Source organism: Ixodes scapularis, unplaced genomic scaffold, assembly GCF_016920785.2.
Source record: "Ixodes scapularis isolate PalLabHiFi unplaced genomic scaffold, ASM1692078v2 PGA_scaffold0__279_contigs__length_252992795, whole genome shotgun sequence".
Taxonomy (NCBI): domain Eukaryota; kingdom Metazoa; phylum Arthropoda; class Arachnida; order Ixodida; family Ixodidae; genus Ixodes; species Ixodes scapularis.
This window is the reverse complement of record NW_024609835.1, coordinates 32,517,285-32,589,373: the sequence shown is the minus strand read 5'-3', so window position 1 is coordinate 32,589,373 and position 72,089 is coordinate 32,517,285. Positions and strand designations below refer to the sequence as shown.

Sequence of the window (72,089 nt, the reverse complement as noted above, 5' to 3'; positions counted from 1 at the left end):
CATTTTTATTTCTACCTCCGAACAGAAACGAGCACCACCCACTGCATCACATAGCGCAGAGGCCGGACTCGGCCACCGCGCGTACATACCAAGCGCGCGCGAGGGGAGGAGAAACTTCCTCCGCCGGGAGAACACGGCACATTTCGGGATCTATTTCACGCAGCGGATAACGCGGGCCTTTTCACACCTCGATACTGGCGCCATCTAGAAGTTGCGCGTTCAACCACGTTTCGAGCCGCGCGCCATCTGGTGGCTGAAACGGACGAATAAATAGAGGTACCGCGCCCTCTTAAGAAACAATTTTTATTGCTCGTGGTACAAATAATCGGCAAGGTAAAACTAAATTAACCGTTGTTTGGAAATTTTCTAATTATTTGGCTGTCTGAAGTGAAGAAAAACCTCGTTGAAATTACCTTCCGAGTTCGAAAGAGCACGACGAAGTTGAGTCCTAGAAACGAGAAAGAAGTGAGCAGTGAAAGGCGGGTGGTACACCGGCAGCATGGTTGGCCAGCATTCAAGAACTGTATATAACAACGTCATAAATTGAAAAACCTGTAATTCGGCTCCACTGAAAATTGACGTATTAGCAAATTACCCGAACATCGAGAAGAACGCTGGAAGTGTAATTCTACGATCCGCGCGCGCTGGCCTTCCTCTTATAAAAGATTTGAAGTAAATAATCATAATAAATCTTTGAGGAACGCGCGTGCACGGCAAAATTTGTTTTAGGCGTTTTGCTTCAGAACAGTTATTACTGCAAACGCCAGCAGGTGCAGCGCGTGTAACTACACTCGTAGCATGCACCTTGGTGCTTTTGATATTTAGCAAAAAGTCTATAGGGGAACGCTCTCTGCTTTTGTGTGCTATCAATACCCGGCCGATTGAAGTCAAGGCGATCCACTTTCCAAAAACGTTGCCATGCCGACAACTATCGCGTTCATTTAGGTTAGGAATGGCCAGAGTCGAAAGTCTATGTAAAAAATGTGGCGAGGTCATTGCTCTTGTTTTGCGTTTTAGGTGAGGTAAGGCAACGCGAAAACCTCCTGCACCATTCATTGCTGACTAACGCGCCTGCTACTGCAGCTACTGCGACGTATGAGTTCCAAAGCGAGCGGCGCTCACTCACCGGGGCACCGCCATGTTTCCCCGCCGTCCTTACTCTGCCGGTCACGTGACCCAAAATTCCCCATCGTAGGGAAATCCGGTTAACCGCGGTTAGTTAACCAGCTTCGAGCAAACGGGCACAGGTGAACATACATTGAGCACATACACATACGTGGAACATACAAACACCAATACAGCGGCACACCACACTGGCCCGAACGATAATTTTTCGGTGGCTGAATAAGCAATAAAAAAATATTACCAGCATGTTGATTTTTTCTCAGCAATGTCATACCTCTGAGAGTATTTGAAATGGCTCAGGGTATTAACCTCTTATTAAAAAGCAAACGCTCGATCATGCCGCAATTATTTGAAAGCAATAAATCAAGCCGCTCCAATGCGGTTCGAAGCCATGAGTATGTTTCCCCGCACGGAACGTCGTAGCCTGTATTTCTATTGTAGTGTTTGTTTTTCTATTTGTGCAGTTCGCGCAGAACTGCGATTGCCGTCTTGAATTAATCTCTGTAGAGCTGATATTCACTCAGCTGGAAGTGATGCTTCACGTTGTTGAATTAACAGCGCAAATACGACAGAAAGGAGAGACGCTGTTAATTCAACAATATGATCAACCAACTAGCCCACCAGATGATCGTGATGCTTCACGGGCTGAGAAATCGCTTTTCGACCAACCTGAATGCAGTCAAAGCCGCGACTTGCGGCAGGTATTAAGTGTACGGAGCTACGCCGTGGCGAGCTCGAAAACTTTTAGCGCTTATCCCAGCGCGCCACCTGGAAGGGCAGCTTCTCCTGGAACCGTGGTATATTTAAACAGCAAAATAAAGGGTAGCTTTTTTTTCTCGATTTTACCTATTGTTTTTTAATGCTAAAATTCCACACAGTAAATATACGTACTTTCGGTCACGATTTCGTACTGTTGTCCTTTCCCCAGAGCGCAATCGCTCTCGGGGACGAGACAACCGACAGTCACATTGGCCACTGTACGATAGGAGCTTACTGTTCAGACCAGCGTTCCAACGTGACTATCCGCACGTCGATCGATTGCACCTAATCCCTCAAGTGGTATTAAACTTTTTAATGTAAAGCGGAATGGTCAATCTGCGACGCCCGCCCCCTCCGATCACGGCCCGACCAGCGGCATCAATGCCCGACGGTTTACGATCTCGTTGTTACACCACTGATACGCGAACACACGGTCACATCGGCGATAATTCCAGTCTTCTGTTCACAACCCACAACACTGCCATCACGGTGTTGCTGCTATGTTGCTGACACGCACAAATACAGAACCACGTTGAACGCCGGTTGCACTCGGCATCGGAAAACAGAACCAAACTCAGCACGGAAGGCACCTGCAGGCTGCCGGCAGCAAAACCTGCCTGCTCTGCCTGTCTTGGACGCAATTCCTGCGATTTCCATAACGTCGAAAACGTCGACACAGTTCCGCGTGGTTTCGCTACTGTAGTTCCGTGCCGCGGGAGACCTTTTGCGAAATCCCCCAAGCGCCCCGGCCCGCGCGCGAGGAATTGTGGGAGAGACTGTCCCTCGCCTGGCCGCTCTGCCTTGAGATCGCATTGCCTCGTCGCTTGTCTCCTCTTGATCCTCTGTTTTTCGATTCCATTACCTATTTTTATTTATTCCAGTGTATCTTATTGCTTCTAAGCGTTTTTATTCTCTTCTGCGCGCGATATTTCTTGTATATATATAGTATTTGTGTCTTTATTTCGCCTTTTTTCGACGGGAGTGCCGACGGACAACACGCCGCTTCGCGCGTCGTTTTCCGGGTGAGTACTGTCGTTGCTACCGATTCCTATCGTGCTGTTAGCTGTTCATTTTGGTTCATTTGACCCGCGTGCAGTCGAGAGGAGCCGTTTATGAACACCCGTGCACATGTCATATAGGGGTAGGCAGAACTCTGAATCAACAATCGCGACGCGAGAGCCGACTGCGCTGTGATTTGGCCGCCCGCGCTCGCTCCGTTGACTCGCACTGTAGCGTGTGCCTTCGAGTGCAGCTTACTTGACCAACATACAGCAAGCCGCTTTGTCGCCGCGAACCATTTGTCCGAATGTTTGCGAACCTGAGGCATATGCAACGCTGCGGCGCCTGACAGTTGCGCGCTGCGGCGCGATCCCGTCGCGAACGCCGACGGCTCAATGTCGCGGCTTGAATGCGCCTATGGCATGGATTCGTAATCTATCTGCTAAGCGGTTGACAGTTGCCAACGCCCTTTTTCAAGTGCAGAGATATGTTGCCGCGAATCCTTCTTCCCATTGCCTGCGAAGCCATAACACCGTTTCCAACGTGCGGTGCGTGACAAACTGCGCGCAGCAGCGCGAGCCTTTCGCAAGCGCAGGCGGCCCAACGTCGCGGCTTGTATGCGCTTATGGTATGTATGCCTTCTTAATCTATCTGCTACGCGGTTGACAGTTAAAAACACCCTTTTTCAAGTGAAGAGATGTGCTGTCACCGAGGCAGTCATCTTGAAACTCGTAATTCGTTCGATAATTTGATTTATCGAGTCACGATGTCAGCTGACGCTCGACTCAAGATGTCAGCAACTGACAACCGTCGAGGAGCCTGATCATGATTGCATGCCAAAGACGCATACAAGCCGCGACGTTGAACCGCCGGCGCTTGCTATAAGGGCTCGCGTCGCTGCGTGCAGTTGTCAGGAGCCGCAGCTTTGGATATGCCGAACGGTGTTACGGTTCCGCAGGCATTCGGACAAATGGTTCGCGGCGACAAAGCGGCATGCTGTATGTTGGTCAAGTAAGCGGCACTCGAAGGCACACGCTATACAGTGCGAGTCAACGGAGCGAGCGCGGGCGGCCAAATCACAGCGCACTCGGTTCTCGCGTCGCGATTGTGGATTCAGAGCTCTGCCTACCCCTATGACATGTGCGCGGGTGTTCATAAACGGCTCCTCTCGACTGCACGCGGGTCAAATGAACCAAAATGAACAGCTAACAGCACGATAGGAATTGGTAGCAACGATAGTATTCACCCGGGGAACGACGCGCGAAGCGGCGTGTTGTCCGTCGGCACTCCCGTCGAAAAAGGCAAAGTAAAGACACAAACACTATATATATAGAAGAAATATCGCGCGCAGAAGAGACTAGAAACACTTAGAAGCAATAAAAATACACTGGAATAGATAAAATAGGTAATGGAATCGAAAAACAGAGGATTAAGAGGAGGCATGTGACCAGGCGATGCGATTTTAAGGCAGAGCGGCTAGGCGAGGGACAGTCTCTCCCACAATTCCTCGCGCGCGGGCCGGGGCGCTTGGGAAAATTGCAAATCGTCTCCTTACCCAGTGTACGTGGTGCTGCTGGCACTGCTCCGGAACTTCGCTGTTTCTAGCGGCTTCGTTTGCTCATTTGATAAAATTAGTGATAAAAACGTCAATGCAACCGAAATGTTCTGCACGTTTAGACTAGAACACGGAATCACAGGCGGCCTTCGCTGCCTCTGAAGCTCAATCAACTCAACAGCTATTTATTAAACAACGTGCTCTTCGTGCTCGAAAAACGAAACCGGAAGAAGATGGGTCGGGAGGGCGAAAGCTTGCTCCCGTCTGCCTGGAGAAGGAGAAAAACGTCTTGTTCCTCCCCTTTTCTGGTGTCCGCTTGGGGGCGCGCCAGTAGGAGGGAGGAAGACGCGCCGTTGCTACACTGTTAGCAAAAATAACACGCCCAGACGTGTAAACCGTTGTCCCATAGCGGACACGTCGAAACGTGTTCGTTTTACACGAGGCCATCTGTGTTTTTCGTCTACACATGAGTTGCTGTGTAAACTTAACACGCTACACCGTGTCTGCCTTCCGCAAAACCGTTTCGAGCGTGTTCCTTATGAAGCATGGCGGCCAGCGGCCGAGAACAGGCGAGAGACGAGCGCAGCGAGCCGCGCGCCTTTCAGCCGAATTGAAAGCACACAGGGCGCGTTAGTTCTCGTTCGATGTCTTTTATACACAGTAAAGTCTCCAAGCGGCGAATGTAGCTACTTGCAAAGGTACGTACGTATGTTGTCGGCAGTCGGCGGCGTCAATAGCTTCAACGAGCCGCTAGACAAAAAAAGAAAAAAAAAAAACGAATGCCGAACTCACATGGATAAATAACTTGAGCAAACTATTTAGAATCGTGCGGTAACTTGCGCCACCTATCGAGATTTCTAGCAGCCTGTTTAAAAAAAAAAAGACGAGTCTGTTAACACTGGGAACGACCACGGCCACACAGCAACCCTACATACAACTAGGGGTGTCGCGAACTTTTGTCGAACCAGATTTTTTGGTCGAACTTTCGGGGTTCGACTGTGTCGAACCGGTTCGACGAACCTTCGAACTTTTCACCAGATTCGACCGGTTCGACATTGTGGACAGTGTGGCCAGACCTTGATACAAGCATGTCTAGGTTTGGAGAATTTCTTTTCTTATGCAAAGGGTTATTTTATTTTGTGAACAGCTGCAATTGAAAGAAACTAATTCTATTCACTGAAGAAGTTAATAACTTAAATTTTAGTACTGTGTTGACTAAAATAGCCGATCAGCGCTGCACTTAATTCATCTCTTAGCCATTACCATCCAATCCGAAGCCAACTGGCCAGCCTGCCGCGCATGCGCACACGAGTCGAACCTCAATACAAGGTTCGACGAACTTTGCACTAAAAGGTCGAAAAAGTCGAACCTGGTCGAACTCGAACCGCGGCCGGTTCGCGACACCCCTACATACAACGCAGGCAACACAGCACACAGCTACACGGCACCGACATATACACAAACACAAAAACCGACACAACGCCCGACACTTCCTACTCGATATCCATTTCTCCCCGCGGCGCATATAAGCTTGACATGTGCGGGTGAGCTCCTTGGTCACTGACCATTACAGATTTATAGAAGAATACACAAAACACGGCGCAATGGACAGCCGTGTGTTAGAACTGTTTGCATTTAAAAAGTATGGAGGCCAAATCTATAATGCTAGTCCGTTGCAATAAATAATGATATGTTAACAATAAATCTTAAACCAGTCATGAAAAAGTTCAAATTTTTGTTATTTTCTTGTTTGACCAGTGTTATGAGCAGTCCGACTAGCATGAATCAGATAGAAAAACAAATTATTGGGATTTTGTCATTACGTATACAATAATAAATGAAAATGATCCTTGCGCAAAGCATTTTTTATATATTTTTGTGAAGGACATCCGGACATCCGCCCAACACTTCACTTCCGCTAGTTGCAGCAGTTGCAGCACGGGAGCAGACGCCTTCACTTTTGGGGCGTTTTGATGCAGTTTGTTGTCGTATGTCGTGTCGGTGTCGAGAAGGGCGGTGGGGCTTGGGAGTTTCTGACCGGTGTTATTCGTGAACACTGGTGTGGGGCGCTGATGCGTCTTTTTTTTATACTGCCACCACCCCGAACTTTGAAGATACACGGGCCCGTAGCAGTGTATTATGCTGAATCGCGAGCTCCTTCTCTGTTGACGTCGCTTTCCTGGTACGACTCGTGGATACTGCAAGCGTTTAAACAGTGTGCACCGTCTCGCTTACATTCCCGGTGACGTACTCGACCTGTTGAAACTTATTGCTTCCGTCATTTTAGAGTACGCAAGGCAGTTATCTCGTTGTTCTGGTTTCGGTTATAAAAGCAAGGCAAAACGCTCGTAGTTCCCGCCCTCAGTACACGTTGGACATCTTCCACACTTTGACACCGGATAACTGAATGAACGAGGATTTACATTCACTTCCGAGGTTACTCTCGCCGCTTCCTCACCGTTGAGCAGCAGGATGAGCTGGCGACAAGCCGCGGATGAAAGGCTGGAGCATCAACAGCCCAAGCGCACTCGGTGCCGATGCAGGCGACGCGGGTTTCTGTCAACCGGCAGGCCAGCACAAACCGTGACCATTCCAGCTCTTCGTCATGACACGGTGTTGCAGAGAGCAGGGTAAAATACAGCTACACGGATCACCGAAGCAAACGACTGCTATCTTAAATCTTGGCTTGTGATTGCGCCTTTGTAGTAGATCATCTTATTCGTTTTGCTGGAGAGACGCAAACGACGGGCGTAACAAAATCGCTTGCATATTCCGCATATCTCACAAAAGCATTTACCCTGTCACCTTGCGAAAAGCGCGAAACACGGAGTCCGCACCGTCCTAAGCTTCCCGTTTTTTACCTGCTTTAGAGCAGTTTGTACCTGCTAGTAGATATGCCTACTGAAACTGAAACAGGGCAGTGCCAGAGAGAAAGAGACAAAGTTGAGAAAGCTTGCTCGCTCTCTAATTTCTCAACTCTCAAGTGATTGTACCATAATAAATGCACCAACGCGTCTTCCAAAATAAAGAAAGAGCACTACGTTCACAACATAAAAAATGGTCTCAGTACATGCATCTGTGGGCAGGTAGGAAACCTTGCCCTTATTTATTCACGCCGCATGATTGCCGCAACAAACTCGTTGCAGGACCGAATCATACTCGAGCGGTGTGCGTCGCTATGCAAACGCAGTGCAACACGAAGCATAAAAAACGGCAGATTTAAGACAACAATCCGGAGTCCATTATTCAATTAAAACAACGTAATTTTGTTGAAAACGCCCGCTGCTTCTTACTCACGGTATGTGTCGGGATACCTCCACAGTTCGAAACGGAACGAGGAAAGATTTGCTTTTAAAAACGCTCGCTGCGTCCTCCCGGACCAGCTGGACCGGATCAGCTGACGACGACGGGACTCTACCCGTTGAACCTCCACCACGCAACAAACCATTTGCGCTCCGTGTTAAAAGCGTGGTTCAAACAGACCCGGAATACATGACACCGCACCACACACGACGAATGTTTCAGCTCTTTTTCGCATCGCCGGGTTGCTCCAAACAGAACGAGATCGCCGAAGTCAACGCCGCGCTGTCGTGAACCTTGGCTTGTGGTTGCGAACTCGTGGACCCTGTGACTCCCTTCGCTTTCAAAGCACACACGACGATTACGAATGCTACTTTCCGTCTTCCAGGAACATCACAGGGGCACTTCTCCGGTCACGTCTTCACTATGTGCTCGCAAACTCCGAAGCTCTATGCGAAGCTTCTCGCGTCCCGTCAAACCAAAACAGTAGCGACGCCATGCGTACTTGCCAGATTTTCTCCGGTCAAACAAAAACAACGAAAGCCAACCAGCGCTTGCTTCCAGCGTACATCGGCGTTGCGCTTGCGCCGTGGCCAGATCGCCAGATCGCTTGCAGTTGAAGGTTGAAGCAAAAACGAAACCAACTGCAATGTCACGTGTTGACATCGAGGACACGCTTTTTATATCCATTTTAACTGTTTGGAACGAATAATTAGACCCATAACTTTATTTGTGGTGTCTAAGAAACTGTTATCAGGACCCCTAAACTAAATACAAACATGGGCGACATGAAGCGAGCCGCATTGCCATCGACCAGAAGATGGCGGCGAGCCCGGAAAGTGTGGGTTTCGCCAACGTCCTGCGACATGGCGCAATTGCTTTTGGTGCATATCTGTCTCCGAGACATGTTTCTTTCCGCGGCATTTGTCTCGACGGTCCTTTCTAAGTGTGTCCCCAAGCATTCCGGTGCTTCGATAGCCGGCAATGCCGCGGTCGTCGCCGGGGGCGATGCGTGTTTTCGAGGTCGGCTACACGGTTATGCGTGTATGACCGAACCAAAACACGTTTTTTACAACCTCGCATGATTTCTGAACGAATTATCCGTTACTCATCGTGTAAATTTATGGTAATTTGTGTAAATGGCGTGTTTCTCACCCCAAATATTCGGCAAATACACGGGACTTGCTAACAGTGTACTTTTTTCCTCCATTTTTTCTTAGAGTGCACTTCACCCACAGCGCTTGTCTTGTTTGCACTTCCTTTAGTCCCCGTTTACTGTGCGCTGTTTGCCTTTTCGTCAGTATGAACTACCTAACCCACATCGCCACCCTTATTCACGTTTTTAAATATTAAAGTAAAATTAGCTTCAGTAAAAATGCAGTAGACTCTTTCCGAACGGCAGCTGTGGAATCCCTGCGCAATGGCGGACTAAAACCTCAACGTCAGGGTCGCACTTTTCGGAGGCGCAAAGGGGGACAGAGGTGTATCAGGGGCCACGTGACGACAGTTGCAAATGACTCATTAAAAAAAAAAAAAAAAAGCACATATATATACACACACACTCTTTGAGTCTTGTTGGATGAGAAGGCAAAAACACCCACAAAAAAAGGGGATCAGCGCAGGACGTTGCACTTTCGACGCTGTTAGCTTTGGCCGCACTCCAACGTTTGCTATCTTATGGGATGACTTGCACGTTCCACGATGTCAGTTGTTCCGCCATTGTGCAGTGGTTCATTTCGGACCTTCTAATAATCGGCACGTGACTTCCTAAAGCGGTATATTCTGCATTGAAGCGGGTTTCACATGCAGCGCTTTTGGCCCTAGAGCGGCGCAAATTCTGCCGTCGCGGCGCTCTGGCCAGCCGCAGCGGCTGAGCGGCATGGTTCCACCAGGGGTTCTAATCTGGACATTTGGCGAGAACGACGGCGAGAAATCTGGCGGCCATGATTGGCCGGCGCCAAGGTCAAGTGCAGCGTCAGCCAATCACCGCCGCCAGATTTATCGGCCACCTTTTCGCCAAGTGTTTAGATATAGGTAGGGTTTGGAGTTTTCGGTTTAAACCGATAAAAACCGATAAAGGTACGCCGAATCCATTTTCGGAAATTCGGTTTCAACCGAAAAAGGTCAGTTTTTAGGTTCGACATTTTCGATTTAAACCGATAAAAACCGATAAACGTACGTCGAATCCATTTTCTAAAATTCAGTTTTAACCGGAAAAGGTCACTTTGACCTTCCAGTTGTACGGCAGAGCCGTGGCGAAAAAGTGGAACAACAGTGTCTATCGAAACGTGTCCGAATGTATGGAATACACGGGTGCCATCACAACGTTTTAGTTTAATGTGCGCATCATCGATCGGAATGTGAAGTCCGAAATTCCCCATGACTTCGCCGTGTACGAGAGTGTTTTCAAACTCGTGGTAAGGAAGACTGACTTGATGCAAGCTCTGCATGTTGTGTTGTTCAAAACGTCGCACCGTGTCTCTTTTGACCGTCACAATAAGTTGATTGGCCGATTTTGGCTCAGGCAGCGCGTCCCTCTTCAGCCTGCCAGTGTCCAGTGTTAGCGTTGAGACGGCATTCTCGAAGCTCAGGGTCACATTAACAGGAAAGAGAGACTGCAAATCAACGAGGAGAATCTGGGAAAGTATAATAATGCTTGGAGTTGGGCTAGTTGGTTTGACATTGATGGTATGCTGCGCTGCGTAGTTACGCGGAAAAAAACTGGAGAAATGAAGTTAAAGCAGAAGGACAGACAAAAACATGCATGTTTTTGTCTGTCCTTCTGCTTTAACTTCATTTCTCCAGTGTTTGTTTCCGCGTAACTACGCAGCGCAGCATACCATCAATGGGAAAGTATATGTGTGTTCGTACTGTAATAAGATCACGTAACCCTGATGTACAGAAGGTGAATACATAAAATTGAAAGAATAAAACACAGAGGACAAGCACAGGACAGCCACTTTCTGTGTATTCATGTTCAACCCGCTCGCCTTCACCAGAAGGAGAAGTTCCATGTTTTTTGGGCATAGTCTTCATATCTGATTTGTTTGTACTTTTGTGTTTTTCTTTTGTTGTTTCTTTTACAGTTGCACACATTTGCCAAATAAAGTGTCCATTTTTTTTTCAATGTATCTGAGCCGTTTTTCTTTGAGGGATCACGAATATCAAACCTACAGGGATCATCTGATCCGGTGTCCGTTGGTGCTTATTTTATATTCACCGAAAAAAGCCGATGAAATTTTGTGGGCATAAATATACGCCGAAAGAAACCGAAACTTTAATTTTAAAATAAACACCGAAAAAAAATACGCTGAATTTTGAAAAAAAAAAAAAAAAAAAAAAAGAAACCTGCCCCAGTCTTAGGTTTACAATCATGTTCAAACCGAAAACGCGGAACCCTAGATATAGGACCCCAGATTGGAAATATTCGCCGCGGCAGAGCGGCAGCTTTCTCGCTGGCCTCTTACAGCGCGGCGGGAAATCACGTGACAGAAGGAAAAACATTGCGGGAAAGCTGGCGCATAGGAAGGTGGCGTTTTCGCGCTCTTGAAGCAGGCGACAAGCAGAGAAAGTACCGCAAGCAACTGGTTTACGGTTTATTTTTTTCCGACAGGTCGAGCTTCTTTGCTTGAGCAGTCACGTCGAAATTGTTCAGGAGATCATAGAGGAGGGGGATTGGTGTCTCCTTCCTCAGAATTTTTCCTTATGAATTACGCGGCTCTTTTTTGCTTTCCTCACCTGAGTACCAACTGTAGCGAGCGCAAGAGACGCTAATCGGAACCGGCTTTTGCGAGCGCTAGTGAGAAAAACAAAAGAAGAGGAACTGAGCGACATTGACGTGTCTTTTCCAACACAGATCGTCACAGCAACTAAGACTAAGTGTTTCGCGTTCAGTTCAATGAACTGGTTATCAGTGAAGTGTCGAAGCGTCGGGTTCTTTGGGACGCTCACCTCAATGAATTTAGGAACAGTGGGACCAAAGAGAAGCTCTGGGAAGAGGTGACTGAGGCCGTGAAAGTGAAAGACAAGACCGGTATGAAACTACTGCACATTTCGGAAATACCAACAACTCTAATGCCGTCCAGGAGGTTCAAGCCGACCATATCAGTTGTAGTCTTTACATTCGAGGGCGCTGCCGAGGATGATCCGAGGTTTCATCCTTTGCAAAAACAAAGTTCGAAAAAAAAATCAGAAACAAATAAGATTAAGGGTTGTTTAGTATTTTAAACGCTTTTTTTTTGTTTTATTAAGGCTTTAAAATTGTTAGAAGCGGCTGTAACCGACTGTGCGCATCTGCTTGCTGCAAGCAACATTGGCCATCGCAACGGCAGAAAACGCTTGTGTGAAATCAAACCTCGCGATCCGTGCCGCCGCGCCGCTAGCGGCAGCGATTTCGGCCGCGGAATCGCTTCATGTGAAACCCGCTTTAGATGTAGCTTCCGCTAACCGTTAACTTTCCCCTATATTTAGTGGTGCCATAATCTCCGCAAGCGACCCGAACAGGGGCCCTAAGCTGGACGCTTGGCGAAAACGACGGCGAGAAATCTGGCGGCCGCGATTGGCCAACGTCACACTTGACCTTGGCGCCGGCCAATCATAACCGCCAAATTTCTCGCCGACTTTTCCGCCAAGTGTCCAGATTAGGGCCCCAGTTCGAATGAATTAGTGCAGCATCATTCCTTTCTTTCCTGGGCAGAGGCGGGAGCAGACGACCTTTATCTTTTTTTTTTTTGCTGGGGTTATTATGAATGACACAGCATTATTCAAATCAAACAATTGTCGAATTCTTTTGGCGCCCGTGTTTATTTTTCTAGCTCTTTAACGGCGGGACCTTTTCTGCCAGCCACCGTAGAAGTCAAAAAGTGCAGACCAGACGTCTTTGCAGCGTCAACGAAGCTACCGCAATAGAAGCGCGGGTGAATCATTAACGTGACTTTTCCGAGAACCTGTGCTGACGTTCGCGGTTCTGCAGACATTGAAGCCGAAGGAATCTGGCCTATATTCACTCCGCCTTGCACGGTAATGGCACCAGACAAAGGTGAGAGAGCATTCGGAGCATTAACTTCCAACGTGTACCTGTGACATGCCCGTCGTGACGCTGAAGGTGTTGAGTTGCGACAGGACGAGAGATTCATGCGTTAGAGTTAGCTCTCTACGACGCTTAAGCTCACAGTGTTTAGACACTTATTATTCGCCGAGACGCATCATTGAGGGCTGGTAGCATAACTGGGAAGGTGTGCACTTTTGATTCATATCGAGTACATCAAGTCGAGTGACGTCGCGTTCGTCAAAACATTCGTACACTGTGCGACACAGCACGTTCAAACAGAACCTCCGCTTTTTCGCATGTTTCTTACTGTTGAACAATACGTTTATTCGCTGACGTTGGAGCCATAAATTAGGAAATACAATTTTTTAAGGATAACCTTTTAGCTGTGAAAGAAAAATGAACCCAGTGGTAGTGTGTTTGTGCTTTGTCATGTTTTATACAGAAAGATATACGGAGTGCAAGTCGTCTGCTACTTGCGCAGGGGTTGCGGTGGTGTCGGAACTATACGCCGAGTTTTGATTAGCTCTGATTGGAAAGATAGTGGGTAGACCTCAATGCTAGAGCCTTGTTTGAAGTCGTTTCGCACCTCGTTTTGCTCTTCACCTGAGCTACATGTGTTGTCTGTTATTCCAATGCTTTCAATGTCCCAAAAGCTGCATAAGGTCACATCATCTTCGGCTTCGATGGTTCCTATCTTTAGTATACAGACCATCGTATGCATCGTGTTGGCGCGGCCAGCAAGCGAGCACTGCAGCGTTACGGGTCCTTGAAAGTACACCCAAATTTAGCGTCTAAACCCATCAGGCTGCAGTGTCTTTCACAACGTCGCATCCGCTCACTGGCGACTTTCCAGATTTGGTCCGACCCAATGAGCAGGCTTATGCCTGGCTCAGCGGGAACGACGGGGAATAGAAGTTTGTGAGCGATGCAGCCTCCGTTTTCCTCAATGCTGCGGACAAACTCATGGCTTACCGGTACTATACCTGAGCGATGTCCTCGCATATATAAATGGGATTTCTAACGCTTCAACTATGCATTCTTCGTTGTACTGACTACGCAGGGGTGCTATGTTGCGCTTTTTGGACTCCCAGGAGACTAGGGAGAAGGAAGTGATGTCAACGACACAGCAAACGCAGATTGGATGTTGATTTCGTTCTCTTCTGTCAACATGCAATCTGCGTTTGCTCTAGTCGTTGACGTCACTTCCCTCTTCCAAGTCTCCTGGGAGTCCAAAAAGCGCAACATAGCACCCCAGCTTCAATTGAACCAGCCTTCCATCTTGCGGCAGTGAAGTAGAATTTCCAAACGTGTTCAAGCGTAGTCTGGTCTCTCCTAGCACCTTCAGACCCAGCTTACGAGAAACGCCTTCTCGTATGAACGTTCGCCGACTTCCACCGTCGAAGTTTGCACGTGCGTAGACAGTATTCCCATCATCGACCGCCCAGGTCCGAAAGGTCTGAAGTAGGACGTCGTCGTCTGGCGAAATCCCAGCGCTACCAGTACCGGCGCTTTGAACGCTAGTCGTGATGGTTTGTTTTGCACTAGTGTTCGCTGAAGGCTTCCAGGTCGGATCGCGCATGGATGTTGCGTGTCACCCCGCAGTGGAAAAAGACAATTTCCTGTGACAGTCCTTTGACTTATGCCCTCTTAGGGTGCATTGGAAACATCGCATATCTCCTGAGAGTTTCTTCTTCTCCTTTAAGGGGACCATGAAGGCAATTTAATTTTTTTTTTTAAAGAAGGTGTTTTCGGAAGCACTGGGGTCCTGGCATGCACAAGGTTTTCTAGAACGTTGTGACTCTTATTTCTGTACCTGCAAATAAATTTGCGAAACCGAAACAAACATTCAGATTCCTTCCCTTTTTCGCCTCTGGAAAGAGAAGTGACGTCAGGGAGCACTGCCGGCATCGGTAGGATTTAGTGCACACTCAGTGTGGTTCCCGTGGTTCGCTCTAGTGCACGGCGGTTTGTGAAGAAAACCTGGAAGAAATGGACCACAACGCCGCGCTCGCAAACGAGTTTGAGCTCCCGTTCAGCGACCTCAAGCCGACTGAACGGGAGATGCTGCTAAGGACGCAGAACTCTGGACTGGCGACCGATGCAGCAATGCTGCGCATTGCTGCATCGGTCGGCAGTTTATGCAAACTAATGGTCTGTTCACACGAAGCATCTTTTAGGCGCGCAACAGTTTCGCGACACTCAAGTTTCGCGAAATGTGCTCGTTCACACGTACCGGTTCACGTGCAACAACGATGACGTTTAGACTCGCGAAAATAGTTTGAGTTTTTACCATAAAGTGGCGCTTCAGTTGAAAGTCATCATCATCATCATCACCATCAGCCATTCAGCGTCGTGTTCTCCATCTCCCGCCACATTCTAAGAGTCAAAACGCAGGCGAGCTGGTGAACAATCATAATTAAGAAATAAGAAATAAAAGAAATAAGAAATAAAAGAAAAAAAGAAATAAAGAAATAAATAAAAACGGATGCAGGAGCACGATCATGAAAACATTCCACGAATGTTGCCCCGACCTGCTCTTCACTCATGAACTACCCGTGGGCAAGTCTATTAAGTTCCTGGACCTCGCACTTGAGTTTAAGGATGGACATGTATGCTGGAGGTACGAACCTCGTTCCAGTAATGGTTTTCTTCCGTTTGCATCCTGCCATTCGAAAACCGAAAAACGGAGTGTTGCCAACACGGCACTCGTGTCAGCGCTGCGCAAGTCATGCAACCATCAAGCTGACGCCAGCTTTCAGAAGCAGATGGCCCGGCTTCGTGACTCCGGGTACCCAGGTGTCCTCCTTGGAGCCGTATGTGAGGCAATTTGCAGGAAATTTTCAAGAGGATCACCCAGTACCGAGCGAGACAGACAGACTTCACGAGCGAACTTCGCAGTAGTCCCCTACATCCACGGTGTCACCCACCGGCTCAAAAAGATTGCTGCACGACAAAACGTCAGCGTGGTGTGCTCGGCACCGAACAGAGGGAACTCTATGTGCCGCCAAGTAAATCGGGCCACGAACCGCCAGCCAACCTGCAATACTGCACACAGGAATAAGTACACCATGTGCCACACCGGTGTGGTATACAAGATTCCTATGTCATGTGGGAGCTGCTACATTGGGCAGACGGGACGCTGCGTTAACGACAGAGTCAGGGAGCACGCGGCGTCGGTGCAAGGCACGGGAGCAGGGCACCTTGCTGCCCATTGCCGCACGTGCGGGTGCAGGCCACAGTTTAGTAGCGTCTCCATTATGAACAGACACAGGAATGCTTTCGCGCGCGAGATCCTCGAGGCCCTGGCCATTGAGCAAACCGGCGACGACTGCGTGAGCATGCCCTCCATCACGGTCAGCAAGAAAGAAAGGCAGTTTTTGCAGTGTGGCACGGCGCCGTGAAAGGGACTAGGAGGGACAAGTTTCGGCGGTGGTCTGTGGGTTGTACCAAAATTAATAATTAATAAATTAATAATTTAATGTAATTAATTAGTTTCAATTTTAATTTAATATTATTTAATTAGTATTTTCATTTATTAGTGAACTGTAAGGATTTAGGGTCATTCATTGGCATTACTTTAGGTGTGAATTTGTGGGTCACAGTGAAGAAGAAGAAATATAAAGTCTTAGTTGATAGTCAGCGGTGTGTATGTCTCTGTTTCTCCCTGTCTGTGTTTGTCCCTCTCGTTCTAGCTGACCATTTACCTAAATTATGTACCAACTAGCTCAACTTCAGCCTGTTATTAAGAAATAAAACCTTAAGACAAGGAAACAAAAAAGTGAAAGCCGTTTACAAATCCCTGTAACGCCGAATTGGAGCGCAGCTCTTGAGGAGGAGGAGTGAAGGGTACTGAGTGGAGGGTAGACCCTCCCCTCAGTACCCTCAGTAGCTGCGCTCTAAAGGTCTGTTCACACGATGCATCTTTTATGCGCGCAACAGTTTCGCGACACTCAAGTTTCGCGAAATGTGCTCGTTCACACGTACCGCTTCACGTGCAACAACGATGACGTTTAGACTCGCGAAAATAGTTTGGGTGTTGACCATAAAGTGGCGCCTCAGTTGAAAGCCAACATCATCATCATCATCATTAGCCATTCAGCGTCGTGTTCTCCATCTCCCGCCACATTCTAAGAGTCAAAACGCAGGCGAGCTGGTGAACAATCATAATTAAGAAATAAAACCTTAAGACAGGGAAACAAAAAGGGACATACACACCACCGTCTTAAAACCAGCACAGCATAAAGCTGTCATTCACTTCCATTTACTTAATTTACTCGTAAATTGTCATTTACTAGTTGTTAAATTGTCAATTACTGCCATTTACTTTATTTACTGTTGAATATGTATAGTTTGGATGGAGGTTGACAAAGAAGAAGACTGTTGTGGAAGTAAATGAGAGCTGTACGCTGTGCTGGTTTTGAGACGGTACTGTGTACGTCCCTTTTTGTTTCCTTGTCTCAAGTTTTTATTTCGTAATTATGACTAAAAATAGACGCGAATTATCATCATCACCAATTACGTCTTCGTCCATTGCTGGATTTTTTTCCAATATGCTACTCACTTGATGTGCTTGCGGAAGCGCCGGCTGTATCCATCGTTCGTGGTTTCGTTTTTTTTTTTTTCGGATTTGACTCGGCTACAACACCGGCAGTGCAGTGGTCTTCTCAAACAGCTTGCTCCCCCCTCAAAGGCCACGTGAGAGCGTTTCTGAGCGGCCATTGGCGGCGCCCTCAGAGTGATTGACAGGACTCGGCAAAGTTTCAGCAGAAGGTCGCTCCAGAAGCGAGGTGTGCGCGCAACTTTTTTTAGATGCGCGCGTCCTTTTCGGACTCGTTCAGACGGCGCAACAACTTCGCGAAACGTAGTTTCGGGTCGCTAGATGCGCGAAAAAAATGCATCGTGTGAACGGGCCTTAAAAGGGACATACGCACCACCGTCAGAAAAATGCATCGTGTGAACGGGCCCTAGTGTCGCGAAACGTAGTTTCGCGAAATGGTTGCGCCGTCTGAACGAGTCCGAAAAGGACGCGCGCATCTAAAAAAAGTTGCGCGCACATTTCGCTTCTGGAGCGAGCTTTTGCTGCAACTTTGCCGAGTCCTGTTAATCACTCTGAGGGCGCCGCCAATGGCCGCTCAGAAACGCTCTCACGTGGCCTTTGAGGGGGGAGCGAGCTGTTTGAGAAGACCACTTCATTGCCGGTGTTGTAGCCGAGCCAAATCCGAAAAAAACCGAAACCACGAACGATGGATACTGCCGGCGCTTCCGCAAGCACGTCAAGCACCACTGAAGGAAAACTGAGTAGCATATCGGAAAAAAATCCAGCGATGGACGAAGACGTAATTGGTGATGATGATAATTCGCGTCTATTTTAGTCATAATTAAGAAATAATACCTTGAGACAAGGAAACAAAAAGGGACGTACACAGTACCGTCTCAAAACCAGCACAGCGTACAGCTCTCATTTACTTCCACAACTGTCTTCTTCTTTGTCAACCACCATCCAAATTATACATATTCAACAGTAAATAAAGTAAATGGCAGTAAACGACAATTAAACAACTAGTAAATGACAATTTAAGAGTAAATTAAGTAAATTGAAGTAAATGACAGCTGTATGTTGTGCGGGTTTTAAGACGGTGGTGTGTATGTCCCTTTTTGTTTCCTTGCCTTAAAGTTTTATTTCTTAATTATGATTGTTCACCAGCTCGCCTGCGTTTTGACTCTTAGAATGTGGCGGGAGATGGAGAACACGACGCTGAATGGCTAATGGTGATGATGATGATGTTGGCTTTCAACTGAAGCGCCACTTTATGGTCAACACCCAAACTATTTTCGCGAGTCAAAACGTCATCGTTGTTGCACGTGAAGCGGTACGTGTGAACGAGCACATTTCGCGAAACTTGAGTGTCGCGAAACTGTTGCGCGCCTAAAAGATGCATCGTGTGAACAGACCCTTAACGTCGCCCGATCGACCGTTTCGCGCAACCTACTACTACACTAATACCCCTGTTACACGGGCACAGTTAACCGCGGTTAACTCAACTTAACTGCTGTTTCGCGGAACCACAGATACCGCACTATACTCTCTGACAGCTATATCAGAAGAAGTGAAGAGCGCGAGCGCACTGCTTCGATAGATGCTCAAGATGCTCGAGCGCACGTTAGCCCATAGCTTTGACTGCATAGCCGCAGAATGTTGTCCGCAAGTATTGTGCGCTATCTGTGGCTTAGCGTAACTGCAGTTAAATGTGCCCGTGTAACAAGGGTAATAAACGCGGCATGACTGGTGAGACACCAGTTCGCAAAGCGAACACGAGATGACGCACGAAACCAAAGCCAAAAGTCCGCCGCCCCCGGCGCTCGTACCTCTTTTTCTTTTTTTTTTTGTCCATGGTTCACGCGCCCGAGGTGCGTTGCGTTCAACCAGTGACAAACGGAGGGATCGCTTCAGATTATGCTTTTATAAACGGTATGAAACCTATTAATTCCAAACTACAACTTCAAAATATTATCCAACGTTCAAATAAACTCTTTTCATCACATCTCACCACCGAAATCGGAACCAAGAGCGCGTCTATCGTTTGAACCAATCGCCAGACGAGGTGCCCGTTGTCGTCACGCTTCGGCGCACTTTAGTTCACCTTTCTGCCGCCGCCTCGGTGGGATCTCAGGCATCGTTCCCGGCGCTACTATTACCGCGCCTGTTTGCTCGATTGGTGCGGCACCCAAACTTCTGTTCGGGCTAGAACTTGGTCGACAGTATCTGAGACGTGCCTGACATCCATTTCAATCGTCGAATAAAACTTCAAAACTGCCTTCAAGGTCCCTTTAAAGAGATGCCACTGCCCATACAAAAATGTCCTATGGTCGGCTATAGAAAATTCTTTGTATGGTCGGCTTTAGCTGTTTGGCCCAATTAGCTAAAGAATTTTGTATGGCTGTCCTTAGCAGTTTTATGGTCGCGTTGATGGGCCTCTTTTGCTTTGTCTATGGTCCTATTGCTGTCCAGCCACAGCGCTCTTTAGCTTGTCTAGCGGTTGGCTAAAGACTTGTCTATGGCTTACCCTATGGCTCTCTTTAGCCAGTAAACTCTAAAAAAAAAAATTACTTTAAGTTCTCCCGACTTGTGAACGCTACATGGTAGATATACATCATACTCTGTGAATACACAGAACACAAGCAGAACGCTACCCCACACAACAGCAACAGCGCGGCGACACCGGTCCCCTGTCTACATATGCTATGTTGGCACTAGCTGTATATATGGCAGTCTAATTTTTGAATCCGACTTTGCCGGTGACCCATCATTTGTGGCAAAAACACGGAGAGGCGGAGCAAATATTACTCGTACTTAATACATTATTTGAATTGTCTCTTGGAATAGCCCGTTAACACCGTTAACGTAACACCGTTAAAAAGCAAATGTAGATCATTAGGCTAATTCACTAAAATTTATTAATTATTTTTTTAATAAGTTTGATGAATCACGTTGACAATGCAGTGATGACATGCAATACACTGGTGCTGAATATGGCAATCAACAGTGTTCAGCATCAGTGTAATTTATTTTCACTTTTGGGGGTAATAATTAATTTTAATTGTTGCACAGGTATTTTAATGGATTTTTCAAACAAACAATATTATTGTTTTTCACAACTCGTTGCAACAGCAGAGAACATATCTTGGGTCATGGTTTGTCACCGGCATTACAGAAATTTTGTATTGATTTAATTTTATAACGTGGAGTGTTTTTACTAAAAAAGTAAGCGCCGGTAGTGATGTTCTATAGGCGTGGAAAGACGATTTATTGGTTCTTAATCTTCAGTTTCGGGGCTATAAATTTTTCTATAGACGGGTAAAGACAATTTATTGGTTGCCAGTCTTTAATCTCGGGGTCAAAGAATTTTCTATAGGCGGGTAAAGAACATTTATCGGTTCGTTGTCTTTACACATGGGGCCATATCATTTTCTATAGCCGTCTAAAAATGTTTTATTGGATCCCAGTCTTTAGACTCGGGGCCATAAAATTTGCTACAGACGGTTAAAGAAAATTTATTGGTTCCCAGTCTTTAGATTTGTGGCCATATAATTTTCTATAGTCGAGTAAAAAAGATTATTGGTTCCCTGTAGACAGAGGGCCATAGATTTTTCTGTATCTGGCTGTAGCTGTTTTTATGGATTTCTATGGCCAACCATAGAGGGCCATAGAGGGTGATAGACTGCCATATAATTTTCCATAGACGACCATAGACCATTTTTGTATAAGCGGTGCAGTTTTCCGAGCTGTGTCCTGTAGTTTTGCAGAACAGGCACTCATTATTATGTTGAGCTTTGGCATGGAGAACTGCAGAGGTTGGAAGATGAGCTCTTTGATGTAGTTGCTCTCGATTTTTTCTTGGCGGACGGTCATCGCTGACGCCAGATCTTTCTCTACTCCCGATCATGATTAGCAGATATTCGAGCAACTGCTGCAAATCTCCCTCAGCGCTTCTGCTGTTCAGTTGAACGTCCTCAGATCGAGTTGTTGGTCTGGCGGACAGCTCAGCAGTTCTGGAAGTGCCTGAGATTGACCCCAGTTATTCTGCTTGTGATGTGGGTGGAGATGAATGTGCAGCGTGCACGTCTCCCTCGTACGGATGGACGGTCTTCCTTTCGGAGTGGCCAGCACAACGGTAGAAATCTACCACAATTTCAGATGGAAGAGCCTTAATGACAATGTCCATCAGCACGGTCGAGTAGCTGTCTGAGCTGACACCAAGTCCATGAAGACCACGGATATGGGCTTGCATCAAGTCGTAAAGTCTCCTCTTTGATGTCGCTTGAGTATGTGATACTTGGAAGCGTTCGAAGCTTTTTAAGATGGTCTTGCTGGACTCGCCTGTATAGTCTCCAAACTGTCCAGATAAAATTTCAGTTGCGTCGTTGTAGCACGCATCCGTCACCTGGAGACCAGCGATAGATGCCCTGGTGAGTCCACTAACTAGTGTTTTTAAGTATTGAAACTTCTCTCCGCTTGATATCTTTTCGTTTTCGTGAACGGCACACTTCAATTGTTGCCAAAATGACTGTCACTCAGCAAGCTCGCCCTTAAAGAATTGCAGCTGCAACTTCTGTAGCTCAACGCCACCCCGTCTTCGTTCTTCGTTACGTGAGGAAATTGCCGATGTTGGGGGGATCGTCGCGCTGGTTCACCAGAATGTAGTTGCACTACTAGAGTTTGAAGGATGCTCAAGGTGTGGGTCGTTTCTTCATCGTACTCAATTACCGACTGGTATTCATTCTCGAGATCTCCATCTGCAATGAAGGGCTCGAGCTCGATGTTCAGCTTCTTGAGTTCTTCTGATTTACCTAAACCTTTCGTGCTGTGGCCTCGAATAGAATTACATCCGCTATGTTGAGAATAGCGGTGGCCTCTCTGACAATTGGGGTGTTTTTTGCTCTGCGAGCAGTCCTTTGTCCTTTTCGTTCGCACTCTTTCCATGCTTGAATAAATTGAGAGGTTGGTAAGCTTCTGGTAATAGTTGCTTACTTGTTATGATGTCGATCAAATTTCGTTCAAGGTTCATGGCGTTCACTCGTCCACCGCTCAGAAACGGACTTTGTTTCGTTAAGGGCCGTTCCTGGCTTGGAAGTCCCGGGTTTCGGCACCATTCAGTTGTTGCGTTAATTTAACGTCAAGGATTGTTTGAATGATAAAATATTCGTTTAATATTTACAAGGCGAAGTTAATCCATGGGTGTCGGTCATCGCAGTCGTTCTGTTCTTCTTTTTCTTCAATCTCCATTACGCCAAAGCATTTCTCTGTCTTCATCGTTTTCGTTAACAGCGTATTTACACGAGCACTGTGCGGCTGTTTCCCGTGAGGAGAAGTCAAAATTACAATTAACAACACCCTCCTTTCCCCCTCCTCAAGAGCTGCGCTCTAAATCGGCATTACAGAGAATTGTAAACATTTTTCACTTTTTTGTTTGCTGATTGGTAGTTCGAAATAGCCGGTCTGGGGTTATGCCAAAAAAGACTGGTGCTCACATAGTAGATCTAAAGGCAAATATACGAACTGTGTAGAATGTGAGATAATAAATGGTATTCTTCTACATAATCCCATATACATCACCTCACTGCAAAAAGAAATACATGGAGATACATACTATAGTATTCCTAGTTACACACAAATAACGCGAAAGGCATACGATGTATTTTTAAAATAAATCACATTTGAACATCAGCTTGGACGAGCTAGGAACGTCTCAAAATACTTTTGGGAGGCTAATGCAATATTCAGTCTTTACGTGCACTTGTTTGGGCCCTCACGTTTCAACTTTGTGCTTCATCAGCCATGCGCTCTCTAACATTTTATTATGCTGCTGCATACTATCGTGAGACTGCTATATATACCGCACAACTTTACAAATTGGACATACGCTTTTGTTAGCATTGAGATCATCGTATTTCAACAGAAAACTGAACTGTTTAACATAGTTTGCACGTGATGTTATCGCACTCTATGCTGGTGGTCATTGCGATTTGTTCTTTGCTGAGAAAATCAAATCCGGTGGTGCAAAATGCGCGCTACAGAAGATTCGCGCTCAGTGCAAGTCAAGTATTCGAGATACAGAAATTGTGGTTGCTTGGTGCAGCATCGTGAAGAACGACGAGCGTCTGGCACCACGAAAACGCGCTTTCTGGCAGCAGTGTTTTTGAAAAAAACTAGCTTCCGGGACCACACTTTCTGGTCTGTGTTGAAGATGCGAAGCTCCTTTACAATACAGTATGTTTTTACATCCGCACTACCCCCCCCCCCCCCCCCCCTCTTTCCTTTTTTCTTTTTTCGATGCTCCTCCAGAGAATACTTATGATTCCTGATGGACATCCCCCCCAGTTTTGGGGCCGCCAACAATCGGCTGTCCCTCTGAGGCCCATATGATATATTTTTTTTTTAATATCCCCCCCCCCCCCCCCCCAGCACACTTGTAGTTTTATGTAACGTCGGATTAATAAGTCAAATTTAGTCCTCTCAATGCTTCTATTCTCGAAAACAACTTTCTAAAACAGTAAAAAACAAAACAAAAACGAAAACATGTTTTCGTGTTTTAATGACGTGTACATGTAAAATGGGTGGTACTTTCAGTAAATACCGCTAAGAACTAATCTCTCCCGTTGATTACTTGCAAAAACGCCTATTAATTTTCCTTTCCGCGCTATGGCAGACACAGAAAAAATAAAGGAAAGAAACAGCTTTCCTCTCCTCAACTCGCAATTAGAACAAGCGGTCACGTGATTTGACGCTAATTATATGCCGTCAGTGCTCATCGTTGTCATGCACTGTAAGGTTGGCAAAGCATAGAGCATGAGCTGAGTTTCAGACACTGTTAGATATCGGCTATTTTCAACTTTGATTGAAAATCAGCCATTAGCCGAATGTTTGGCGATGCCGATTGTCATTAACCCGAGCATTGGACTCGGGTTCATGACAATCGAGTACGTCACAGTGTCACGTGGCTTGTGGTGGAAGTCGTTATGTCATGTGACCTCACGGTGTCAACAACGCTAATGAATCTAGTGACGTTCTCAATTTAAATAGACTTGACGCAGTGAGTCACGTGACATAACGGGGCCACGAAGCGTGACATTACTTAAAAACAGGACGTCACGTGACCACGTGACACATCATTAATTATAGCGCCAATACAAAGTGCCACGAAAACCCACAATTTTTCACACCAACTTTGTATTTGACGATATGATCAATACATAGAAATACAGAGATGTGCCAATTTTTTCTTCTCAGATATTCAATTTGTTATAAAAAAAGAAAAAAAGAAACAACCTTGAACCGTTCTGAACCGATGATCGCTATATTTTTTCCGGTTCGCTTCCGGTTCAGTTCCAAGAAGGCGGCGAAGTATTCGGTTTGTTTCGGTTCAATTTCGGTTGGGCTAAAAATAACGATTCGGTTCCGATTTTCGGTTCGTTACGGTTCAGTTCCGGTTCGAAACCTTGGTCATTACGTTATGCACAGCGTTTTCTTGCGATAAGTTCTTTCGTGATCGGTTGTACAACGATGAACAGCCGCGAGCATCACGGGCAGGGGCGGATTTATGGCTAAGGTTTGGGGGGGGCGGTGAGGATTTTTTTTTTTTTTTGCTCGCGGGCTAGCGATTTTTGAGGCACCTACAAAAAGCAACTATTAATCGTGTTTTAGCGTTTGTTACAGCCTAAAAATTCCCACCAAATTTGTATTAGTTTCTTGTTCTTTTATATAAACCCGCACCTGTTGCTTCAGTGGTTCAAAGGTTAGCACTATAAGTGGTAAAAAACAAAAATAGAGATAGAGAAAGACATACGTATGCATGGTTCTAAATTCTTTGTCTAAACCATTTAAGCAACACGGGCAATTGAGGCACCCGGTGTGAAAGAGTTTGTGCAGGGACTCGATCAAACAAGATACATCAATTTAGACAAAAAAAAAAACAACAAAAAAAACACCACAAAGACCGGAGAGGAAAGGATTTGTTAGCAAGACAAATGTAAGACGGCCGAATAATATGGAGACTTTCTAAATCCTGGACGAACGTGATCAAAATACCTTCTTAATTGCATTGTTATTTTATTGACTCACTCTCGAAAATGCAGAGTTCTTGAGAAAAGTGAGCATTTTGTTGGAGTAATTAAACTCTGTTCGATTCTTTATGGTCTTGTGGATCCGTGAAACCAATAAAAAAACAAAAATGCCAGCTCAAATGGTCTTCAGCGCAGTGCCTAGACAAATTGCATGGAGCAACATTAAACTTATTTATTAAACAGATTCATGTTTATCTAATGAGATGAAGAAAAAAAAAAAACCTACATTTGGGGAGGATAAAATAGAGACATAATTATTTACACAAGTTATCAAATTAAATGTTCTTCATCTTCAGAGCACGAACATCGCCTTCCTTCGTCGTGCTCCCTGCGCGTAGCGGTCTACCACCTTCTCTTGGTCGACGTTCACGTCTCGGTGGACGTGGAGGAGGGCAAGACCGTTGAGTCTCTTTTCGCCGCACCGCGATCGAATCCAAGTTTTAATTCGACGAAGGGTGGAGAAAGACCGCTCAGCCGTCGCAACACTAACGGGCAGTGTAGCGAGAACGCGCAGCAGAGTCCTGATGTTCGGATAGAGCTCTGGCTCCGACTCTTCAAGTGTCTCCACAGCTGTCGATGGAAGAGGCCCCTTCTCTTGTTCGCGTCTCCATTTCGCCGCCCACAGTGAAAATTCGGCTCTGATGATGGTCTGCAAAGCTACGTCCCCCATTCCGAGGAGCACGCCGTATTTTGCCGCCAGGATGCTGAGCTTTGCTTCAGCTCCCTTCTCATTCACATGGCGAGGCAAAAGTGTGTTGAGGTTGTACACCTCCAGCACCTCTTCCGGAAAACGCTGCTTAAGATCTTCCACGACAGATTCCACAAGAGGAATGTATACATGTGCGCGGAAGTATGACTCGGCTGTCTGTGGAGGCAATTTTTCGCAGCTCATTTGTCGTTGGACTAGACGAGGCACATCTAGTTGCGCTCCCATATTCTCGGCAATTTCTTCTGCATGCGCGAAAATTTCTCTGAAAGTCTTCTCGACGTTTAATGGGTTCCGCTTTTCGCTCAGGACGACGATCGTGTCTTTTACGATGTCCGAGGCACTGTTCATTTCCAGATCCGGCTTTTGGAGCAGCCGACTTAGGGGAAGCGTGACTGAGAGTACATCGTAGAGAGCTACGGTTGCAATTACAAATTCGGCATCCAGGATTGAGATAAGCAGTGATCTTGCCTTGGCAGCCGAGCTTGGTTCTCGCCATTGCGAAACCGTTTCCAACGCCTTTGCGATGCTTCCCAGGCTCTCTCTAAACTGCAAAACAGCGTCGTGACGTTCGACCCAACGTGTGTCGCATAACTTGGTCAGCTGTTTGCCAAGCTGGAGTTTCAAAACGGCGTTACGCTTGAGCGAGGCCGTAAAAAACGCAATGACTTCCCGCATTGTCCCGGTGGTGTTTCGGACACTTTGCACAGTTGATGTTTTGGATATAGAAAGGTTCAAGCTGTGGTTGAAGCAGGGGCATCGAACTGCATGCACGGCTACTTTTTGGATTTCCTGAATGGCACCGCAGAGCTCGGAAGTCATTACTGAGCATCCGTCTGTTGCAATGCCTACACAGCCTTTGGGGTTGAGAGACAATGACCTCAGTAGACTTAGCACGATTTTTCCGAGCTTGGTACCAGTCAGTGTTGGCTCCAGTGCGTCGTCTTCGTCTTGCTCTTCCTCGTCGGACCCGCTGTCCGACATGGACGAATTCCGATTCTGATTTGAATCTTGAGGCTTGAGTTCTCGAGGATCTAAGAAACCCACAAAATCTTCTTTGATCTTTAAATCATGTTCATACCACAAAACAAGAGATAGCTGAGACTTGTGAGCCACGTCGGTTGTCTCGTCGAACATAATGCCATAATATTTGCTCTGCCGAACTCGTGCCAAGATCACGGACAGAACTTCGTCTCCGCAACATTCAATAAGGGCATTTTGAGTTGTTTTGCTTGTGAACATCTTCCTTCCTGTGGCTGTGGAGAGATGTTTTTCGAGGGCATGGTCACCACATTTCACTCTGAAGCGCAGCAGCTCCTTGAAGTTTCCTCCATTCTCTGAACTGTCATTGCCGTTCTTCCCAGTGACCACTGGGCCGTCATCCCGATGTCCACGGAAGGCAATATTCTGCCGGGCCAAGAACACAACGTTGTCGACAATCGAGACAAGCCGCGCGCGGTTTTCAGACACCTGCCGCATTCGCTGTGTATCGATCTGGTTTGCCACGACCCTTGCTGGGTCGCGACAAGCTTTCAGAAAAGCCTTGCCCGCTTCCACTGCTTCGATGTGATATCTAGCTTTGGAATGGGTTTCCAAAGCTCCATCTTTCCCCAGAAGCTTCGCGAATTTTTTCAAAGGCTCCGTTACAAGAGCCTGAAGGGCAACTGTCTTGTGTTTACCCCCAATGTGCCCGGTGGCAAAAAGAGGACAAAATTTGCAGAACAAACCTGCCTTGGCATCCGAGACAACCAGCCAAGGATATTTCAGCAGGTGGTCACTTCTGACGTACCTCCGTTCGACTGTCTGTCCCTTGTTGTGTTCGGAGAAAGGGAAGGAGTAACCTTGAGGTGGCATCCAATGGTGTTCGAGTAAGCCAACCACGGTGTGGTCGTCTGGCCTCGCCCCAACGAAGTTGCCAATGTCATATTGCAAACCAAAGTCAGCCGCTGGATTCCGAACTGTGTGGACGGCTGGATCTAGTGGGGTAGTTCCGTCAGAATTCTTGACCATGGGCGACGGGAGAGCCTCAATCTTGAGTTGTTCATCCACGCCATCAGACTTCAAAGTGAGCTTCGAGTCGTTGCTTGCAATGTCTGCCTCAGTGATAATCTTTTTGGGCACAGCTTGGAAGAAGTTATGCAGAGTGGTACTTTTCCGCTTGGACGACTTTGGTGGACCATCTTCACTCTATGTAAAAACAACTTGTTTTACTAAACAGATAGAACTCATTCATAAGTGACGTAATTTATAAATACCACGAGTGACTGAATCAGCACTAATTACCAATATCAGCTGTGCGATCTTATGCGTCTCAAGCCGAAGTGTAAATAGAACGTGAAAGTAGTAAAGGCTGCGTACACAAATACAAAGAAAATCTATTAGAAAAAATAGCTCAATATAACATACCAAGTCCCAAACGCTGGTTGGCTGGGGGTTCTTAAAACCATCAGTGTCTTTCCACGCCACGAAAGGATTTAGTGAGCGAATTTCGCATAAATATTTTGATTATCCATCGACCGAAAGAAACGCCGCACACAGTCTATGACTAATTTTTATGCATAGAAAGAGGAGGAAACAATTAATGTCTGCAGCGCGACGTTTTCGTTATGTCGCTGCGGATGGTGGAAAAGAAACGAACAGTCCACACGTTTCATTTAGCTTTTTTTTTTTTTTACTACCTATGTCAATTACTTTTCCGGCATGGGTCACGGCTACCAACCACCTCATACGCGAGCGAAGTGCAGAAAATGCCTCGTTATGATTTGTCGAAAGAGCAACGTCATTTTACGGCCTAAAGTGCAACTCACCATTGTAGCGGCTGCAGAACTCGACTCCCGGTTACTTCATCCGCCTTGGGCTCACTTTGTCTCTGGAGGTCAACAGCACTTTCTCGCTACCGGCCGAATCACTGTTTTGCCCAGGAGTGAACGTGTGAACGACAGGTCGAAAGCGCCGCCACTAAGCTCGAACGTGCGCGTCACCACGTCTTCCATGTCAATCGTCACTGAAAAACAGCGATCCGCGACGGAGAAGGGATGAATGGTGCAACACGGTAAAGAAGTCCACGTTTGGTTTCCCTCGCGGATCTTGGAGCTGCACTGTTCTCGGCGCTCTAAACTACCCAACTGACTCCCCTTCAAAGTAGCCTGACCGACCGTTCCTAACTTGTGAAACGTGAGCGCTGGCGTTCCCGAGTTACCTTCGCTCAGGCCCGGCGGCGCATCACTCAGAGCCCACACACGCACGCGTGTACAATGTGGTGACCTACGTTGCTGACCGCTCGAGAGAACTCGCCCTGCCTCGTGGCCTTGCTGCGCTCCTCCCGCTTCGGGAGAACGTAGCCGAGGAGAGGGGAATGCCCGTCGCCTAAGACGGGAAGCGAAAATGAACCAGTTGAGCTTTGGTATGCGCGCTCTCTTTGTATTTCTTGTTGACCTCGCTATCGCCATCTCAACAACACCTTGTTATGACCCGTCCCACCTCCATGTGTGTGTGAGTGCGTGGGAAGGTCATCGAAGCATTTTCCCAGTCGTTAAGACCACTTTGGGGGAAGGTTTCGCCCAGGCTTAGCCGAACGCTCGGGGCCTTGCCAGTCTGGCTGGCGTCAGTCGCTTCCGGGGAAGCGCCGCTCAAGGACTCCTCTCCCTCACGTCACGTGTCAACCCTTCGGACTTCTACCTGCGGCTGGCGCCGAGGCGGCGGAACGCGACAATGTGTGTTCCGTGCTTTCCCGATTCTTATCCGCCACGGTGGCGGGAGGGGAGATTAAACGGAGCCGGCTGTCTGCGGGGAAACAATCCAGGGAGCGTCCAGCAGCCAATTGAAGACCTTGGAGATGTTTCCCATCCCCATTCGCAGGATTCCAAAGTGGGGGGATAATCGTCGTCTTCAGGTCCGATTGTTCGGGAGATGGTCGTCTTCGATCACATATTTTGCTATGAAGTGAGAAAGGCTGGACGCCAGCGAGATGACCATGCTACCCGAGAGACATGGCTGGGCGTCGACACCGAACAACCTCCCCTCCACCCCTTTATCCGAGTCTTGCGGTAATAGTGGACTTTTCCCGCCTCTCTTCGCCTTTCAACCAGTGGTGCCAATTCAGCGGCACAGGATGGCTCTACAGAGGGACGGAGGGAGGAGGGAGCCTCGATACCAAAGCCGCCGCCTTCGTACAGGGTGAAAAGACGCTTTGGACGAGCCCGCGCCGCAAAGCTGCTATCTTAGGTTCTGAACTTTGAACAAACACCGCTTTCCCTTCGCCGGTACATTTCGCGTCTGGTAAACTTGTCCACTCCTGTCTCTCCATTTTTTTATTAAATAACAAAGACGTTGCCAAGGAAAAACAGAAGGCCGAATCTACTGTCCTGCGTCGGTAGCACAGATCTAGTTTGCTGACCAAATAATCGCTACTTGACCAAAACCAAATACTAAAAAAAAAAAAAAAAAAATTCAGAATTGTCTTGGGGGGGGGGGGGGGGGGGCGGCCGCCCCCCCCCGCCCCCCCCCCCTAAATCCGCCCCTGATCACGGGAAGGGCCTACTGTTGAGGAGGTCTGTTTTGGTTGGCTCTGGAGATTGAGAAAGCTTAAGAAAGAGGCGAGCGTCAAGAGGTTATGGCTTGCGGGAGCTACGGGGCTGACGTCATGCCCACTCCATGTTTTCTAACCTCCTTGATTGAACGTAACGCGGCAGCCATGTTTGATGCCTTTCCTTCCCATGATGCCAGACTTTAAGTAGAAAATGGTTAAGGGTACTACATTTATCCTCCTGAAATAAAGCTAGAAATAGGTTGTTGCCTTGAAAGTTAGCAAGCTACCAGTGGTACGAATGTTCACCAAAATTACCTTTGTCGCCCTCTCAAAAAAAAAAAAAAAAAAAAAACAAACAAACTTGTATGTATATATATATATTTTTTAACTTTTATTACACTGTGAAGTCCGAGAGATAGCAAGGTGCTCCACGCACTCTTGTCGGATAGCAGCGCTCTGCCCTGGTTGGTTCAGTTGCTGGTTGTGCCAATGGGACAGGAGATAGGCGACACTTTGACGTGCATGCAGTTGTCGAGGTCGGTTGAGAGTGGTGCTGACTCTTCGAGATCCGGATTTTCGTTCCCGGCTGCAAAAATCACTCTAAAAACATCTTTAAAAAATTAGCTTGTTGCGTAATGACTGCCGTTGCTATCTGTTATGCTAAAGACGTGTACTGCTATGACTGTATATGGTCTTGGGCAGAGTGAACCTGTTAAGCTGTTTGTTTATCTACAGAGAAAGAGCTGACCGAAAACAAACTTGTGATGCTGCGTGTGAGGCAGCATCACAAGACGTCAACGTATGCTTTGTTGTATTTTTTTCCTGGCTACATCATTCCGCTGTGCCTCAATGCGAACATTGTTGCTGTCGTCCACGTCTGGGAGGGCTGGTAATAGGTTCCGCACTGTCCGCTTGAAGATAAGTTCGAATGGTGGAATGTCCGTGGAACCATGTGGGGTCGAACGGTAGGCCAACAGAAAGGACTGAAGGTTGTTCGTCCAGTCTTCGCCATTTTGCTCGTGACGACAAGTTTCTTGAGCGTTTTCATGAATATTTCTACTTCCCTGTTTGCCTCAGGCCACCTCGGTATAATGCGGTGACGCCTAAATCCGATTTCTTTGGCAAACGCCGAGAAGCCTCTAGCCTTGGAATGGTAAACCATTGTCAGTTTTGAGAATGGTTGGAATGCCGAACTTGGCAAAACTTGAACTGAGCTTGCTGATCACTTCTGTTGCTGCACGAGTTCGCATGATGCAGACCACTGGCTACTTGGAACAGTCACTGATAACGACCATTGCATAGCTGCTATCTGAGAATGGGCTGGCAAAGTCCAATGACAACTCTGTCCAAAGAGTTTTTGCTAGTTCAGATATTGGCAAGGGATCCCGTTCATGCTCAGGTGTTGCCGCTTGGCAGCTTATGCAGGTCTTGACTGTTCCGTCCACAAGCATGTCCACCCCAGGCCGCCGGACCGTGCTGGGTAGTAACATTTGTTTTAACGATCTTTTGATGACCCTTATGCGCAAGTTGTACTGCCTTGGGCTGCAGGCTGGCAAATATGACAATCCGTGTGCCCCGCAGGGTTACCCTTCCTTGGACACATGCAGTTAATTTGATGTTCAACCAAATGGACGGTGTACTACGTCCTTCCAGGCACTTTGTCATGTTAAGGCTGGTGCAAGACTGTTATCAACCTGTAGAGCTTTGGGTCTGCCGTGGTTTTCCTTGCGACTTCCTCGAGGGTCATGGCACATGGTAGGCTCTGCTGTATCATGTAGTTTACATATCCTTTAGAGATCTTCCTAAGGTTGCAAACTTCTTTTTGCTCTGGGCACAGGAAAATGGGCGGCGGCACAGATAGTCACTGGGATTTGTCGATCTCTTGGTGTGTTCGATGCTGAAGCTGTATAGCTAAAGCTGAAGTGCCAGACGTTCTATACTTGCTGACGGTGAGGACAGTGGGTTAGACAGACTGCTGACCGCGGTGGCTTGCGGTCAATCAGCACTCGAAAGCTGGTGCCGACCAGTTAAAAGTGGAAGTGCGCTACTCCCCAGACAACAGGCAATATATTTCGTTCTATCTGAAAGTACCTAGTTTCCACAGCTGTCAAGGCTCGGCTTCCGCGTGCAACCACCTTGAATCCGGTTTCAGAGGACTGCGCAAGGATAACACCAATGCCACGTAATGCAGCATCAACGATCAGCTCGGTGCTTTTCTCTAAATTCGTGTAAGCCAGGGCAGTGGAGTTTGATAGCTTCTTTTCGAGCTCGTTGAATACTTGTTAAGTGACACTGGTCTGGGACCATGGTGTTCCATTGATCGTCAACTGGCGCAGATGTGTGAAGTTTGCAAGGTCAGGCAGGAAACGTCCGAAGTAGTTAACAGGCCCAGGACTCTTCGTATTTCACTGGCGTTTGTTGGTAAGGACACTGACAGGATATTTATCCTCGCCAAGTTTTTTATTTGTACATGACATATGAGAGCAACTCTACCCAGAACAAAATTTTCGGCTCAAAATTCTTTCGCACGAAATCCGCCGATCGAGACCTTGTTAGTTTGAGTTGCGCTCACTCTCTTCTCCGTGGTCACGTGCCGCTTTTTATGGTTTAGACACGACCACCAAAGATAATCTAAGTCATTGGTGGAGCTTGAAACGACCTCTGCTGACGTGGTCGCTGGAGGGTCGGGTTGAGCACAGTAAGTATTGTGGACGTCTTCCCCGACGTAGTGTAGCAGGATGGCAGTTTAACGGACGTCGCTTGTGATGCCGCAGGCTACCACGCGAAGTTGTCGAAGCGTTTCACCCATTTCAACCTCTGGGTGCCGACGTCATTGCTCTCAGTGGAACGGGTGTCGCAGAAGGGAAGCGGGGGAACTAGAACCACTAAATGAGCTACGGAATATCGGCACTCTGCTTCCAGATATTGGTGGCCGCCACCTTGGTACCGGCGGTCGTCATGATGCAAAAGTGCGACCTCCTCAGCATCAGCTTCGGTTAGGAAGCTAATGTAATGTCGCTTTCCCCTGTCGCGAACAGTTTAAACATTTGTAGAGGACGGAAAAGCGTTTCCTGCGATTTCAGATAGAACTTCAGATAACTGGCAACCATGATTTTATGCACCAAGATGGGTAAGTGCCGTTGCTCTGAAGCGTTGTTTATTCAGTGGCCACAGAAATTCGGTTTTTTGATGCTGAAGGGTCCGTACCACTAAAAATGGTTGTTTGGGCGTTCTCACGTTGTTCGATCTCAAACTCGCCACTTTTATAATCTTAGATGGTTGCTTGAAGACATGGATTCTTGTAGATTTCAAACGTTACACATGTTTATTGAACGTAACGCGGCAGCCGCGTGTGATATGCCTCTCCTTCCTACGTTGCCAGACTTCCAAGTACAAAAGGGTTAAAGACACTACAGTCGCTAAAGCACCTTGCCTCGCCGTAGGTTCAGACTCCGAACGCAACCGGCGTTATCAAAAGAACTTATTTGTTTATAATTCAGTGTCGGCGAACCCAAAGCGCGCTGGGTTCAGCGCGATGGTGTAATCGAAGCAGCGATTCGGGGCAGGGATTTGCACCCCGATACGTTCGAAACAAAAAGCAAATGCTGGGAATAACGAGTGCAAATAAGCATTTATTTTCTACCTAATGCCACACAAACGTTTGCGAAAGAAAAGAGATCAGGACGTCGAGTCCGTCAAATCATCCGCCGGCCGGCTTCAACAGAGTTGATGCACTTGCTTTTCGCAGTAGCCTTCCACGTTGATTTGCGTATAACACCGATGGGAGCGGATGATTCCTAAATTGCGCCGTCTACGCGTTCCAAATAGGGTGTAAATTTTAGGGAGCAAATTTTAGTTAATGGCCAATCTAAGACATCTGCTAGAAATACATCGTCGACGGAAAGGGTCCGTAAAAAGACTCGCTTCTCGCTAAACTCATTAGTGCCCCATCGAAAGTAAAAATAATCCTGGATTTAGCGGAAAATAAGGTCCAATGGCAACACTAGTATGTCACGGAACAGAGCGCCTTCGCGTCGTCATTGGTCGTTCACACTTTTACAACCAGACAAACACTCACAGCACAACGGCACGCACTCGCGGTTCTCGATAGAAAAATATATAAACTTCGACCTTCAACATAAAAAAAAGAAGAAAAGAAATGAACTTTTTTTTTGAAAGTTTTACAATGCATGAACTGCGGTATTTGAGGAGCGATCGTTTATGATTTTTTAGAAAACATAAAACTGTCGTTTCGAAAAAAAGTAAAACAGAATTTATATTGTAATAAAATTTTACCGCTAACTAGCGAGGAAGCATGACTTGGTGAACGTGACGTCAATTTCCCCAGAAAATCTCGTCAGGTAAACAAATCGGTTCGGTCACGTGACTCAAATTTTTTCGCTAAATTTAGCGTGATTTAAGTACAACCAGGCAGTGTCTCCGGACTGCCCTTTGTACAAGCAGTGCGATCGCGGCTCTACGTTTTCATGTTCCTAAAAAGCCCCTAAAAAGAAAAGAAAATGTTTTTAATTTTATTTTTAACAGTTTGGTTGGGACACGCGTGTCAAAAATTTATTTTACGCGAAAAAGAAAACAAAAGTAGAGCAATATTGACGACGCGAGACGCGATTTAGTCGGTGGTCCCCTCTTTCCACTAGTTTTCTGACTCGGCATTTCGGGCGCGTGGAGGAGAGGTGGATCGGCTTCGCCTTCGCGTTGAGGTCGAGAGATGGTACCACCATCTCGCTGAGGTGGAAAGAGGGTAGGATCCTTCCGTGGCGTCATGAACTTTGCGCGCAAAATTTAAAATAAATCTCGCGCCGTTAATATTGCTCTAATCCTGTTTTCGCGTCAAAATGTCCCAATAAAACTGTTAAAAAATTACTTTTTCTTTTCAGGGGCTTTTTAACGCGTACATGGAACAATGCGCTCGCCGAAATCGGCATGTTCTCTTCGCATTCAGAAACTTTGTTTGTTCCCATCGCGTCGCAGAGCCCCCGAAGGACTCCGACGTGCCTGAGCCCTCCCCTGACGCTAAGCCGTCCCGTCGCAAGCGGCCCGCGATGCAACCGGAGGACGATGGGACGCCCGAGAGCTCTGATCCGGTTCTTCTAGCGAGGCTCCATCTCCGGGTTTCCGAGACCGAGCTGGCCGACATGAGCGTGCGCGAGCTGAACGTCGAGCTCCGAGAGCGAGGCCTGAGCTGCGAGCAGGCGCGCCTGGTCAAGCACCTGCGCCGGACTCTCAAGAACCGCGGCTACGCGGCCGTGTGCCGCACGCGCCGGGTCGCCCAGCGGAGCAGCCTGGAGCGCGCCAAGGGCGAGCTGAGGAGCGCCATCGAAGCGCTCCGGGAGCAGAACGACGAGCTGGTCGCCGAGGTGGAGCGCGTCGAGCGAGACTTCCTGGGACTCGCACGCTGGTGCGTCGAGAGGGGCGTGCCGCTGCCCGAAGACATTCGCCGAGACGCGCTGGCAGCTGGCCACGGGGCCCGCCATGACGCCCACTGAGACGAGCAGACATGTACGAGTTACTAAAAAAAAAGTAATTATGTTGAGTTACTCGGTGTTGGTCTCAAAAGCAATTTGAGTAGAGCAGAAATTACTCAAATGAAAGTAATTGAGTAAATTACTAACTACCGTAAAAAAGAAGCAAATTACTTTTAAAGTTAACCTTTTTTTTATGGTGACGAGAAATTATCTATAGGTTTTGTTCCGTTAGCCAAATTCTGCTAGCCTAATATAAATCGGCTTGTTTTTTAACAGAAATGCTTAGTAGCTGGATCTGCTTCTGCGTGACTAGTTGTTTTGTATTTTTTGGTCATTGATGTACTACGGATGTATAATTTCTACTTCGGGGTTTAGCACTGCCTGAGCTTGATTTCGAGACAGTGTTTGCTTGTTTTCAGTGTTGCGTAAAGTACACTTAAAATACTTGGAAGTACAAAGTAAATGAGAGGTCATGTACTTCAAGTAAACTAGTAAGTACACTTGGTGTAATTTACTTGAAGTAAAGTACTATGGATACAATGTACATTCAAAGTAAAGAACAAGTACTTTTTAACACAAGCTTTTATTATGCCTTTTCATCCCCTGTACAGTGTTTTTCTTTCAACTGGTTTGTATCGCTCTTGGGGTAATCAGAGTTGCAACCGTTTTTCTTTTTGGAGATAGCGGCACACATTGCACAAAGTCACGTCGCCGTAGAGTAGTTATTTTTGCTCTCGCTGACTATTTAGCACAATAAACTTATAAGACACTTATTTCCATCGTTCTTATAGCAGCCAATATTTCAGTCAGAGAAATGACATCTGGAAAGACAATAGCGCGTTTTCATGTGACAATACGTCATTTTTTTTGTTTTCAAATTTGGGAAATGTACTTAGAAATCAGGAGTTGTAGTTTCCCTGGAAAGTACAAGTACATGCTCAGAGAATGTACTTTTAGTGAAGTACAAGTTTTCTAAACGTACTTTAAATAGTACTTTAAGTACATTGTACTTAAAGGACTTCCTAAGATTGCTTGTTTATTATTTCTTCATGTAAAAACGTTGGGAATTACCAACGTTTCTGGAACGATCTTCGAATCTTGGAAGACCTGCGAGTTTTTGGAGGAAAGGCAACGCAAACAGGCACTAGCCTCACTAGGGTCAGTGGCACCCGGGCCGGTAAGCCACTGCGAGCTGCCCCCCCCCCCCCCCCCCCCTTTTTCAGTACCCAGCTGCAGCACCCCTCAGCGCTGCACCGGGGACGCTACTGCAGGGGGGTCACCTTTGCATTCCCTTTTGGCCCTTTGGCACGTGATTCTTCAGGAACAGCACAAACTACGGGAGCACCAGATGAGCTTCAGAACGGGTGCTGCATTTTGTTGCCTCCTTTGAGAGAGGATGCAGTGTGTACGCCTCCTATTCAGGCGAAAGCTACTACGTTGGAGAGAAGCGGGCACAAGCTCTTTCTTCAAATGCGCGTCGTCTCCTTGAGCTTCAGGACTCAAAGAAACTCGTCTTCGGTGTTAACCCCGCAGTTACTCAGCCTCACTTGCAACGTGACTGTCCGCTCTCCACGCCTCGTAGCAGAGTTGTTGCAATAGGGGGCTCGTGAAAATTTCAGGGCGTTTCGATACAGTTCCAAAGCAAAACGCTTTGCAACTGTATTTTGTGCACACTTGAAGCAGGGAAGTCTCTTCCCGAAACTTCGTGTAATAAAGCCTCTACTGCTGGTCAAACTTTTTTCTACGTTTACGACTTTCTTGGCGACGAATTTTTCAATAATACAGTAAATTGTGTCTCTTCGGTAGATTCAACCGGGCTCATTGCCACATGAACTCTGTTGATTGGTGCGCTAGCTTCCTGTACTCTGCGTACCGGTGTCCGTCAATGCGTAAGTGTCACCCCTCTTGTACTATGACCCGCAGCCGGTCTTGATTCAACCGAACTTGTCTCAAAGATTGAGACTTCAAAATCTTGCAAATCCTTTTGCATGGCCCCAACAAGGCTCCGAAATTCGAAAAAGCGCCCTGACCTTCAGACGCGCAATGTTCCTTTCCATGCCAAATGCAAGAATCCAGGACTGGCACGTACAAATGGCAATGAGGCTTACTCAGGTGAGCGCTGGGTCTTGTTTGAAACATCGAAACAGAAAAAAAAAGAAGAAGAAAAGACCAGAGTATAAGATACGTACATACGTAATTAAAACTTTGGATCGGGCTAGTTGGTTGTGTTCTAGAGGACTTTAAAACACAAACAACACGGACGGACGAGGCGCTAAATTTCAACTGATTTAATAGAGGCAATCAACCCAACACATATGCGTGAACACTCTTGCCTATCTGCCATGGACTTAGACCATCTGGACGCACATCGGCTGTGGTTCTGTTCTTCGGCCTGCCACGCCGTTCTTGACGCGCAGTCGTCTTACCATGTCACCGGGGTCCGTAAGCGCGCGGTGTCGTCGCACCTGTATGCACAGTATGTACGCACAACAAAATGGCTCTGTCGTTTTCCGCGCATCGCACGCAGGTCCTTCATGCACGCGCTAGGTGACCTGATCTGCCTGCACTAGTGCCACTAAATAAGCTACACTTCAGAGTAACGACACTCGCCCATATTGTGGCTTAAACTCATGATTGCCAGTTATCTGATGCTTTATCTGAAATCACAAGAAAAGCTTTTTCATCCTCCACAAATGCTGAAATAGTTCGCGACAGAACCAAGCAGTGTTACACGAGCTTTCTAACACCGATTCTAATGCGGAGGAAGTCAGACTTTTGAATCATGACAATCGATCGGCAGTCGCGTCTGCTCTGCATACGAACCAAAATGGCGGCGCCCGCAACAATGTCGGGGAACTGAGTGTCAATACTCTCAGCGCAGCTCATTGAGTAGCTCCAGCTAGTGGCTCTAGCTCCAGCGTGCACCAGGGAGAAGAGGGGTTTCGGGAACGTCCACCCCGCGGGAAATGTGCTGGGAGGCTGCATTTACCATGCTTTGTTATATATATATGACCGCTGCGAGAAATGCTAAAACGCATTTCTTCGAGAATCAGCGTGGCGGCAGCAGCGATTTCGGCCCATTTTATTTTTAACACAAACAAAAACAAAAAGGAAAAAAAAGAAAAGCGCGTTGTAGGGCTTGTTATAGGAAAGCCTTGGACCTTATCTCGCGTGAGAACTTGCACACTCGCGTCTACTCCTCTTCTTTGCCTGAAAACGGCTTTCACTGGCTCGCTGGAGCGATCCGCCCGAGTATAGCATCTAATTAAATTAACGAAGGAACAGTTGCCCATTACCGGCCTTAAACCCGAAGACAAATGCTGCCTCCCTCGCGAGACTCCTAATCTGATTACGGGGGAAACCTCGTGTAGACGACGGCGACGACGACGACGTTGCTCCCCCGACCTCCTGCCACGAATAGCACGGGAAAGAACAAGAAAGAATTAAAAAAATAAAAATAAAAGGACAAGTGCGGAGAAGTAGCGGAGACGAGAAGCCGGGGATGCTTTCTTGAGCGTGAAAATTTGCCCGCGTCCTCCCTGCTCGTCAGATGATCCAACGTCGTCCCCGTGGTTGGGGCGACGCTTCCGTACGTTCTTCCTCGCGGTACAGAGCGTGCGTGCCGAGCCAAGATAAAAGGGCGCGGTGCGTCCGTGCGTGTAATAAGACGGTTTTAATGAGGACTCCGTGGCACGACTTGCCCTCGTATGTGTAAGGTTTAAAGTACGGAAGCTTCAATCTTTTTGCGTATGCGTGTTTTTTGGTTGTCACGTGCTACGAGTGCTTGTACACAGCGCGTTCTACGTGGGTGAATACGTGTGCTCTGATCGCGTGCGCGTGTGTGCGCGTGCGCGTGAGAATATAGCACGCATGTATGTGCATGCGTGGGGATATTATATGGGGTTCCGACTGTTTCTAAATTCATAAAGCAGGAAAAAAAAGGAAGAATATTATAGAAGGATAAGAAAAGTACCGACTGAAGATTTGCTTGCGTCACTTTCTGAAAGAAAAATGGCGTGGATAGTTTTCGGTTCTTCAACATGAGAAACAACCGACAGGACGTTCGGAATTTACGGATATTAAGACCGACAAAAAACAGTCCCGTGCTGAAATGCTTAAAAACTTAAAATTTTAAAAACACCTTAAGAAGAAACGTTTTTTTTTCGTTTAGCATTTGCGAAGATTTTGGGGGCGCTGCTATGTAAACTAAATACATCACACATCTGACCCGAATGACAGATAAAAAAAGAAAGCACTTGATGTTTAAGAAGTCACGACGAATTCTAGCCATCGCTCAACGTCATATCCTGAATACCGATAACTCGTCGTAGCTGTTCAATCATGTGCCATGCGACAGAATCAACCGGCTCCCGCACGAGAACGATGCGTTCGCTAGAAAGCTTTTTGCTTTCTCATGCTACATCAGAAAGCAAAAATCATAAGTCCTTTTGTATCACCTGTTCAAATATCCGTATGAGGAGGAAATAGACGAAAGTACGGTTTGCGTCATGAAAGAAAAAAGAGAACCGCGCAGCGACGAACACTGAATTGTTTTAGCGGAGCGAGTTGCAGAAAACAACGATGGTGCCTGCACTGCGTCTTGCTCTAATGATCGTAATTCACGACTTTGTGGTGTGCGCCGGTTCAACGAGGTTCAGGCAGTGCGGAAAATCACAAGGTGAGTTCGTTCTAAAATGCATAACTTTCCTAAAAAAAGAAAAAAAAAAAAAGGAGAGCAATCTTGTGTTTATTTACAGTACAGGCACAGCAATAGCTGGGATATCTGATCGAACCAGAGTGTATCCTTATGATATCCTGCCCCTTACGTGGAGGAGTCATATTTTATGTATGCTCGGAAAGTAACACAGAAGCTTTTTAAAGAGGCTTTCACACGGGGTAGAAATCCCTCCCCCCTCTGATTCCCGGAATGCGCATCACGTGGTAAACACGTCACGCCTTTGCGCGTAGCCGAGATGATGTCGTAGACAATCCAGGGGTTTGGAGGAGCTTTTTGCTCGGGCTTCATAAACAGTTCCCGCCTCGGCGGATATCTCTTCGCTGTCGGCGCTATTTTGTTCGCATGCCTGGCAACTTTACGGATTTCGTTCTGCGGGGTACATCGGGATCGCCTAACTTGTTGTGGCTTGCGCTTACTCATATGGTTCTAGGCACCTGACGGAGCATTCGATATGCATCAATACCGTTCAACAAGCCGCTCCTCCTCTAACTAGCTTTGGATTCCAGGTTCATTGCGTCGCATCCACCCATTCCAGAAGCATATTTTTTTTTAACGGGAAGCAGTTCGTCATCTTCGGCATCTAACAGTGCTGCTGCCATAATTGCGTATCTTCATTTCATGTACGCACCCGTTTTTCTACTCTGGTCAGCGCGCGCAGAGTCCTGTTGTCGAGAGTGCGCGCACACTAAATGCGTCTGATAACACCGTCATCCCTCTCGGCTCCCCGCCCTTCGTGTGAATGCTGGAGTCGGGGAGGGAGTCCCGATGATTCCGCCTATCCCTCACGTCACACACATACCTGCTCGAATGCATGCCCCTGTGTGAATACCCCTTAACGGACGCAGTGTGAGACTCAAATAGGGAGTTTTCGTAGACCGCGTTGCCCATCCGCTAAGCGTTCCGCAACGAATAAGTTGCTACTGCGCCTGCGCACCGATAGCCTTGACTGTGGAGTTCCCGCTATCATAGCGGGTTGCGGAGGGCCTTGCGGGACGGCGAAAACGATCTACGAAAACTCCCTAATGACGGGATCACCGTGGGCGGGGTGCGACGCCACCGTAACTGCGGCCATCTAGCGGGCGCTGCACGAGACTCATACGCCCAGATGTCCTCAATGCACGCGATTTACTAAGCGGCGTATTGAGGCTGCTGGCCTAGTTTTGGCAATAAAGGAGAAATCAAAAATCTGCTGGCGTAGTTTTTGTGGTTTTGCGCTCGCTTCAAAAACTGCCAACCCAAAATCAAATGCTAAAAAAAAAAAAAATGCAACGTTTTTTTTGGTGAGGTCGACTACGGACGCTTCGCATCGCCCTGCATACGTCATATCGAGTGAAGGGGAAGAGCCCTTAAGGCTACCTTTATAACAAAAGGAAATAAAGGGCCTTTTGTATCGTGTTCGCGGCCCCCTGGGTGTCTGTGAAATGGCTGCCGTAAACGTGCGAGTCAGACAGGAAGGGCAGCGTTTTTGGATATTACGAAGACACGCGTGGGCAGGAGGACGAGTTGCGGAGTAACGAAGGAGCTCGAAGACATGAAATATGGATCGGCGGAAGGAGGTAGGAGGGAGGGGAGAGGAGAAAAGTTGCAACAGGCAGCAGACAACAAAGTCTGCGCTATGGAAAAGGGGTGGAGACGGGGCCGGAACGCGCCAGGTCATGAGCGCTGACAGCGGGGTCACAGAAAGAACGAGAAAGAAAGGGACAGACGAGCGGAAAAAGAAAGCAGACAAAAAGGTTAAACGGGTTCGTTTTGCCGCGACGAGTAAAGTTGTTCATGCGCTCGGCCAACTACAAGGTGTCACAAGAGAAAATTTACACGGTCTTTTTTAATGCAAAAATAAACTAGGCATCGCCGAACGCTCATTCTCCTCCCAAAGGTAGAACTAGAATTCACAACCAGATGCTAAAGTTTCAGCCCGATCCGATAACTTAATCAAAACTTATAAGTGATTTTCTGAAAATTTCAATGAGAAAATGGCGCCCATTTTTTGCCCGTTTTCGGTTTCTGGTGCCATAGAGCCCATGTGTTTGAAAACTCCGTCGGCCGCCATTTTTCCACAGAAATTTTCAGAAAATCACTTATAACCGGATCGGGCTGAAACTTTGGCATCTGGTTGTGACCTCTAGCGCTACATTTGGGCGGAGAATGAGCGTTCGGCGATGCCTAGTTTATTTTTGCGGTAAAAAAAAAGACCGTGTAAATTTTCTTTTGTGACACCCTGTATGTTTGTCTCTATACAATGCGCAATTCGGGTGTTTTCCTGAAAAGTATAGCTAGACAAGGACTAGGCAGAGGCCTTACGGGGAATGCTTTGCTTCTTCTTCATGTATGCTAAGGCGTCGTCAGCGATGTGGGTCCATCGGGAGCACCAACTGGAACAACCGATGTCCTCCTGTATTCCGCCGCCATTACGAAGCGGCCCGATCGAATGCATGGAGCCTTTCCCTCTAGACTTTTATAATAACTCTATGTGCTGTGGCCCCAGTTTCTGAGAGTTGGCACTACTTTCGCGCTATCATCATCATCGTCATTGTCGTCATAGTACAGTGTGGTCATAGCGTGGATATAGATCTGGCCCCTCCCATTGACGCGCGAGAAGCTGCAGAATTATACGTTGGATAACCGGAACGTCGTCTGCTGCGGACGCTTGTTGGGGGGCATGAATCCTGACGACGAAAGCCTGTTTCTGGGTAATTTGTGCTATTTACGTTGCATGATTGTTATTTTTTTTTTAGCGTATCATTTGTTGAGCTTGAAAACTCGCCTTTTCCAAAGGCGTTCTAAATGCGTGTCATACATAGGGCCTCCTCTTCCTTCACCTATAGTGGGCTCAGTAAAAAGCGACTGAAGGGTACATTGCGAGAGACTTGTGAACATATAAACGCTTCACAGTGTCACGTGACGTCACGATTCCACGTGATTTTATGGTATCACGTGACATTATAGTGTATATATTGGATAGATTGAGTAAGTGTCTGTATATAGTTTGCCTATTTTTATGTGCCCATATCTACAAGGTACGCCATAACATTGTCAGCAAATATGTGGGTAGCGGCCCAGCATGAGCGTTCTGTTCAGCCGAGAACCGTATTACAAAAACGAATGGCGATCAAGCATACAGCGCCATGTCGGGCTCTGCGTTTAAATAAATCTCAATGCTCAAAAACCACAGGGGTGATCATCTATGAATGCGATAGGATATATCGTTGCACACCTCCAAATTTAGCGGAGAAATCGAATCGGTGCAAAGGTCGTTGAAGTAAAGCACAAGGAGGGTGGAAACCCGAAGGTTTATATTCTGAAGAGCGGCGCTTTTCGACCGCCAACGCCGGTCAGAATCTGGTCACGAGCCTCGGCGCAAGGCATGCGCTTCTCGGCTCGTCAGTCTCACGCGCGGAGCGCGTGGATGTCCGAGTACATAACATCTCTTTCCCCCTAAAAAGTGCAAGCGATCAGGCGGCTGTCGCTTTCGCCTTGACCGTCTGGGCAACACAAGGTCTCCCAGCTCCGTTTCGGACCTCTCGGGGGAATCGCCGGCGCTGTCTTCCGCTACAGGCTGCGTAGGTAAGACAGGTTTTGTTGCTGGGTCCGCTTCTGATCTGTCACTGGAGCTGCCGGCACTGTCCTCCGTTGTTGTCTGTCTCGCCAGCTTGTCATCCGCCGTTGGGCCGTCGGTCTGTTGCGCGTGGCTGGCCTCTAGCTGGGTTCGCAGCGTATCTTCCGCGTCTCGCTGTCGCAGCTGGTCCACGTGCCACCGCTGTTGTCCATCGGGCGTGTTCAGCGTGACCATCCGCCTCCCTTGCGTGGATGTTACCGTTCCCGGTAGCCACCTTGGACCCCGTTGATACTGGCGTGACCAGACGTGCGTTCCCGGAGCAAGTAGCGGTGATTTGGTGATTAAGGACGATGGGAAAGTCACGGCGTGCTCTGGTTCTTGACGGCTTGGGAAGAAGCTGGTTAGTCTCGTCCTCGGTTGGTAGCCCAGCAACAACTCAGACGGCGATTTGCCGTCCTTGACAGGAGTGCACCGGTAACGAAATAAAAACTTATAAATCCGGTTTTGTAGAGTGTCGCCTTCGTTTTTCTTTAGGCCTTCTTTAAGAGTGCGAACAGCCCGCTCGGCTAACCCATTCGACTGCGGGTGATATGGTGCGGTTGTCAGATGACACACGTGGTTTTCTTTCAAAAATCATGCCATCGCCGCGCTTGAAAATTGCGGGCCATTGTCCGATACCAGTGTTTCAGGGAGGCCGAAGCGAGCGAAGATTCCTCTAAGGACATCAATGGTTGTGTCCGCTGTTGCCGTCTCCATTGGGACAGCCTCAATCCATTTGGTGTCCGAATCAACCAGGACAAAAACCATGTGACCGTCCGTAGGACCGGCGAAATCCATGTGCAGAAGGCACCAGCGTTTGTTAGTTTCTGGCCACTTTGATGGAGCCTGAGCCGCGGGCATCGGCCACCACTGCACGCACTGCGGGCAGTTCTTTGCAAGTCTCTCAATTTCATGGTCTAAGCCCGGGTACCAAAAAACTGTCCGGGCGAGACTCTTCATTGCCAAGATCTCGGGATGGGTATCGTGTAGCTCTTTCAGCAGGCACGCTCTCGCAGTTGCCGGGAGAATCACTCGATGACCCCACTAGATCAGATCGTGGCACACCGTGAGTTCATGCCTTCGGACAAAGTACGGCTGGAAAGTCTGCTGATCCGTGCGCAAATGTGGTGGCCACCCGCCTTGAACCCATCTCTTTACTTGTCGGAGGATCTTGTCCTCGGTGGTCAGGGCCGCCAACTGCTGTGCAGACAGAGTTCGGTCGTCTAAGTGCTGACTGTACAACACGTACTCCATAAGCTCGCTATTGCTGCCATCCTCTTGTTCCGGCAAAGGCAAGCGACTGAGGGCGTCGGCATTGCCATTCTGCTACCCCTTCCGGTACTCGATGTCGTACTGGTACGCTGAGAGAAGCAATGCCCACCGTTGAATTCTGGCCGCCGCCATTTGGGGAATCGGCCCCTCCGGATGAAACAGTGCCGTTAGTGGCTTGTGATCGGTCACCAGTGTGAAGCGGTTTCCGAAGAGATAATCCCAAAACTTTAAAACTCCGAAGACCAAGGCCAGCGCCTCCTTTTCGAGTTGAGAATAATTGCGTTCCGCTAATGTCAGTGTCCTTGAACGGAACGCTATCGGGAAATCCCTTCCGTTTATGCGATGTGACAGCACCTCGCCGAGTCCGTCCGGTGATGCATCACATTCTATCCGCAACTGCTTGCTGGGATCGTAATGGACCAGAAAATTTGCGTCAGCCATAGAGCGCTTCGCCTCTTGGAAGGCCCTCTCCTGGTCTTGTCCCCACCGCCATGATTCACCTTTTGCCAACAGCCGATATAGCGGAGCCAAGGTCGCTGCCAGGTTGGGTAAAAATTTGGCATAATACGTGACTAACCCCAGGAAGGATTTCAGCTGGCTTACCGATGTCGGTCTCGGCGCTGCTGTCACTGCCTCGAGGTTGTCTCGCTGAGGGTGCAGACCCAGGGCGTCAATCTTGTGTCCCAAAAACGGCACTTGCTTCTCTCGGAACTTGCATTTGGCTTGGTTCAACTTAAGGCCGCTGTCCCGTAGCCGCTGAAACACCTGTCGGAGTGTCGATGTATCGTTCTCTTTTTCTGCGACGATGATGTCATCCAGATATACTTTAACACGTGGAAGGTCGTGCAGAAGTGACTCGATACGGCGTTGAAATAAAGCTGGGGCGGACGCGATGCCGAAAGCCAAACGGTTGTAGCGGTACAAGCCTTGGTGCGTGTTTAACACATCCATCTTACGAGCCTCCTCGTCGAAGGGAAGCTGATTGTACGCATTGCGTAAATTGAGCGTGCTGAATACCTTTCCACCGTACAGTGATGCAAAAATGTCGTCAATTTTCGGCAGTGGATACTGCTCCAGGTGTGTAGCAGGGTTGACCGTTAGCTTGAAATCGCCGCACAGCCTTATATCACCGTTCTTCTTCGCCACCGGCACAACTGGTGTAGCCCACTCTGAAATACGGATCGGGGAGAGTACCCCATCTGCCACTAGACGGTTGATTTCTGCCGTCACTTTTTCACGAAGTGCGTATGGCACCGGACGCGCCTTGCAGAAGCGGGGAAGAGCACCTTCCTTCTTATGTAGGCTCACGGGTGGGCCTTCACAGCAGCCCAACTTCTTTTCGAAGACGTCAGCAAATTCCTCCAGCATTCTTTGCACCAGGGCGTCTCCGCGCAGCACGTTCACATGAAAGGGCATTTCTACTTTTAGCAGTGACAAACCAACGTCTTCAAACGCTTGAATCGTGTTTCGGCCACACAGTAAGGGTCCTTCGCAATCTACAACGACCAGAACGCTCCTCACCAGTGCTTGTCCGTGCTGGACCCTCATGGAGTTCTACCGAGCACCGGCAGAGGCCCTAGGAAGCACGACAAGCGAAGGGGAGTCTTTTCCAACGCAGGCCACCACTTGCGATGTCTCTTGAAAACGCTCTTGGGTATCACGCTCACTGGTGATCCCGTATCCACAAGCATTCGCAGCTTCCGGTCTTCCCACAGTAAGTCTTGTTCGATCGGTCTCACGATGTCTCGGTTAGACAAACTGTGAGCGACCAAGGCGTGGAGCATCTCTTCCTCGCCGTCTTCGTCGTTATCTGAATCTCTCAGCGCGTACGCTCCTTGCCGAGTAGCGCGACCCGACGAACATACCCTCGCCAAGTGTCCCTTCTTGCCACACCTGTGACACACAGAGCTGCGGTGTCGGCACTCGTCCGCTGCATGATGTGCGTCGCATCTCCAACACAACCTGCGTGGACTGACTGTGCTGGCGCTGGTACCGTGTCCGCTAGGACGCCGATTGCCCCGTCGATTTCAAAGAAAATGCACACCGCCAGCCCCGTCCCCGGAATCAGTCTTCCGCATTGCCCGGGCGTTCTCGGCGGCTGTCTCCGATGACATTGCAAATTCTTCCGCCTCTTCCAAGTTCAATTTCTTACGCGTGAGTAAGAAACGTCGTGCCTCGTCATCCCGCATGCCACAAACGATTCTGTCCCGCAGCATACGGTCCAGGCTCCCGCCAAAATTGCAATTTTTAGCGAGACGCCGCAGGTCAGCTACAAAGTCTTGAACCTTCTTTCCTTCTTCTCTTTTGCGTAAAAAGAACGCGTAGCTGGCAGCAATCTCGTTCGCTTGGGGATCGAAGTGCTCTTCAAGGTAGCTCACGACGCCCTCGTACGTCAGGCTATTGACGCACGTCGTCTGGCAGCGCCCTTGCAGAATTCGGACGACGTTGTCGCTGAGGGACGATACCAGAAGGGCTCGACGCTTCGCTGCATCCGTAACACAGTGGCCTTCAAAGTAGGCCTCCAGGCGAATTCGATACGTGCTCCAGCTGCTCTTCGTTTCGTCGAACTCGGGCGTGCGTGACCCCATCCTTGCTTTCTTCTCACCTTAGCGTGATGTTCCATCGCGGAAGAAGCCCATTCCTCGTCGCCACTGAAACAAAGCACAAGGAGGGTGGAAACCCGAAGGTTTATATTCTGAAGAGCGGCGCTTTTCGACCGCCGACGCCGGTCAGAATCTGGTCACGAGCTGTCTGGTCACGAGCCTCGGCGCAAGGTACGCGCTTCTCGGCTCGTCAGTCTCACACGCGGAGCGCGGGGATGTCCGAGTACACAACAGTCGTGATGTAAATTTTTCTACACTGTAATTTTTCCGCAAAATTTAGAGGGGAAACTCCCCGGTAAATTTAGCGACGTCCTCTAGAACGATACTGAATCCATTTCGTCCTTGAGATCACCCAAGAGGTCATCCTTAAGGTCGTCGTAGACGTCGTTCTTAACCTCGTGCTCCAAGACGTCAAGATTACAGGGCAGCAAATCGATGGTCGAGGCAAGTTCGTAGAAATAATAGAAGTGAATATCTCTGAATGCGGTAACATTTATCGTTGCCCACCGCCAAATTTAACGGGGAAACTGAATTGGTGCATAGGTCGTGACGTCAATGTTTTTTTTTGTGCTAAATTTAGTGGTGCATGGCCTCAGTAGCAGGAGTGAACAGCTTTTAGCCTCTGGGTTTAAATCAGCGTCGAAGCACGATAGCGCTCACATTCTTCACAGGATAAACTGATAAGAAAATTGTTAATGAAAAGTTCTTCATTGAACAGCGCTGTTCTTTGTGCATACGTCCACTTTTAAAACTGGAGGTAATATAGAGGTGGCTTGACAAAAATGGCGGCAGTGTGAAAGTGCTCCTCGCAGGTGTGGTGTCGAGTTCAAAAAGCTCCGCCCTGGCCTCCAGGGTGGCCTTGAATTGTGGTCGGACTTTCCTTGTCGGCAATCCTCTGAACTCGGCGAAACTCTACGAGGCAAGTAACGCTCCCGACTCTCTCAGAAGACCCTACACGCAGACATCGCAGACATGTACACGTGATAAAAAAAAGTAGTGATGTACCGCTACTCGTTGCTCGCTCAATAAGCAACGAAGTACATTACTCGGCGTACTTCGTTGGTACGCTAACGGTAAATGACAAGCTCAAAGTAACCAGAAAGTAACCCGTCTTTTTATTTAGCGGCATAAACGTGTCCCTCTGTGTATATTAGTAACGAGCCCCTACCGAAAAATCCGGTATAACTTTTCCCTATCCGGATTATGGAACCGGAAATTTGTTTCTGGAAACCCAAAATCCAGATTGTAGACAAAGGAATAATTTCTGAAAACCTAAACTCCAGATAGAATCCGGATAGAGTCCAGATAGCTTTCCGGTTCCATAATCCGGATAGCGAAAACTTATACCGGATTTTTAGGTAGGGGCGTTACTAATATTCACAAAGGAACGCGTTAATGCAGCTCAAAAAAAAAAAAAAAGACGGGTTACTTTCTGGTTATTTTGAATTTGTCGTTTTTCTGACGTAGTAACAACCAGACTTGTACGTAATCCGTTACAAGTAACGGAATTACTTGTAATTCCTTACATTTATCGGTAATTTAGTAACGGAATAATTACATATTTTCTAGAGTAATTTAAAGTAATTCCCTTACATTTTTGACGTAACGGATTCCTTGTAATCCGTTACTTTTTTTTTTTTAAGGTCAACCCCCCTCCCCAATTCTAAATATTTTTTTTTTCATTTTTGTAAAGTCGAGCGCTGTGACACTGTCACGCGAATCGACCAGCGCAAAGGGAGGCTTGGCACTCTTCAGTTCCGCAAACCCCTTTTTTTGCAACACCAAGCCCCTGTATCTATCTTTTTTTTTTTTTTAGACCCTAACATCAATGAAAAAAAAAAAACAAATAAACACTTCTACAAAAAAAAAAAAAAGAAAAAAAAAGGGGGGGGGGCAAGTCATTTCCGCTTTTTTTTTTTATTTCCTTTTTTTGGTGTCATCCTCTCCCCGAAGACGGGGAGAGGACACCAAGTGATTGTGCGCCTCTTCGAGAAGCTCCAGGTGGTAAGTGCACTGAAAAGAATTAAAAATGTCCTTCTCGGTTATAGTGACTCCGTCTACCCTACCATTTTCATAATGTCACAACACGAGACAACGCTCCGTGTACCCTACCCTTTTTGTGAGTCAGCTTTTTGCGAGCACTTATAGACATTTTCCACAGGGGCGCCGCCATCTTTAATTGTCGTCACTTCCAGTATGGGCGACGACAAAATAGTAAAACATTTCAACCTGTAACCAGTAAAAAAATAGAGGGGAGCCAAAACAAGAATGTGTGACGGTTAGACATATATCCCAAATGTCTTCTATTGGCGTGGCGACGGCAAAGTAATGTTTTCGCCCATACTGGAAGTGACGACAATTCAAGATGGCGGCGCCCTTGTGGAAAAGGTCTATAAAATGGTAAGAATCTTCCTTTCTTCTTCTTCCTGTTTTGCCCCAGCAGGACGCATCTTATCTCAAGCAGATATTTTTACAAATAAAACATAATGGTGGCTGACGTAGACTTGATATTCTGGGCTTGAGGAGAAAGCGAAATTCGTTAGTGGGGCCATAGCGTGGCTTACTTAGTACTCTGCCCTTTGCTGGCCGTGGCATCAGCGGACGTCTATCTGGAGAACACCGGAGTAAACGGCAGTCAGTCCGTGCTCCGTGCGTTTTCGAACGGCACCAAGGAAGGTACACACGACCAACGTGCGTTTACATTTCCTTGTTTTAACCGACGTTCTAATTGTTGTTATGAGTATCCTTCTTTTTCTTTTATTACTTATATTTATATACTGGAAACTTTTTTTTTATTCACCAACGTCTTAAGTGAGGCTCGAACTATTCAGAACCAAAGGAAGAAGAATATTGAACCAGACCTTATTTATTATTTAATTATCCCCTTACTGTTACAACTATGTTTTGCTGTTGATGACTTCTACAGCTTCGCGATTTAGACAATGGAGAATTTTAGTAGATCGGTCCGATGACTCCGATAATGATATCCGATACTTCGCCGCCGTCTTTGCGTATGCGTCATATCGTTACTGGGTACCGTTATCGCGGGTATCGGAGGTATCGGAAGGATCTACTAAATCTCTCGACTAGCAGGCAACGGCTGCAACGACGAAGCTTTGCTCTACATTCGAGGTAAATAGCACTTCCCTTGCTTCGCTGAAAAAGCTCAATGCAGAGCATGAAGCATTCGTGAGGAACAATATGCCACTCCCATTTAGTGCCTCAGTTCAAATGGTGTTCAGCGTAGCAGTCGACGTACTGAGTAAGAAATAACGCAAATTGTTCTGAAGAGACTTTCGAGAGCCAGCTGTTGCTCAAAATACTCAAGGTCATTAAAAGGAACAGGTGGCAAGAATAAGAACTTGAATAACCCTCTTCCCTTTGTCTCTTACTTGAGGACAATAATGTTAAAAGTAACGCCACGAATGTAACGGATTACTTTTTGGGGTAACGGTCAGTTACTTTTATGGGAGGGTAATTGTAATTGTAATAAATTACAATTTAGCCTCGAGTAATTGTAAATGTAATTCCTTACTATTTTTCAGTAACGTGTACAAGTCTGGTAACAACCATGCAATGTTTCGTGTTGTCAATATGGCCTCGCTTAATTCTTACACCTTTAATGCGCACACTGATTGTGGCAATAATTGTGACCATACTATCATACTTTCTACACATTTTGTTTTTATTTTCTCTCCGGTGCTTCTTTGCCACGTGCTGGTCTAAAAACCAAATTGGGCTGCTTGTGTACCAAACATCCTTCTCCGGGAGGGTCTAAGACTGCGGCTCGTTACTCTATCAAAAAGCAGTGTTAATACGTTGATCGATCCTTTCTTTGCAAAAAGAAAAAAATAAGTCGATGCCAGGTCAGTAGAAGTAACTAGTTATAAGTAACGCGTTACTTGTAACTTGGTACGTACGAGCCTGCCTGCGTGTAAGCTGCTCCATGGTGTGCATGAAACGCCAATAAACTGTTTTTTGGTTGTCAACTTAGTCAATGATGCACACGAGGGGTATTCCGCGCCACATGGAGTAAGCGGGCACGTTGGCAAACCTTCACCGTTGTGCCGCAGTCAGACGGGCACATTACAGGCGTTATCGGCGAACCAGCACACGCCGATAAGCGCAATGTCGCGAGCTAATTTGCCGATCCTTTAAAGGTGTTCATTTTGAACGCCTTTAATGTGCCCGTCTGACTGCGGCATTATACCTTATGGCCATTGGAGCATGATACCAATCAATCTCTTATTGGCTGAGTCAGATAAAAGAAAATCAATGATTGGTGTTTCATGGGCATTGCACGCGGCGGCTTCTAAATACAAGTTCAAGTTCAAGTTCAAGTTTTATTCGCCTCAAAGACGTTCGTTCGAACGTATTACATGAGGGGGGGGGGGTAGAAAAATACAATCAAATGCAAGATGGAATGGCAATCAAAGAACTAACTGAGGTGAAAAATTAACAACAAGCAAAAACAAAGAACGAACTATACAGGATTCGGAACAAAGTTTACACAAACCGGGCATAGCAGAACTGGGAACACAGTGTGCAATTTATAGTAAACACAAGCAGACATGGCGCGGAAAACATATCATGGAACCAAAGCCGAAGTTTTTTCGCGGAATATTATTTCGTTCTGTTCAGTGACTATGTCGTTAGGGAGAGAATTCCAATTTTTAATGGACAGAGCAAGAGGAGAGTATTTGTATCTATTAGTGCGACCGAACATAGGTGCAATTTTTAAGGAATGATCATGACGCAAAGAAATGTATGAGGCAGGCTTACAGTGAGTGAGCATGAATGATGGCATGTTGTAATAAAACTTATGAAAAAGAGTAAGGCGAGCGACTGTCCGACGTGATTCAAGAGAAGTTAAATTAGAAAGAACCTTTAGTTGGGAGACACTGATTTTCGTACTGTAGTTTCGATGAATGAAGCGGACGGCCTTATTCTGGACTGATTCTAGTCTATTAATGAGGTAAAGTTGATGAGGAGCCCATATGGTGCTAGCAAATTCAAGTTTCGATCTAACGAGGGTTTTATATGCAGTAAGTTTCACGTCCTGTTGAGCAAGGTATAAATGCCTTCTCAGAAATCCCAGAGTTCTTAATGATGTATTAACGATGTTTTCGATATGGGCATTCCAGGTTAGATCATCGGTAAAAGTGATACCTAAGTACTTGTATGAATGAGTAGATAAAATAGGATCGCAAAAAATTGAGTACGAGGGATTGTGGTGTTTTGAGGAATTAAAAGAAACGAGCTTGGTTTTAGTAACATTTATGTTCATTTGCCATGTTAAGCACCATTCACCCAAGATGTCGATGTCGCGTTGAAGGAGTTCCGAATCGCTAGGATGAGAAATTCGGCGGTACAGTACACAGTCATCAGCAAAAAGCCTTACTGATGACGAGATTAGTGAAGGTAAGTCGTTTATGTAGATGAGAAACAAAAGTGGACCTAAGACGCTGCCCTGTGGAACTCCGGATTTAACTGTAATGGCGGGCGAGGACGTGTCATCTATACATACATACTGCTTACGATTGGTGAGAAATGATGAGATCCAACTGACGATTTTGTCATTTATGTTTAATTGAGAAAGTTTTAGAAGTAAGCGTTGATGAGGGACAGTATCAAAGGCTTTAGCGAAATCAATGAAAATTGCGTCAGTAGTATAAGAGTCGTTAAAGTTATCGTGGAGATCTGTTACGAATTCAAATAACTGAGTATCACAGGAAAGATGTTTGCGAAAGCCGTGTTGTTGAGGGTGAAGATAGCTAAAGTTGTTAAGATAGTCCATGACTTGAGAGTAGATGACATGTTCGAATATTTTACATGGTATGCTTGTCAGAGAGATGGGTCTGTAATTTGAAGGGTCATTGCGGTTTCCATGCTTATGTACAGGGATGACTTTTGCAACTTTCCAATCGAGCGGTAATTCAGACAAATCAAGTGAAGCTTGAAAAAGGCGGCACAAGATAATTGATATTTTGTCTTTCGTTATTTTGAGAAAGTTAGAGGTGATGTTATCGTCCCCGCAAGCCGAATTTGCACGCAAACGTTCGATGACGTTTGCTACTCCGTTTGGTGTAAATGTTATGTCATCCATGCTCGTGCTGGCACGGCACAACGTCTGCGGTAATGGCAATGACTCATCCGTGAACACGGAACTAAAGAACGAGTTAAATATGGTTGATGAGTCATGAGGTGACAAAATGGTTCCACTACTATCGTGGAGAATGGGTGAGGGGTTATGCTTGCTAGGCGAGACCGCTTGCCAGAACTTCCTTGCATTAGTAAGTAACATGTTAGCCAGGTCGCGATTCAAAAATTTGAATCTACTCTTCTTTATCTCTAACCTGTAAGTTTTTGCACTTTCGTTATATTTAGACCACAAGTCAGGAGTGTCTCTTGACTTGGCCAAAGAAAATAACCGTTTCTTCCCGTTTAAAAGTTTTTTATGATAGTTATTAAACCAAGGACTCTTTAAGTTCTTATTAATGAAAACTACCGGAACACACTCCTTAACAATTTCGGTTATTTTATCCTTCAGTAGCGCCCAGTTCTCAGATACAGAGCGAGTGTCGAAGAATTGCAGGTACTCGCTTGAGAATGAGTCAAAAGAGAATTGCAGTTTATTGGCGTCCACCTTGGAAAAGTTTAGGAATGTTTTTCTAATGATATTCCGCTTAGCCGGCGAGAATGTAGAGTTGATAAGAACAGCGTTATGGTCGCTAATGGTTTCTAATATATGACAAGCAGACATACATTCAGGGTGTGATGAAAAGAGCAAATCAAGAACAGAATCACCTCGTGTAGGATCTAAAACAATTTGAGTAAGGTTGTACGACTGAGTGACTGCCAAAAAATCTCGGCACTCAGATGAATCACGGCAGCCTGCTCGAAGCGAACAGTCACTCCAGTTGATCCCTGGATAGTTAAAGTCTCCGGCCAACACTACTGGGCATCTGGGATAACTACTGACTACACAGTTTATGCACTCGTTAAGTTTATCACAGAACTGCCCAGAGAATGATGGTGGTCGATAACACACTCCAATGATAATGTAGGAGCATACTAATTTCACACGAACCCAAATTATCCCAAGTTCAGATGCGATTTTAAGGACGTCGGATGAGAGGACGTTTTTTACTGCGATCATGACCCCGCCGCCTCTCGAATGAATTCTGTCTTTACGGAAGATATTGTATTCGCCAGAAAAAGCAAGCTCCTCATTATCTATGTCCTCTGATAACCAAGTTTCGGTTCCGAGGATTATATGCGGACTACACGTGTCAATGACTGAACAAACGTCATCTTGTTTAGACAAGATACTACGAAAATTACACAGCAAAAACGAAAAGTTAGAGGTAGAGTTAAGAGATATCGTTTTATTTCGATGACAGTCAGAAGGCCGAGGTGGATGAGATGCAGGTTTAGTCTGTCATCGCGTACACTCTATTACACTGTTGCTGACATCATCATAAATAAAGCACTTGTTCCCAACAAACATCTTATCGAAGCGCAGCCTGAACGTGGCATTCGTATTTTTTGCCTACTCAATCAGGCGCTTTCGAGCGTAGACTACTTTTTGGGAGTAGTCCTCACTAATAGAAACTGATTGGCCTTTTAGTTTAGGAGCACTTAAAAGAATCGCCTCTTTAACTTTGAACTGGTTGAAGCATACTATAATCGGCCTTTGCTTCCCGTTTTGGAATTTACCTAAACGGTGCGCCCTGTCGATCAAACTCGGCTCTAAAGGTGCTTGCAGTGACTCAGAAACGAGCTTCAGTACCGCAAGTTCAGACTCATGCCATGTTTCTGTTGGCTTATCGGCCAAGCCAAAAAAGAGCAAATTATTTCTTCGTAGTCTATTCTCAAGGTCATCTTGAGATCTGGAAATTTGTGTCGTAAGTGCCGAATTTTCACTCGCAGCAACTTTAAGTTGTTCCACGTCAGTTTTTAGCTCATGCACCATCACAAGTTCCTGTTCTATTTTAGCCATCCTTGTGTCAATCGCGGCGAGCGCGTCATCAGCTTTCTTTTGTTTTAACTGAATGTCGTGAGTGACCTGCAGAAGCTTCTTCTGCCCGGCTTCTAGTCTAGTCAAAAAAGCAATGACTTCACTGTCTGCTCCCGGTACCCTACTCGAGGTAGCAACAGATGACGTTTCAACCCCGTCGGGGCCGGGATTGGCTTCAATATCTCCCGCGCTCATTAAAAGTGATTGAATAACAGCAAGAACAAATGTACATCTTAATTACACTGTGAGACAAGAGCTGTGATTTTCGCATTTAGGCTGGGGAGAACTCAAGCTCATATTTATTTACTTATTTTATTCATTTTGAAGACAGTGCCGGCCAGCTTTTGAAGGCCAAGACACGGTGTAGACAGTACAATAAAAACACGAAAATGTCAAAGTAAATAAATGTACATAAATATTCAGTAAAACGAGTAAGCAGTTTAGTCCTTGGAGTCCTATCTAAGAGAAAAAAAAAGTTCGTCAATTGCACTGTGAGATATATGCAGATACCGACTCCCAGAATTACATTGCAAGACTTCCCCCCCCCCCCCCCCCCCCCCCCCCCCCCCCCCCCCCAGGGATCATGGAAGATGCCGGAAACGCACATAGAGCGCAGTTGTTTCCTCGAAAAAGACGAATAAAACCATAATTCCTGCTCCTGAATTCAGTGGTGCGCATGAATCGTATGAGGGCGATCCCCACAACAGCGGCCACCAGTGGTAATTACGTCATACAGAATACAGATAATGTTTTAGACACTGAGGCGTGTTTCATTCTTCACATTCCTGTTCTATTGGTCAGACAAAAACTGTCTGCAGGCATATTCCAAGCCATAGCCTTCTCTATACTGACAAAGCCTGACAGATCGCCATGAGACGCGGCCCCCGAGAGTGAAAAGGTAGAGCGGCACACAATGGATGAGAGGAGAGTGATGTAACGGGCGCCCCGCTACGGCGAGACTCCGAAACACACTTCTCCCGAGTGATGGAATGTCCGCTCGTGAGGAGGGTACAGGTTGGTGAGGAGGAGTGGCAAATCTGGGGCGCCGACATCTCGGGTCCCGAGTGAAATATCGCGAAAGAGCGCGACAGAACACGACAGGAAGAAACCAATGTGGCCAGCTGAAGAACGACAGTTGCAATAGTAATCGCGAAGACTGAAAACTCTTAGCGAAATAAAAAGTGGTAATTTAACGTTGTAAACTAAATTCTGAGCCATTCTAACGCTTATAAAAAGCAATATACTCATTACGCTGCATTAATTTCCCTTCTGTCAAAATCTCGGAAATCTGGTGGTTAGGCGGTTTCGTATTCCCGGGGCGCGCCTATCAAAACCATAGCGCAAAGCCGCTTATTTTGGTTTAGTTATGCGTAGACGCGATGCTGTACACCTGCGCTCTACGAAAAAAGAAAGCTTCGAAGGGAATGCGAATACCTTTCCACCGGTAAGTACGTGGATTAATTGTTGAAGTTCATGAAACTGCTCTGATGATACAATTATATTCATGAAATCGAAGGCAGTTGGTAACCCTGCATGGGACCCCAAAGATCTGCCTCCATACTCCGGCGCTTGCGGCAGCTAAAATATATAGGCAAATAGCGGACCTTTCCTCTAGAGTTAGTATATCTGATATCTATGCCGCTCGTGCTCCTCGCGTTCCTCGCACGTCCTCGCCGCTGCAAAAGCTGTGCGCTCACTACCAGCTTCCCCGAGAAATGCTCTGTGCTACCAGATCCTCGCGCTCCAAATCTGCGATTGGCCGCTCATGGCTCCATCGTCGATCTGCCAGGCTTAGTGAATATAGAGGATGCTATGTCCAAGAATACATATGTACCAAGGAAACATGATTCGAACAATGCTTGAGGCGTGCCCGAAGATGATTCTGTCCTGATGTCTGACGCGAGCGCCGAGTTTTTTGTATCATGTATGAGCACTGCGACTCCGGCTTAAAGGCCGTTTCAGCTGTCATTTATATATATATATATATATATATAACAGGCATGGTGGCGGGAGGCCAAAGGCGTGGGTATATGACTGTGAAGAAAAAACCCTTAGTGAGAACATCAACAACGGACGATTTGTTCTTCGACGTTTCGGCCGGAGTCCGGCCGTCGTCATATATATATATATATATATATATATTAAACGGGTGTAATAAGCGTCACACATTTATCATCCTAATATTTAGTTCATACACAAATTGTTAAAAAAAAAAATCTTTCGTGACGATGTGTGCGCAATTGGCTACTCAAAGCGTCAAGCGAGTTTCGTAGAGGTTAGCGCCCTGGAGACATGCGCACGGGTGAGTTTATTACAAGTTTTGTTGACTCGGATTTAGACAGGAATCGCACTATAGTGTTCTCTCGTCCACTAACTATACTGCATGTGATACAAGCAAGGGTTCGGTTAGTGATATGGAACAGATTTGGAACACGATGAGTCCATTCTACGGTGTTTACAGAAGTCAACAGTCTAGCGGCGCGAGAGCGTGTCATCTTGTCAAGCGAGGGAAAGGCACCAATCACACGAACATTCAAGACGGCAGCTTGTATAGAGTCCCTTATGTTGTATGGTCATACTACTTGGTCTTTTCATTCATCTAGATGCTTGACATATTCTGCGTTGGAACTCACATGTGCTACATGTACCACGAAGACAAGAAGCGCGTAAGTGACGTTTCAACAAATATGTCCGACGTCCATAAATGAACATTAAATTTGCTTTTAATTAAAGATTCTTTCTTCATAATCACGCTATTTTGAGTTGTGCTCCATCGCTGAACCAGGCACGTAGCCACGATATTGATTCAGTGGGGGGGGCCCGCCCATAACAAAATGCTGCACGAGGGGGAGGGTGGAGAGGAGGGCCAGCAAATTAGAAGATTTCAGGAAGGGGCGCACCCCCCCCCCCCCCCCCCCCCCCTCCTTTTCTGGATATGTGCCTGCGCTGAACTATGAAAATGCTTGCGCGTCCAGCTTTGCCACGGAACACGCGTTAGATTAATCACCACACCCTTAGAAAACGCCATTAAGAGAGGAACGATTCTGTAACCTGTGTTCCTTCTGCATCTCATTATGGCGGCCCCGAATCGAACGAATCGAGCTCAATAAGCCTTAACAAGGAAGCTACATCTACTGCCGCTCTTTACACGGAACGCTACCGCGATTCAACCGATAATAGTTGCCATAGATTTCGAACAGACCAATACATGGGGCTACTGGCGGTCCCCCAGTGCCTCCAAGCGCGCGCGCGCGCGCACACACACACACACACACACACACACACACACACACAAAGAAAAAAAAAACCTACTTTGGGGACGCGCGACGCCACGCTTTCGTTTCGCTGCCCAGCCGCCCTCAATGCCCCGTGCGCTTGCTCGTGACCGTACAGAGCAAACGCAATAACGCAACGCCACACCAAAAAGAAAAAAAAAAAAGAAGACTGTTTAGACGTGATTTGCATCGCTCGGGGCCTCCCGGTGTTTACCAAACCTTGTCGATATTTACCAAACCTTGTCGATGTTTAGAATTTTCCTTTTTAACGTTTTTTTTTATCAGTATAGCTTCAAAGAAATGACGCCCTGGACTCTTCATGTCTTTTAACTGGACATGTACACGTTAGCCTCCATAAAACGCTCGAAGGAACGGCAGTGTTACGCTTCAGGAAGAGCTGGTGAATCTTCAGGGACTGAACCTTCATTGTGGACAGCGGGTACCCATCAGGAACAAGGAGAAACCGAGGCGGAGGGGGGGGGGTGTTCAGATACGTGAAAGGGGGGTAAATGTCCCTGCGTACTATTATGCACCCTAATAGGGGAAAAGACTCGCATGAACGAAGGGATGAGGGATTAAAAGTGGGATAGGGTGTTAAAGAGGAATCACAAGTTCAAAGTTCCAGGCGGACTTCAAGGTTGGGAGGGGAGAGAGGAAGGGTGTGGGGAGGGGGTGACGTGCGCGATAGGAGTGCGAGGAGAAGACATGCAGGGGTCACAGGCGCTGGGCAAGCTCTGTCTAGTGGAGAAACTCTAGCACGGCACGGAAAATGCTCCATGCTTGCCGCCGGCTACCAGTGGGGAAAAGGAGATACGTGGTTGTAGCCGTTCGTCCTCCTGTGTTTAGGACAGTGGCGAAGAGCACTTTCCTTGCTGCGTCGAATTCTGGGCAGATGAGGAGTATATGGGTGATGGAGAAACCGAGAAACCGAAAATAACCAACCGTTGTCTTATTCTGGTGGTTCGCCCCCTCGACGCTCCCTGGAGTGTCCTAGTCTGAGATTCCTTTCTCTTTCGTCCTCTCTGCCTCTAAAGTTTTAAGTTGACAATCCTGTGCCTTCCCGTGTCGGCGACCTCCGGATAACATTTGGTCTTTACGCGATTCTAGGAGGTTAAACCAGCGAGCCTTATTGTGCTCGTTGGGTGAAGGACGTTGTCAGCTGTCGAGTTCGACTGACATGTTCAGCGATAAACGTTGCTATACTGTAATACTGTTTAGTTGCGTTTCGGGTTGCCCATCTGCCTTTGTCGCAATAGACGTATACTCAGGTTACAATTAAAACGAGGCGGTTTAGACGGTGTTGTACACGTTACTCCTCAAAAGAAACGAAATACCGTTACTCGTTGGCCTTAAAAGTAACTAAGTACGTTATTCCCTCCTTTTCTAAAAAGTAACTAAGTACGTTACTCGTTACCGAAAAATTAACAAGGTAGAAGTAAGTCGTTACTATAGTGACGCGACGTATACATGTCTGCTTCTAACCTTCTTGGGTTGCTCGCGTTGCGTTGTTGCGGAGGTCGTCCTTTTCGGAGGCGCAGTGGGGGACGGCGTGTGTATCACTGGGGCGCGTTTTAACCCACCCTGCCCCTTCCGTATACGCCACTTTGCGACGACAGTCTGCGGATGACTCATTCAAAAAATATCAACCCACCTGGCCCATCCGTACACGCCGCTTCGTGGCGCCCCACCGGCGGCCCAAGCCCCGCTGTCTTCCATTGCACCTCCGGAAAGGGAGTCCCGAATGGTGGAGACCGCTATCTTAGCCCAGTGCACGTATCACTGCTGGTACTGCTTCGGAACTTCGCTGTTTCTAACAGCTTAATTTGCTTGCTTAACAAGATTAATGGTAAAAACGTCAGAGCAAGGAAGGGGCTTTGCGTGTTCGGACTGGGAGACTGAATTACAGGCGGCCTTCGCTGCCGCTGCCACTGCCACTGATTCTGTTCAACAGTGTTTATTAAACAACGCGGGGACGTGCTCAAAAAACCAGACCGAAAGAAGATGAGGCGAGAATGCGGAACTTTTTTCCCGTCTACCTGAAGAAGGAGAAAAACGTTTCATTTCTCCCTTCTTCCAGTGTCCGCTTGGGGGCGCGTCAGTAGAAAGAAGGAAAACGCGCCGTTGCTGCCTTTTTTCTTCCTGTTTTTTATTAGAGTGTACAATCTACGAAGCACATCCAGCGATTGATAACTTTTTAATAAGGTTGAAGCTGGATAACGCAATCTGCGCAGTAATACCCTTACAAAAAAAAAATTGTGAACAGATAATTGTTGTTGCGTGTTGGGGTACACCGTTCCGCGATGCACTGGATCCATCACTCATTGTTTTTCATGTAATGGGCGCAACCAAAGACAAGGGCATGCATGCCTCGAGGGTCATGCAGTATCAGTGGGGGTCAATACCGCTCACCCTTCCAATAGGGGCACCAAAAGCTTTATTAATAGGCCTGTTTGACGGGCCCCTAAAAACCTTTTTAAAAAACATAAAAAGTCGGGAAATCAGACTGCAATGTCGACTCTACTCTGTGCGTTCCCATCGGCGAGTGCTGGTTCGGCGATTATTTATTGGGATTCGTTTGGAAGGCATTTTTAGACTTCAAAAGCCTTCAAATTGAACTCCTTTAAATGATCAGCGAATCAACGCACGTGGTTAGCTGGAAGTTTGGGAGCAGATTCGCCGATTCTTTAAAGGAGTTCCTTCTGAGGGCCTCTGGCGTGCCCATCTGGCGGAGGTTTCTAGGTGCCCATGAAGCAGGGCTGTATGCGAGCCATTTGGTTGGTGTTTCGAGACATCACGTAGCTGTAAGCACTCGAGGGCTTGTAAGGGTCTGTGGTAGAATACGCAGAGTTCCATTCACACAGTATCACTGGACTATGTTACGAAGAATTGCGTTGATATACGATTAAAAGTTAAGCTTAAAAGATTGGATAGTTGGGCGAGTTGGTAGATATTCATCGTGGAAGAAGCGCGAAAGCACGCGGGACGAGCACTGAAAGAGCGTGTGTTTCTTGTCCTTCCTCATGTTTTCGCGCTGTTTCCAGGATGAATATGACGTCAACAACAAAACGACCCAACGCTTGGTTTTATGCCGTCATAACTCGGAATCGTACCTCGACGTAAAGCATAGCAACGTAGCCAAACGCCAAAGTATGAATACGCCTCTGGTGCGTTATATATCTAGGAACCTCAACTGGAGTCTCGCAAAAATTAGAACGGTATTTACCTATTTATTTGTTCCACCCTATTTACCAGTAAAAAAATATTGTAAAAAAAAGTCTGAAGTTTATGTTTATTACTTTGTAGACTTGTGTAATTGATATTTTGAGTCAGGATGTCTTTTTATATTGAAGTTTCTCCGACTTTACCACAGTCCCAAATGAATTTGCTACCGCTGAAGATAAGCACTTGATAGGTTGGTCGGCCACCTTGTTTTTTTTCCGCTATCGGGATTATCTAAATAACAAGTCAAAATAATGAGGCTACATGGTGCGGCGTAATGAATCCTAACTCATTTGTTCCACTTCTGCGTAGCATTCTTTACTTAGCGGCACGTCTTCTCCTTAATAATAAATGTTTTTCTTTTGCATATCTTGGCTTTTCGATGCATCCCAGGATCCCGAGGTATACAGAGAAGCTGTGGCCAAATGTCTCCAAAGTAGCGCGTTAATGTTGGCCCGTATCCAACCAGTGAGTCTTTACGTTTCAAAACGTGAAATGCTTTTTATGAACTGGATGAACATGCACCATGATCATACAAAATTAACTATTTTTAAAAAGAAGACAGTCGATGTGCTCCGAGCTGGTGTGCGCTAGCCCACTCGGCCACCGATCCCCCATATACATCATACAAAAGACAGACTGCAGTGTATCTCTCTTGTATGACGGTCCTCTCATAATGATTATGGAAAAGACTGTCTGAAGACATTTTCGAAGATCTGTAGGAAGCAAACATGCTCCGCAGATAATTCTGCCATAATGTCTGCATCGACCACCGTGTCTTTTGGACGATGTATGAGCAATGCGATCATGGACTTAGACATAAATCTTTGTTCTGAGCTTTTGTTGGAAAAGCGAGGTATACTTCTTGTTTTTTTTTTAAATATTCATGCGCTGTTGTGGCTGTTGATCTTAGGAGGTGACGGGAATTGGCGGAACGAAAGCGGAAGGTTGGGTCTTCAACGGAACAGTGAGTACGTTATAGTTTAGATGAAATGTGGTACGCGCCCGTGTCCCCCGGGTAGCGTGCCAGAGAAACGCCCAACTTGGCACAAGGTTTGGCAATCCTAGGGGCCCAACTAGGGCCAAATACCTTTTTTTTTTCTCCAAGGCCAGAGTGTCGGAGTAATTTTCTTGGTCGATTATTCGGCTTTTCTTTGGCTCCCTACACAATCGTCAAAGTGTCATATTTGAGCCAAAGATGTGTGCACGTATGAGCCGAACAACCAGCAGTGAAGCCTAAACATTGCACATTTTTTAAAGCAATTTGAACACACATTTGCCACAAAAAAAAAGCAATCATCCAGAAATGGAACTTAACTTTGGAACTTGCTTGGCGATTTTGGGCCCAAAAATGCCAAAACGGCAGCAAAGTTACCAGCGGTGAAGCCTAACTTTAGCAGTTGATTGTCAAACTAGGGCGAAGGTAAACAGGATCTGTCCAAGACAGGTCGGGCTTGGCTCTACCTTTGTATTTGTTTGAGCTTTATACGGCCCTAAATTTCCAAACAAAACCAAAGTTTGGTCCAGAGGCTGTGCTACTTGGGAGCCAAAAATCTCACCAAGCAGCGAGTTTTCTCCACACCAATCAGAAATGACAACAACAAATATTTGTTGCAAGGAGACAGGCACAAAATGGACATCACTACGCGTTTCTCTGTGAAACGCGTCTGCGCGTTTTCTTTCCCCGAAAGCAACCTCTGGGTCCATCAACGAAATTTCCGCGAAGCATCTATCGGAAGACAATTCCCGAAAGCTGAAAGATATAATAGAATAAAATAGGATACAACAAGAGAAAACAAGAGAGTGGGAGGAAATAGCTTTATTCGTAAAAAATGATTGGCTCTGATTGAAAGGACAGTGGGTAGACCTCAAGGCAGCTAGCATTGAGGTCTACCCACTATCCTCACCAATGAGAGCCAATCAGAGCTCGGCGTTCTGACGTCACCGCAACCCTTGCGCAAGAAGCAGACGAACTTGCCCTCCGCATAGGTTTTTATGTAGTCCTGCTTTCTGCGTAGATTAGGTTCTTGAGTCAAGCCTTTTTTTGCATCCCGTCATTCGCTAGACGCACTTTGTGGAATGCAGTGAATGGTCGAACCAATGGTCTTGAGAAAAGCAGACATGTGGAGGCATTTTATGAATTGCTTGTCATCTTTAGAAAAAATGCTACTTAACAGCCTCTTTTTTTTATGAACTTGACACGTTTCTCAAATATTGATTTATATTATACAAACACGCAATTAAATGAAAAAATAACATGGCCCTAGGGTTTTAGTATCGGTGTCTCCAACAATTAAGGAGTTGACAGAATGTAACGGTGATAAACGAAATCTCCGAATATAAACACTGTTGTAAATCTTTGCGATACGTTCTTCTTGCTAGCTTCCTGCTAAGGGCATTTAACAAGTACCTCTATGCTAAATTCGTTCCCAATAACTGAACCGCTTCCGTGCAGCCGGATGCATACCGCAAGGAACAGATTCCACGTAGAAAAAGACAACATCATGGTAAATATTTTTTTAACAGCAAGTTTACATGAAGTCTCTGTCGCCAGTCTAACTAGAAACATAGTTGGGCTATCGAAAAAGAACAACATTACGTTTTGAACATAAATAGAAGCAGGAGAGAATGAGGGTTGAACATTTTTCTTGGTTTCTTCAACGCAAAGGACAAACAGAAAACACGACAGACACGGACGGCGTTTCAACTTTCAACGGTGTATTTCGTTTTTGGAATGATCGTCAAGACCCTGTTTTGTGCTCAAGGTTTAGTACAGCCCTCTTCCATCCGACCGACTCTTCCTAATTTCTTCTCAAAAAAACCTTTCCTCCTCGCCGGTGATTTGTGGCTTACATGTTTGTCACTTCTCTGGATGAGGAAAGCCCCGACAACTTCTCGGTCCCGTTTTTCCGGGTGCCTTTTGGCAGTCTCAGCCTTTTTAGAGGCTGAGCTGGCTCCAGCCCCCGCAGCCATTGACGCGCGCTTGGCAACGTCCAGTTTGTCAAATGCACTTCCCGCCGCAGGAGATGGGAATTGACTAGACCCCTTTATCTGCGCATTTCTCTCCGTGGTTAATTTCTCTGTGTTCTTTTTGTCACTGTGATTCTTTCCACATTTTCCTTTTTGGTTATCCTTCCCATTGAGTTTGCGTATTATTTTAGAGAGCTTATTATACACTTTAAAGATAGTGTTGTATTCTTTTGACAAGATCTTTTGAATGTGGTGGATGAACTTGTGGGTGTGATAATTGTCAGAAACCTCTTGAGATTTCCGACTGTATATCAACGCCAAAGCAATAACTGTCCCATGGAGCGAAGCCGTCTTAGGGGAAAAAAAAGAACCTAAATTTTCATTTTAAATAAAACACAGAAAAGCACAGCAACACAGACGCCTCGTCACGAAAGCCGCGGGGTGCACTCAAGGTCAAAGCGGACAAGCTTTCGAAACAAACAAACAAAAAAAAAAAACACAAAGAAAAGCGCAGCAACGCAATGCTTCGTCAGGGAAGCCGTCGTGAAACCGGCAGGGTTCGCCGCGCGTGCGCAGTGGGGTAGCCTGATGTCACCGCCGGAGCGGCGTGTGAAAAAGGAAGACGTGGCGTGCTGTTTGTAGGAATGTTTTCGCATTCCTACACGTAATCAGTCTTAAGTGTCTCTGGCGAATATTTTGCTTTCCTTCTTTGTTAATAGCCTAGAGGCCCCACTTTTTCCTAGATAAATGGGGTAACCGGCGCTCCTGAATCGTAGTACCTGGCTTTTTAAGCTTTTATCCTCTGAGTGAGGACACGACTTTTTTGATAATGTTGAAATTACTGACTTTATAATGCCCTTCTTAGCTGTCGTTAAATGCGAACTCTTGAACGGAAGTATAGATGCTTTTGTGTTTTCTGATCGCGGATCCAGCAAATGTTTTTTTATTTCCTTATACTTTTGAGGTTTAGGAACTGAAGTCTTCTCTCGCCTCCGGTGTCCTCAGTAACCTTCAACCACAATGAGTGCATCTGAAAGCATGACTTTACACTTTTACTTCGAACTTTGTGATTGTGCATGATGAGGTAATCACCGGCAAAGCGAAAAACATAAAGGTCTCCGGCATTCGTTCAACTAGTCATCTGCCATCTGACCTCCACATCTAACCCCACCATACACATCTAGTTCTGGTGTACGTGACCGTCTGCAGCAATGAAGGACCAAGTTTAAAGCTGTTAACGCGCATTCACACCAGTGTTGTACACGTTCGTCAAAAAAAGGAACGAGAGCTCGTTCCTCGTTCCATCGGATTTTTGGAACGCGTTCCCGTTACAAGTTCCCTATGTGAAAAAGGTACTCGTTCCCGTTACAGTAAGAAAATGTAACGTATCGTTGCATATACGTTACATATGCATTTTGCTGATTACCATTTTTGTTAGATTAAACTAAGTTTTATTTCTTAAGTATATCTTTATTTATCCCATCAAATGAGAACATACGATTTTGAATGTCATGATGGAAGAGCACGAGGAAACAAAAACAAGCGGTTGCAGGGTTTCATTTGCTGGTATATTCAATTTTACAAATCTCAGCTTTTAACCATATTCATGTTTGTGGTGGACGATTCAGACGAGCCAACAGTACTGTTACCTCACATTGCACGAGCGTTTAACAACAACCTCATTCGTTTCAATCTAATAAAGATCCTTGTTCGAACGTAACAGCAGTTGTGGATGTTGCCGTCCGCAAGACAAGCAGGTGAAGGAGAGGGTAGAGCTTTTAAAAAGTCAGTCCTGAAAACTACAAGTTCTTCGTGGAGGTTGGATATGTTGTTCAGTTTCAAGGCGGGGGCACAAGGAGAGAAGGAATAAAATTTAATTTTTGTGTATTTTTAAGTGACCATATTTTTGGAGGGTGCGTTCGATGTCTGGTAACCTGTTTTTTTGTCGTAACTGTAGGTCTCTTTGTGGAAGTTCAGTGATGGCGGTAGTTGGCCTTAGCTTTCTGGGTGTATAAGGATTCGGGGAAGCAAAGAAAGTAGCTGAGTTCGAAACAACCCTCTTATTGTGTCTTTTCTCTCGACTAAAATGTTTGCTTTTTGTACCGCAATCTCGAACACTCAAGAAAAAAAAAAAAAAAAAAAAAAAAAAAAAAACATTAATGTTCATTCGCTTTCCTGCACCCGACTGTTACCAAACGAGGCCCACACAACATAAACTTTAAGATAAGAAACCAAAAAGTTAGCGAGATCCTGCTGTTCCCAAAGATATTGTGTTTTTTTTGTTTTATACCATTAGAGTTTGCTTTTTAGAAATAAAATAAAGATTACCACATTGGACGAACAAAAAACAAACAAAAAAAGGAACGCCGTTCCTCTTTCCGTTCCAGTAAAAATGTAACGAGTTCCCGTTCCAGTTCCACCAATGCAAAATGGAACGGCGGTGTTCCTTCGTTCGTTCTATAAGGAAGGCGTTCCAGGAACACCGTTCCGTACAACACTGATTTACACTCACGCATCCACTCGCTTGTCTCTCGCAGACTTGGCTGCTGGTCATTGGGATTTTATATAACCCTGACGTTGCACATTCTACTCGTTAAAATGTTTATTTTCAACTTTTGCGGACATCTAACTCTTTTTTTTTTATTTTTAAGATCTATAAAGGAGGCCGGATATATTTAAAGCAATCCGGCATCTAGTCATACATAAATAACATTCCTGGGAAGTTAAAAAAGTCTGAGGGCACCTAAATGCTTTTTATGAGTTTTGAATGCGAGATCATAAATGTTGTTCTACGGCTCCCTTAGTTCATCTGCAGCATGGTGGCGTGGACGGCCACGTTTCGCTATGCCGAGGTTGCGGCCGACGGCCCCGTGCGCGCTCTCGTGAAGTGGCCGCGCCGCGCTGAGCTCGGCCGTGCATCCTTTCCGGAGTTTGCCCGAGCAGGAAGAAAAAGCGAGCGACTGTACACATCAGCGCTGCTGTTCGAAGCGATCCAACGCGATCGAGCCTTCCGCAAAGCGGTGCAAAGGCCTACTTCTGTTATAAAAACCGACAAAAACGTTGTCAGCACACGCAAAATGGGAGCTCGGTAAATCAACGCCGCCAGTTGCAATACTTTCATAGGGCCATGCGTTCGTCCTGCCCTTTGTTAAAAACTTATTATAAAATGTATTCGTTTACACACGGGAAGTTCGGCCGCGCTCGGCGATCAAGGTTTTGTCGGCCGAAGCGAGTGTCGGCCAGCGTACACCCCGATTTAGCTACGCAAACAAAAGATTAATCGGGATCATGTTCTGCGTGACTGTCCAACCGGCTACCAAAGTCGCCTTCATACCCTGCCTTGCTCTGTTCAACGCGGACAGGACTATCGTCTATATTCACCGAGTTTCCGTGCAATGGCGATCAAGACACGGCGTCAAACGAATGTTTACGTTGTTTATTAGCATATTCAAACCAAACAAAGAACGGTCCAATGCATTTTCCGAAAAGAGCCTTACCTGGAAAAGAAATTCGAACGCGTTATTCGTCTTACCTTGAGCACTTTTCGTTAACAAAAGTGAGCAAACCGCACACCCGCGACAGAACCGATGCAGCTTATCCCGCCATTTCGTTTGTTTTTCTCTCTTTTAGAGCCGGAACTTCGTCGCGATCCGGAATTACGTCATGCCTCGCTCCTTTCACTCCTCATGCACCGTCTCTGGAGACGGTGCACGAGAGCCTGACTCCGAAAACTCGGAGTTACGTGCACCGGAAGTCGGTTTTTGCCGCCTAGTGGAAGGAGCGCTGACTCCTCGTCTCCTGGAGCCTCTACTGAACGCGCCCAGTGGGAGCGTCATTCCTTGATGACGCGCCCCAGCCAGTAGGAGCCTGTTTAGCCAGATCGCGGCTTCACATCGGTCCACTGGGACAGAGGAGTTTAGGTGCCGTTTGGCGCGGCTTCAAAGCTTATGACGTCGGTTCGATCTATGGGACCCCCAGTTAATGCTTTCGCATTAAAAACGAAATGGCTACACACTTTTTGAAACATACAAAAATATCAGCGCACGTGGTGTCAGCAATTGTATAACTCCATCGGCACATCTTTGAAATAAGAAACGCCATCTTGTTTTAGCTACCGGCCCGTACGGAAAAATAGTAAATGTTTTTCCCAATAAACACACAGTTGAATGCGGTATTTTGGGGAGTAATCTTGTCGCTCTTTGGTTTTTTTGTGCTAATCATTTATAAGTGTGTGTCATTTCTGACGATATATGACAAAATCGATGTGGTCTTTCGAACATTTTTATTTTTGTATTTGTATTCAGGCTTGCGTGACCAAGTTTCTACCTCTGGACAGCGCTGGTTTGCTTGGAATGATACGCTACTTCAAGGGTGCCATGTTTGCGAAGACGAAGGTCAAGTGAGCCGACCAGTTTGGCTTTGGAAGAACGTCTTCTCTGGTACCGAAGGTCAGCTGTGCATGTCGGTACAAGAGACACATATGCTAGTTATATCAATAAAATGAACCCTGTATCGCCCTACTCTGTTGTCTATGTGACGCGAACGGCAAATAGATGTTCAACACACCTTGGTCGGCTATTTAAGAAAACAAGATTGGTGAAAGAGTGGAGTATTATAAAGTATGAGGAGGTCGAATTATAGGAGGTGCTTTATCCAGCTTGCTTTCCTCGCAGATGTGTGTTTACCCCAACACAAGACCTCTCTGCTCACAGTTTTTTACGCCACCTACCTCGATCGAGTGCTGGCACTGAATTGGATCCGAGTTCTACGTGAACGCTTCAAGGCTCAATGACGCAGACCCCATCTAAATAAAGTTTGTCCAACCAACCAACTAAGTGAACACGAGTCCGCACCGAACGTTGCCTTACAGACAAGCAAGTAACTCATTTTTCTGGCCTGGCTCAGCTGAACTGAACCACTAGAGATGTGACTGCTCAATCTTCCGCCCAATACCGAAAAACCTTGGCACTTCGTCGTGAGAACAGTCAGTCGCAAATACTTTACTATGAGAATAAATCTCACTCCGCGAGCATTAAATGACCTTAGCGCGGACAAACTTTGCGTGGTTGGAACGCCTGGACGCGCCGCATGTCGTGGTTTCTCCCCTTGAATTGGGAGGAGTGGCTGCCGCCATCTATTGTCGCAGACACTTGAGAATTAGTAGCCAAGACAGCCATCTCGACTTTCTTGGCGAACCTGGTATCGTTGGTGCGCCGGCGGCAGCCCTCTCCCTCGGCGACGCGCGACTGCACGACCCCGTGGGCAACGCGAAGTACGTGCGTTACCAAGGATGTGCGCTGCCCACACCGCTAGGGGAGTGATCGGTGTTGAAGGCGAGCGCACGAACAGAGTGGAATGTATCCTCTCTGTACTTCGTTTCAGCTTAAGTTCAAACACAGTTGTAAAGGGACCAATGAAGCAGCGCCAAAAACGCAAGTCACGAGGACTTTTTTTTTATGACTGTTTCAGTCAGGACAGAAAATGTGCAGAAACATCTTGGGAAGAAACAGCGGCAAAGAAACTTTGACATGAGTAAAGGAACGAACACGACAGGAAGGCGCTGTATCAGCAACTGTTCTTTATAACATAAAAAGAAGAAGGAACAAAACAAGAAACCTCTTAGTCAGTAAAAATAGACACACACACCCTCTTGCCCAAGTTTCTTTTGCCCGCTGTTTCTTCCCAAGATGTTCACCTCAAGCCAACTAGCCCAACACGTCACATTGTTGCAGTGTACAGAAACATGACGAAAACCATGATGTTGCATTTTTGACGCTCTCTGGTTGGTCGTAGTATCGTCGGCTGGCACCTGGACTTCAGGTGAAACGAAATCAAGTACCTGACAGTAGATTGCTTGGCCGCCATAAAAAAAGGAGCGGATGAACCGCAGACGACGAGCCATTAGGGAGTTTTTGTAGATCGTTCTAGTCGTCCCGCAACGGCTCTCCGCAACCCGCTACGATATCCGGAACTCTACAGCCAAGGCCATCGGCGCGCAGGCGCAGTAGCGGCTTCTTCGTTGTGGAGGTCTTAGCGAAGGGGGAACGCGGTCTACGAAAACTCCTTGTTAGGGAGTTTTCGTAGACCGCGCTGCCCCCTCCGCAAAGCGTTCCGCAACGAAGAAGTTGCTACTGCGCCTGCGCGCCGATAGCCTTGACTGTGGAGTTCCCGCTATCGTAGCGGTTGCGGAGGGCCTTGCGGGACGGCGAAAACGATCTACGAAAACTCCCTATTGTAGCCAATCCAGTGCGAGTGTCGCGTAACCTTG

General features: G+C 46.8%; 2 protein-coding genes and 2 pseudogenes across 2 annotated transcripts; 2 read left to right on the top strand and 2 right to left on the bottom strand.

The window, feature by feature from the left end:
- Positions 1-25,701: 25,701 nt before the first annotated feature.
- LOC120837514 (52 kDa repressor of the inhibitor of the protein kinase-like) lies at positions 25,702-28,125 on the bottom strand. Its single transcript, XM_040206936.1, has one exon. It carries the CDS (start codon positions 28,123-28,125, stop codon positions 25,702-25,704), a length of 2,424 nt encoding a protein of 807 aa, XP_040062870.1.
- A 3,703-nt stretch (positions 28,126-31,828) lies between these two features.
- Positions 31,829-32,421, top strand: LOC115321804 (annotated as a pseudogene).
- Positions 32,422-32,979: 558 nt separating this feature from the next.
- LOC120837513 (transcription factor MafK-like) lies at positions 32,980-36,315 on the top strand. The gene is made up of 2 exons (XM_040206935.2): positions 32,980-32,997; positions 35,542-36,315. Exons 1-2 carry the CDS (start codon positions 32,980-32,982, stop codon positions 36,148-36,150), a joined length of 627 nt encoding a protein of 208 aa, XP_040062869.1. The 3' UTR covers positions 36,151-36,315.
- A 4,503-nt stretch (positions 36,316-40,818) lies between these two features.
- On the bottom strand, positions 40,819-47,518 carry LOC120837512 (annotated as a pseudogene).
- Between the last annotated feature and the right edge of the window lie 24,571 nt (positions 47,519-72,089).

What these genes read in the sequence shown, in the direction of transcription:
- LOC120837514 (XM_040206936.1), bottom strand. Translation starts at nt 28,125, where the DNA reads ATGGTCAAGAATTCTGACGGAACTACCCCACTAGATCCAGCCGTCCAC.